At 47.3% G+C, this 72,089-nt stretch overlaps 2 protein-coding genes, 1 long non-coding RNA gene and 1 pseudogene across 3 annotated transcripts; 2 read left to right on the forward strand and 2 right to left on the reverse strand.

Annotated features, from left to right (window-relative positions):
- Positions 1–28,351: 28,351 nt before the first annotated feature.
- Positions 28,352–31,058, reverse strand: LOC123080513 (uncharacterized). The gene is made up of 2 exons (XR_006438456.1): positions 30,738–31,058; positions 28,352–30,117 (listed from the first exon to the last, which is right to left on the reverse strand). It is a non-coding gene; the product is annotated as an uncharacterized lncRNA (long non-coding RNA).
- Positions 31,059–31,347: 289 nt separating this feature from the next.
- Positions 31,348–33,832, forward strand: LOC123075465 (uncharacterized). The gene has a single exon (XM_044498063.1). It carries the CDS (start codon positions 31,568–31,570, stop codon positions 33,143–33,145), a length of 1,578 nt encoding a protein of 525 aa, XP_044353998.1. The 5' UTR covers positions 31,348–31,567; the 3' UTR covers positions 33,146–33,832.
- Positions 33,833–57,533: 23,701 nt separating this feature from the next.
- Positions 57,534–59,718, forward strand: LOC123075467 (uncharacterized; annotated as a pseudogene).
- Positions 59,719–67,623: 7,905 nt separating this feature from the next.
- Positions 67,624–68,134, reverse strand: LOC123075468 (putative glutaredoxin-C2). The gene has a single exon (XM_044498064.1). The coding sequence runs from the start codon at positions 68,114–68,116 to the stop codon at positions 67,802–67,804; it is 315 nt and encodes a 104-aa protein (XP_044353999.1). The 5' UTR covers positions 68,117–68,134; the 3' UTR covers positions 67,624–67,801.
- Between the last annotated feature and the right edge of the window lie 3,955 nt (positions 68,135–72,089).

Genomic DNA, 72,089 nt, shown 5'->3' on the forward strand with positions numbered 1-72,089 from the left:
CCGTGCAGTAGCTGCAGGGCGACGTGGCGGCGACAAGCGCGTGCCGACGGGTTTCAGGATAAGCTCGAGTTGTTCACAGGGGCAGCTAGCGCGCGCGGGTGGCTTGGGCGGCGCCGTCCATGGCAGGAGCTCACTGCCGACGCCGGCGTGCCGCCAAAAGCTCTGACGGCGGCGCTGTAGGGCGCCAGGGGTGGCATGGAGAGTGGGCGAGGGTAGTGCGTGGCTCTGCAGGCGAGTAAGGGCCAGGGGCGGGACGCGGCGAGGGCGGCAGTGCGACGCGGCGACTCGGTGCGCGCGCGTGCAAAACGTGCGCTCTGGGCGCGCCCAGAGCTCGCACGGGACGTGCTCGACGAAATGCCAGGGCAGCCTAGAGTGCGAGAGGGAGGTTGGCAATTAACAGGACTAGGTTAGGAGTAGCTAGGATCTTAGTGGACAAGGTTGCTGGGTCAGAGGATCAAGTACACAGTGCAAACTAAAACTCATGTCAAAATCTGACTGTGCACACCAAGTGTTCGACAGAATGCCAAGTGCATCTAGGCAACTCTTGGAGTGGCCACAAACTCCAGATCAGGGTCTCCCTGGATGTAGGTGATGATGGCAAGGTCATTAGGGCAAAACTAGAAACTTGCTAGTGCAAGTTTTGCAAAACCACAGTTTTGGACAAAAAGAAAAAGGTCTCATTGCATGCACTTAAAATTCTCCAATGGGTCCACTCTCCTGGACATAAGGGTTTTGTAGGGAGGGCTACCAGCAGGAAAAAGCTCAGGGTCACTAGAGTAAAATAAAATAGGGTTGCAGTACAAATCACCAAACTGGACCAGAATGAAAAAGAGGTTGATTCACTCAAATTTTTCAAAGAACATCACTGGGTTTTAGTATAAAGTTCAATTATATGCATCTACTGACATCTCCAAACACTTGGAAGAATTTTTAAAGGAATATTTAAATAGGTTGCAGTGCAAAAATGCCTACTGGACCAGATTTGAAAAGTTCATGTAGAGCTCAAAATCTCCAATAACAGATATTTTTTGCATAAAAGTGATGGGGAAACATCACATGACATCCCCAAATTTTGGTGGAAATATTAAATGCATTTGTCAAATGGTTGCAGTGCAAAACAGGCTCCAAATTCATGAAAGATCATTTTAAAAGAGTAAAGCTCAAGAAAAAGCAAACCTTGCAATTAAATCCACTGATAAAGAATTGTTTCATAGAGAGAGCATACAAGTCCAATAATACTTTTGGAAAGTTTCCACTTGAGGTAAAACCCACAATATCAAAAGGGTAAATCTAGACAAATGGAAAAGTTTAATTTCCTGGCAAAATTTTAATTAATAAAACAAGGTCCAAATTTTGGGGTGTCACGACACTACCCCCCTTAAGAAAAATCTCGTCCTCGAGATTTGTTAAAAGATGTTTTGAACAAGCATTGCTCTTACCAAAAGAAATCATTCAACTGTGCAAAAAAAATGCGGCTACAGTGAGAGGGCAATTAGTGGTGTAGAACCACAGTGTGGTACACTGGCGTAGCATGGAAAAATCCATGGTCGGGGAAAACGAGATATTTCTACGTGGATACAGTAATTCAGAATAAATTCTAAATTACTAAAACACGCTGGTCGTACCCGGGAGCACAGTGCTCTCTCTGGCTGACAGGTGGACCCGGGGCCCACTGTCGGCCTCTCTTCTGCCTCTGGTTCTCTCTTCTCTCTCGCGTGCTCTCCCGCGCTTCCTCCACCGGCGACGCCTAGCGCGTAGGGCATCTAGGCCGTACTGCGGTAGTGCGCGGCGTGGTGCAGCGTGCACTCACCTCGCGGGCCAGTGCACTGTCGGCACTGCTCGCGGACTCACCTCCGAACACCGGCGATCGAGCGACGAGTGGCGCTGGTGGACCTCGCCCACCGTACACCGATCTCAAGCTATAAAATGATCGCGGTGCTCCTCTCTTCTTCCTCACACCTGGCCTCGCTTCTACTTCTCCTTCCTTCTCCTCCATTGCTGTTTGCAGGAGCTCGAGGCGAGGCTCTAATGGCGGAGGCGATGCCGGACTAGTACGTGGTCCTGGTGTGTGGAGGTTTGGCGACGTTGCTGGGGTTCTCCGTGCTCTTGTGCGCGATGATCCTGGTTGATCGCCGTGATGCTGCCGCTCGAGTGTTAGCTCTTCGCGGTGGCGGCGATCACGGGGATTAGGTGCGGCATCAAGTGCTAACTGCTGTTGGTGTGCTGGGGCAACTCGCGCCCGAATGATTACTCACAAATCTCTCTTACTGAGACTGCGGTGTCCTCGGGTGTGATCAGTTAGGCGCAAAATGTGCACGAGGATTTGTAATTAGCGCATGAGGTCGAGTGGTTGTGGTTGTGAGACTGCTGCTACGGTGTTGCGCGAATAAAAATCTATGTCGCGAAGATATATACGCTGCAGGAACTCGGGGAAAGAAATCTCATTACAAAATTTATCGCGAGTGAAAATTAGTTAAAACAAAATTAACAGCAGTAAAACTGCTCACATAAATGAAACCAAAAATCGGATCCATCGCACAAATTTTGGATACCACGAACAAGTTACAACACATAAATAAATACTGGGATAAAAAAATGTAGCGGTGATGTCTACAAAGAAAACGGCAAAAGGACAGGGTCTTGAGAAAACGTCTCTGGTACTGGGGCACACTCCTCTTCTATTGGGGGAAGCAGGTTGACCAGTCGATGAATGCGCCTCTCCTGGTCAGGCCTCAGTGGTCTGCCAATAGCGATCCGAGGATTTAAATCAGCGAGGCTCTGGAGATAACCCATTACCCGCTGAGTCAAACGTTCCTGAGCGATAACGTACTGGGCAAGGTTGGCCAGTACTGGATCTCTCTCAATTCGTCCACCGGGAAAAGATGCAACTTCTCCGGGTGCTGCACGACTCGGAAAATAATAATATCCTCGTTCGCTGGCATAGGGTACCGCGAATCGAAGACGAGCGAGTGCTTCGTACGCAGCAGCTTCCATGGCCATATGCGGAGTCGGCATGGATTTCCCCACGAAGGAAACTTCCGTTGGGTCTTGGTTTGGGTTTGAGGGAGGGATGTGCACCACTGCCCAATATTTCGAGGTGGATGGGGTGATCCTCAATTTGAGCAACTCGTACTGGGGTGGATGGATGGCACTCATGGTACTGCAGGTAAAGTCCCACAATAATTTAACAAAACTACCCGGGGTTGCGTCTGGGGTTCTCAGATAAATACTGGGGGTCGGCATGGCAAAGAAATGGCTGTGAGTGTTACGCACAAGGTGAGGGGTACTTGGCAAGGTCACGAGGTGGCCTCTTATATAGCATTGGGGCTGGGTTATCTACCGTGGTGAAGGGTAACTGGTTGTCGATCCTGTTCTTGGGTCAAAGCCACAGATACTCATATCTCATAAATGTGACGCATTGCTGTGGGAGTCATCGGGGTTGGTCTTGGTAGCTGCGCCCGATATTTAAAAACGCAACTGTATGCCAACGTACATATGCATAGCTACTACTCCAAAAATAGGGGCGCTCAAGCAGACAGCATTTAATAAAGCGATACAAGATCACACCATTACAAAGCGTAGGAAAACTAAGGCTCGATACAACTCGAGCGTCTTAGTCTACTTCGTTAATGTCTAAGTGGGCTGGCCTGGTGGACGCCGGGGTTTCTCCACGGGTTTCACCGTCGGGATTTGCTGGTTGAGGTTGAGGGGCTGCAGGGTCAGGGTAGTGGTGATGACCATCGCGGGGGTTGCTGGCCACAATCTCGTTGGAACGGGTTCCCAAAAGGCGATGAAGCGCTTCTGGGGATACCAAAGCACTCTGGTTGATGGCTGGGGCAGACCTCAAGGGCTCGATCGGGTGTCCGAACAGCACGACTGGGTTGCCGGCGTCGGGCTCTATTTCTCCTCTCGCCGGGGCTCGGCGAACCAGTTCTCCACGAGCTGCGATCAGATCGAGAGTGATTTGATCGAACAGTTGCTCTAGTGCGCTTACATAGCGCACCAGATGCAATAGTGCAGGATCTGTCTCGTGATCTCCGTTGGCAACCTGGGGCGGCCTACCATACCCGTCACGACTGGGGTAGTAGTAGAACGAGCGACAGTTAACTCTGGGCGACAAGTGCCGGAGTTGAACTATAGCTTCTCGGGCTGCCAGTTGGATGGCTTGTGGCTCAAAGGAAGTTGTCCTTCCAGTGAACCTGTAGGGGCGTTCTGGCGATAGACCCCTACCATAGATGTGTACAGTGGCCCAGAATTGACGGCTCTCACCGTACATGGGTCCTTGGTACACAACATATTCAGGAGGCTCTTCTAATGCATAGGCACGGAGGGTGAGGTTTGCGAGCACGGTCACAAAACCTCCAAGGTTGGTTGCTGTGGTCTCATTGTGAACAATGGGGCCAGGCATCGTGGCTTGGTTTGGGAAAGAGGCTGTGCTGTGCTGGTTTGAGGCTAGCGTGCCCTTTTTATAGGAAAAGGGGACGGAGTCTTCCTTCGCACGCTTGCGAATGAGACGTGTTAGGTGTCGGTCACTGGCGCGTGATCGACGGGCTAGGCTGATAGGTTGGGCACCGTCTGCCGAAAGGCGTCGGGTCACTGTGGGGCTATCTTACGCGAGAAGCTTGGCCGGGGTTAGGTTAAGGTCTGGTGGTTTGGTTAACCTAGGTTTATTGACCTGGCTAAGATAGGATTAGCCAATGGTCAGCCTGGCTCTGATACCAAGTCTGTCAGGACCGGATTTTCGGGATATTAATTTCCCAGAAAACGGCCTTTGTGCTCACCAGCCCCAGGATTACTGTTAGCTGATGAGGCACCAACTTGATACAAGAATTCCAAGCAAAGTACAAAATATGTAGTACAAGACCATTGTGGCCTAGGAGTACAACACTTGGTTTCTAGTGGTTGATGGCGGAAGCGGTTTGTGGTACATCTGCGTCTATGGGACTCCATTTCCCACAAGAACAGCTGACCAGGATAACTCCTATCTTCGCGAGGCTGCTATCACCTTTACATGGGTTCCGGGGCTATCATCACAATGATATCTCCATGCGCGAAATCTGGCCAAGACAATAGCCAGGGACAAGCCAGTGAGTACGTTTGAATGTACTCGCAAACATCAAGAACACGGGTATAATATAACTAGGGGGTAATCATGCTCCGAAATATATTTTTGATGATAACGCCTGTCACGAAATAAACGAAATCCGTGATGCACGCATGCAGGTAAAATATGAGCATGCAATACGGGAGTAGAAATAGAATGCGTTGATCGAGTGTCTGAAATGACTCCTCAAAAGGGTGCAAATAAATTAACAATGCCGCAGTCGGGCGTCTGAGCGACACCACATAAAGGGCTTATAAAGAATAATTAAATAACAAGCATGCCGCAGTCGGGCGTCTGAGCGACACCACATAAAGGGCTTATAAAGATTAATTAAATAACAAGCATGCCGCAGTCGGGCGTCTGAGCGACACCACATAAAGGGCTTATAAAGGATAAATAAATAACAAACATGCCGCAGTCGGGCGTCTGAGCGACACCACATAAAGGGCTTATAAAGGATAAATAAATAACAAACATGCCGCAGTCGGTCGTCTGAGCGACACCACATGAAGGGCTTATAAAGAATAATTAAATAACAAGCATGCCGCAATCGGGCGTCTGAGCGACACCACATAAAGGGCTTATAAAGAATAATTAAATAACAAGCATGCCGCAATCGGGCGTCTGAGCGACACCACATAAAGGGCTTATAAAGAATAATCACAGTGAATATCCAGGAGGTAGAACCGTCCCAGGGATACTCAATAATTCAAGTAATGTAAATGGTTGGTCCATAATAATCATAAACATAATCCTCAAATGTCACAGGTCATAATCAAAGATCTAGTTTAGCCGTTTCTCCATCTGAAGACCGTCACTAGATTCTAGTTTAGCCATTTCTCCATCTGAAAACCATCACTATGATCCAGTTCAGCCGTTTCTCCAGCCGAATACCGTCACTATGATCCAGTTTAGCCGTTTCTCCATCCGAAAACCGTCACTAGACCCATCTCAGACTGAAGTCCTTACCCATGAACATGGCTATCCGAATAGATATACCTCTGCAGAGGGTGTACTCTTTACCCACGAGTAACGGATTTATTTAGTCCATCGGGACTAATTCCGCCTACGGCCTTTTAATTGAAAACACGCCTGACCTGCACACACCAGCTTAACTTACCGGTGTCTGGAATCACCCACGACACCTGTCAAGCAAAACTCTAAGTGGGGAGGCTACAACCTCGACGTAGCATGGGATCAAATTTATATCGCGCGCTCTAAGGGGTGCCCCCCTCTCGGTCCCAACCGGAAACACCCATGCCCCCGGACCAGGTGGCATGCCTACCGGATGCATCCGGTATCTTCCACCATGGCCTCTCTGTACGGTGTGTGCTTTGGTAAGGGGTTGACAACTTACTGAACCATACCCTACCTGCGGCAGGGACAAGTGGTAGTACAAAACAAGTAGGGGAAGTTACTGAACAAGACTCGACCTACGACCGACTCAGGTGGTCCAAGCATTCTCCGAATGATTAGCATAACCAATATGCTTCCATTAACAGACAGAATCGCTACTCATCAAGCTTCATCATGCCATACCGGACACACTCGTCTCTGTGAGGAACTAGGCACAAGCTCGTGTCTACCCAAGACCATGACTCTCCCGGCTTCCTGCCGGTATGCATGAAAAGTTCGCGAGGATGATCACTATCACCAGCATACCCATTCTAACAGTAAAGCATCTCCAATAGGCACTCATGCGTGTGACTTTATCGCTACATAAAAATAACGTATGCTCCAAGTCAAAATGGTGTTGTAACCATATCAACACACCACACAAAAATATTATGTCAGAGTTCAGAATGCTTGCCTTCAAGAGTATGCAAGGGGGTGCACTTTTTGAAAGTTTTCTTCTCTCTCCATTTCGTATTTTGAAAAATATTCAAATAACAAATATTTCAAAAACAGTACAAAAAGTTGTCCCAGAAATTTTTGAAATAAATCTTAAAATAGACTAAATGAAATTTGAGAGAGGTAGGAAAAAGATATAGCTAGTCAAAGTTCTGTTTTAAAAAAAAACAGAAAAAGAAAACGTTTCGATACAGAATACACTTTCGGGGTAGTGGACACGTACTCGAGGATATACGCTTCCACTTAAACACGCAGTGGCGGGGCTGGGTCACTGACAGTGGGTCCAGGGGGCCCACTGGTCAGGTTTGACTATTCCCTCCCTCTCCCTCCTCTTCTCTGCCTGAACGGGAGCGGGACTCCGGCGATCGCCGTCGACGAACGGCGGCTCCCCACGGGCATCCGAGGGCGGGGATGGACCTGCCAGACCGGGGCGGTCCTTCCGGTGGTCGTTGGGTCGACGGTGGTGGGAGGAGTCGCCGGCGGCGAGCTCCGCGGCAGAGGGGGCTACGGGAGTGAAGGGGGTTTTGGGCTCCGGTGGGTTCCGATCGAGGCTGAGGTGCTGGGCAGCTCCGCAAGAACAAGGGGAAGCGAGTGGTGGCGCTGGATGGGCGGGGGAGTGTCTGGTTGCGACGAATGGCACCGGCAGGCAGCGGCGGCCGAACCAGCCGGAGATGGGGGAGATGGCCTTGTCCGGTCAATCCACGGCTAGGGGAGCACTAGGGGGAAGGCCTGAGGTCGCCTGAGCGCTCGGAGGGGCTCGGGGCCTCCTTTTATAGGCGTTCGAGGCTGGTCCCGCGGCGGCCGTGGATAAGAACGCCGGCGACCGCCGTGCTGTAGCTGCAGGGCGACGTGGCAGCGACGAGCGCGTGCCGACGGGCTTCAGGATAAGCTCGAGCTGTTCACAGGGGCAGCTGGCGCGCGCGGGTGGCTTGGGCGGCGCCGTCCATGGCAGGAGCTCACTGCCGACGCCGGCGTGCCGCCAAAAGCTCTGACGGCGGCGCTGTAGGGCGCCAGGGGTGGCGTGGAGAGTGGGCGAGGGTAGTGCGCGGCTCTGCAGGCGAGCAAGGGCCAGGGGCGGGACGTGGCGAGGGCGGCAGTGCGACGCGGCGACTCGGTGCGCGCGCGTGCAAAACGTGCGCTCTGGGCGCGCCCAGAGCACGCACGGGACGTGCTCGACGAAATGCCAGGGCAGCCTAGAGTGCGAGAGGGAGGTTGGCAATTAACAGGACTAGGTTAGGAGTAGCTAGGATCTTAGTGGACAAGGTTGCTGGGTCAGAGGATCAAGTACACAGTGCAAACTAAAACTCATGTCAAAACTGACTGTGCATTTAGGCAACTCTTGGAGTGGCCAAAACTCCAGATCAGGGTCTCCCTGGATGTAGGTGATGATGGCAAGATCATTTGGGCAAAACCAGAAACTTGCTAGTGCAAGTTTTGCAAAACTACAGTTTTGGACAGAAAGAAAAAGGTCTCATTGCATGCACTTAAAATCCTCCAATGGGTCCACTCTCCTGGACTTAAGGGTTTTGTAGGGAGGGCTACAAGCAGGAAAAAGCTCAGGGTCACTAGAGTAAAATAAAATAGGGTTGCAGTACAAATCACCAAACTGGACCAGAATGAAAAAGAGGTTGATTCACTCAAATTTTTCAAAGAACATCACTGGGTTTTAGCATAAAGTTGAATTATATGCATCTACTGACATCTCCAAACACTTGGAAGAATTTTTAAAGGAATATTTAAAGAGGTTGTAGTGCAAAAATGCCTACTGGACCAGATTTGAAAAGTTGATGTAGAACTCAAAATCTCCAATAACCAAAAGATATTTTTGCATAAAAGTGATGTGGAAACATCACATGACATCCCCAAATTTTGGTGGAAATTTTAAATGCATTTGTCAAATGGTTGCAGTGCAAAACAGGCTCCAAATTCATGAAAAATCATTTTAAAAGAGTAAAGCTCAGGAAAAGCAAATCTTGCAATTAAATCCACTGATAAAGAATTGTTTCATAGAGAGAGCATACAAGTCCAATAATACTTTTGGAAAGTTTCCACTTGAGGTAAAAACCCACAATATCAAAAGGGTAAATCTAGACAAATGGAAAAGTTTAATTTCCTGGCAAAATTTTAATTAATAAAACAAGGTCAAAATTTTGGGGTGTCACAACACTACCCCCCTTAAGAAAAATCTCGTCCTCGAGATTTGTTAAAAGATGTTTTGAACAAGCATTGCTCTTACCAAAAGAAATCATTCAACTGTGCAAAAAAAATGCGGCTACGGTGAGAGGGCAATTAGTGGTGTAGAACCACAGTGTGGTACACTGGCGTAGCATGGAAAAATCCATGGTCGGGGAAAACGAGATATTTCTACGTGGATACAGTAATTCAGAATAAATTCTAAATTACTAAAACACGCTGGTCGTACCCGGGAGCACAGTGCTCTCTCTGGCTGACAGGTGGACCCGGGGCCCACTGTCGGCCTCTCTTCTGCCTCTGGTTCTCTCTTCTCTCTCGCGTGCTCTCCCGCGCTTCCTCCACCGGCGACGCCTAGCGCGTAGGGCATCTAGGCCGTACTGCGGTAGTGCGCGGCGTGGTGCAGCGTGCACTCACCTCGCGGGCCAGTGCACTGTCGGCACTGCTCGCGGACTCACCTCCGAACACCGGCGATCGAGCGACGAGTGGCGCTGGTGGACCTCGCCCACCGTACACCGATCTCGAGCTATAAAATGATCGCGGTGCTCCTCTCTTCTTCCTCACACCTGGCCTCGCTTCTACTTCTCCTTCCTTCTCCTCCATTGCTGTTAGCAGGAGCTCGAGACGAGGCTCTAATGGCGGAGGCGATGCCGGACTGGTATGTGGTCCTGGTGTGTGGAGGTTTGGCGACGTTGCTGGGGTTCTCCGTGCTCTTGTGCGCGATGATCCTGGATGATCGCCGTGATGCTGCCGCTCGAGTGTTAGCTCTTCGTGGTGGCGGCGATCACGAGGATTAGGTGCGGCATCGAGTGCTAACTGCTGTCGGTGTGCTGGGGCAACTCGCGCCCGAATGATTACTCACAAATCTCTCTTACTGAGACTGTGGTGTCCTCGGGTGTGATCAGTTAGGCGCAAAAATGTGTACGAGGATTTGTAATTAGCGCATGAGGTCGAGTGGTTGTGGTTGTGAGACTGCTGCTACGGTGTTGCGCGAATAAAAATCTATGTCGCGAAGATATATATACGCTGCAGCAACTCGGGGAAAGAAAACTCATTACAAAATTTTATCGCGAGTGAAAATTAGTTAAAACAAAATTAACAGCAGTAAAACTGCTCACATAAATGAAACCAAAAATCGGATCCATCGCACAAATTTTGGATACCACGAACAAGTTACAACACATAAATAAATACTGGGATAAAAAATGTAGCGGTGATGTCTACAAGAAAACGGCAAAAGGACAGGGTCTTGAGAAAACGTCTCTGGTACTGGGGCACACTCCTCTTCTATTGGGGGAAGCAGGTTGACCAGTCGATGAATGCGCCTCTCCTGGTCAGGCCTCAGTGGTCTGCCAATAGCGATCCGAGGATTTAAATCAGCGAGGCTCTGGAGATAACCCATTACCCGCTGAGTCAAACGTTCCTGAGCGATAACGTACTGGGCAAGGTTGGCCAGTACTGGATCTCTCTCAATTCGTCCACCGGGAAAAGATGCAACTTCTCCGGGTGCTGCACGACTCGGAAAATAATAATATCCTCGTTCGCTGGCATAGGGTACCGCGAATCGAAGACGAGCGAGTGCTTCGTACGCAGCAGCTTCCATGGCCATATGCGGAGTCGGCATGGATTTCCCCACGAAGGAAACTTCCGTTGGGTCTTGGTTTGGGTTTGAGGGAGGGATGTGCACCACTGCCCAATATTTCGAGGTGGATGGGGTGATCCTCGATTTGAGCAACTCGTACTGGGGTGGATGGATGGCACTCATGGTACTGCAGGTAAAGTCCCACAATAATTTAACAAAACTACCCGGGGTTGCGTCTGGGGTTCTCAGATAAATACTGGGGGTCGGCATGGCAAAGAAATGGCTGTGAGTGTTACGCACAAGGTGAGGGGTACTTGGCAAGGTCACGAGGTGGCCTCTTATATAGCATTGGGGCTGGGTTATCTACCGTGGTGAAGGGTAACTGGTTGTCGATCCTGTTCTTGGGTCAAAGCCACAGATACTCATATCTCATAAATGTGACGCATTGCTGTGGGAGTCATCGGGGTTGGTCTTGGTAGCTGCGCCCGATATTTAAAAACGCAACTGTATGCCAACGTACATATGCATAGCTACTACTCCAAAAATAGGGGCGCTCAAGCAGACAGCATTTAATAAAGCGATACAAGATCACACCATTACAAAGCGTAGGAAAACTAAGGCTCGATACAACTCGAGCGTCTTAGTCTACTTCGTTAATGTCTAAGTGGGCTGGCCTGGTGGACGCCGGGGTTTCTCCACGGGTTTCACCGTCGGGATTTGCTGGTTGAGGTTGAGGGGCTGCAGGGTCAGGGTAGTGGTGATGACCATCGCGGGGGTTGCTGGCCACAATCTCGTTGGAACGGGTTCCCAAAAGGCGATGAAGCGCTTCTGGGGATACCAAAGCACTCTGGTTGATGGCTGGGGCAGACCTCAAGGGCTCGATCGGGTGTCCGAACAGCACGACTGGGTTGCCGGCGTCGGGCTCTATTTCTCCTCTCGCCGGGGCTCGGCGAACCAGTTCTCCACGAGCTGCGATCAGATCGAGAGTGATTTGATCGAACAGTTGCTCTAGTGCGCTTACATAGCGCACCAGATGCAATAGTGCAGGATTTGTCTCGTGATCTCCGTTGGCAACCTGGGGCGGCCTACCATACCCGTCACGACTGGGGTAGTAGTAGAACGAGCGACAGTTAACTCTGGGCGACAAGTGCAGGAGTTGAACTATAGCTTCTCGGGCTGCCAGTTGGATGGCTTGTGGCTCAAAGGAAGTTGTCCTTCCAGTGAACCTGTAGGGGCGTTCTGGCGATAGACCCCTACCATAGATGTGTACAGTGGCCCAGAATTGATGGCCCTCACCGTACATGGGTCCTTGGTACACAACATATTCAGGAGGCTCTTCTAATTCATAGGCACGGAGGGTGAGGTTTGCAAGCACGGTCACAAAACCTCCAAGGTTGGTTGCTGTGGTCTCATTGTGAACGATGGGGCCAGGCATCGTGGCTTGGTTTGGGAAAGAGGCTGTGCTGTGCTGGTTTGAGGCTAGCGTGCCCTTTTTATAGGAAAAGGGGACGGAGTCTTCCTTCGCACGCTTGCGAATGAGATGTGTTAGGTGTCGGTCACTGGCGCGTGATCGACGGGCTAGGCTGATAGGTTGGGCACCGTCTGCCGAAAGGCGTCGGGTCACTGTGGGGCTATCTTACGCGAGAAGCTTGGCCGGGGTTAGGTTAAGGTCTGGTGGTTTGGTTGACCTAGGTTTATTCACCTGGCTAAGATAGGATTAGCCAATGGTCAGCCTGGCTCTGATACCAAGTCTGTCAGGACCGGATTTTCGGGATATTAATTTCCCAGAAAACGGCCTTTGTGCTCGCCAGCCCCAGGATTACTGTTAGCTGATGAGGCACCAACTTGATACAAGAATTCCAAGCAAAGTACAAAATATGTAGTACAAGACCCTTGTGGCCTAGGAGTACAACACTTGGTTTCTAGTGGTTGATGGCGGAAGCGGTTTGTGGTACATCTGCGTCTATGGGACTCCATTTCCCACAAGAACAGCTGACCAGGATAACTCCTATCTTCGCGACGCTGCTATCACCTTTACATGGGTTCCGGGGCTATCATCACAATGATATCTCCATGCGCGAAATCTGGCCAAGACAATAGCCAGGGACAAGCCAGTGAGTACGTTTGAATGTACTCGCAAACATCAAGAACACGGGTATAATATAACTAGGGGGTAATCATGCTCCGAAATATATTTTTTGATGATAACGCCTGTCACGAAATAAACGAAATCCGTGATGCACGCATGCAGGTAAAATATGAGCATGCAATACGGGAGTAGAAATAGAATGCGTTGATCGAGTGTCTGAAATGACTCCTCAAAAGGGTGCAAATAAATTAACAATGCCGCAGTCGGGCGTCTGAGCGACACCACATAAAGGGCTTATAAAGAATAATTAAATAACAAGCATGCCGCAGTCGGGCGTCTGAGCGACACCACATAAAGGGCTTATAAAGATTAATTAAATAACAAGCATGCCGCAGTCGGGCGTCTGAGCGACACCACATAAAGGGCTTATAAAGGATAAATAAATAACAAACATGCCGCAGTCGGGCGTCTGAGCGACACCACATAAAGGGCTTATAAAGGATAAATAAATAACAAACATGCCGCAGTCGGTCGTCTGAGCGACACCACATGAAGGGCTTATAAAGAATAATTAAATAACAAGCATGCCGCAATCGGGCGTCTGAGCGACACCACATAAAGGGCTTATAAAGAATAATTAAATAACAAGCATGCCGCAATCGGGCGTCTGAGCGACACCACATAAAGGGCTTATAAAGAATAATCACAGTGAATATCCAGGAGGTAGAACCGTCCCAGGGATACTCAATAATTCAAGTAATGTAAATGGTTGGTCCATAATAATCATAAACATAATCCTCAAATGTCACAGGTCATAATCAAAGATCTAGTTTAGCCGTTTCTCCATCTGAAGACCGTCACTAGATTCTAGTTTAGCCATTTCTCCATCTGAAAACCATCACTATGATCCAGTTCAGCCGTTTCTCCAGCCGAATACCGTCACTATGATCCAGTTTAGCCGTTTCTCCATCCGAAAACCGTCACTAGACCCATCTCAGACTGAAATCCTTACCCATGAACATGGCCATCCGAATAGATATATCCTCTGCAGAGGGTGTACTCTTTACCCACGAGTAACGGATTTATTTAGTCCATCGGGACTAATTCCGCCTACGGCCTTTTAATTGAAAACACGCCTGACCTGCACACACCAGCTTAACTTACCGGTGTCTGGAATCACCCACGACACCTGTCAAGCAAAACTCTAAGTGGGGAGGCTACAACCTCGACGTAGCATGGGATCAAATTTATATCGCGCGCTCTAAGGGGTGACCCCCTCTCGGTCCCAACCGGAAACACCCATGTCCCCGGACCAGGTGGCATGCCTACCGGATGCATCCGGTATCTTCCACCACGGCCTCTCTGTACGGTGTGTGCTTTGGTAAGGGGTTGACAACTTACTGAACCATACCCTACCTGCGGCAGGGACCAGTGGTAGTACAAAATAAGTAGGGGAAGTGACTGAACAAGACTCGACCTACGACCGACTCAGGTGGTCCAAGCATTCTCCGAATGATTAGCATAACCAATATGCTTCCATTAACAGACAGAATCGCTACTCATCAAGCTTCATCATGCCATACCGGACACACTCGTCTCGGCGAGGAACTAGGCACAAGCTCGTGTCTACCCAAGACCATGACTCTCCCGGCTTCCTGCCGGTATGCATGAAAAGTTCGCGAGGATGATCACTATCACCAGCATACCCATTCTAACAGTAAAGCATCTCCAATAGGCACTCATGCGTGTGACTTTATCGCTACATAAAAATAACGTATGCTCCAAGTCAAAATGGTGTTGTAACCATATCAACACACCACACAAAAATATTATGTCAGAGTTCAGAATGCTTGCCTTCAAGAGTATGCAAGGGGGTGCACTTTTTGAAAGTTTTCTTCTCTCTCCATTTCGTATTTTGAAAAATATTCAAATAACAAATATTTCAAAACAGTACAAAAAGTTGTCCCAGAATTTTTGAAATAAATCTTAAAATAGACTAAATGAAATTTGAGAGAGGTAGGAAAAAGATATAGCTAGTCAAAGTTCTGTTTTAAAAAAAACAGACAAAGAAAACGTTTCGATACAGAATACACTTTCGGGGTAGTGGACACGTACTCGAGGATATACGCTTCCACTTAAACACGCAGTGGCGGGGCTGGGTCACTGACAGTGGGTCCAGGGGCCCACTGGTCAGGTTTGACTATTCCCTCCTCTCCCTCCTCTTCTCTGCCTGAACGGAGCGGGACTCCGGCGATCGCCGTCGACGAACGGCGGCTCCCCACGGGCATCCGAGGGCGGGGATGGACCTGCCAGACCGGGGCGGTCCTTCCGGTGGTCGTTGGGTCGACGGTGGTGGGAGGAGTCGCCGGCGGCGAGCTCCGCGGCAGAGGGGGCTACGGGAGTGAAGGGGGTTTTGGGCTCCGGTGGGTTCCGATCGAGGCTGAGGTGCTGGGCAGCTCCGCAAGAACAAGGGGAAGCGAGTGGTGGCGCTGGATGGGCGGGGGAGTGTCTGGTTGCGACGAATGGCACCGGCAGGCAGCGGCGGCCGAACCAGCCGGAGATGGGGGAGATGGCCTTGTCCGGTCAATCCACGGCTAGGGGAGCACTAGGGGGAAGGCTGAGGTCGTCTGAGCGCTCAGAGGGGCTTGGGGCCTCCTTTTATAGGCGTTCGAGGCTGGTCCCGCGGCGGCCGTGGATAAGAACGCCGGCGACCGCCGTGCTGTAGCTGCAGGGCGACGTGGCAGCGACGAGCGCGTGCCGACGGGTTTCAGGATAAGCTCGAGCTGTTCACAGGGGCAGCTGGCGCGCGCGGGTGGCTTGGGCGGCGCCGTCCATGGCAGGAGCTCACTACCGACGCCGGCGTGCCGCCAAAAGCTCTGACGGCGGCTCTGTAGGGCGCTAGGGGTGGCGTGGAGAGTGGGCGAGGGTAGTGCGCGGCTCTGCAGGCGAGCAAGGGCCAGGGGCGGGACGTGGCGAGGGCGGCAGTGCGACGCGGCGACTCGGTGCGCGCGCGTGCAAAACGTGCGCTCTGGGCGCGCCCAGAGCACGCATGGGACGTGCTCGACGAAATGCCAGGGCAGCCTAGAGTGCGAGAGGGAGGTTGGCAATTAACAGGACTAGGTTAGGAGTAGCTAGGATCTTAGTGGACAAGGTTGCTGGGTCAGAGGATCAAGTACACAGTGCAAACTAAAACTCATGTCAAAATCTGACTGTGCACACCAAGTGTTCGACAGAATGCCAAGTGCATCTAGGCAACTCTTGGAGTGGCCACAAACTCCAGATCAGGGTCTCCCTGGATGTAGGTGATGATGGCAAGGTCATTAGGGCAAAACCAGAAACTTGCTAGTGCAAGTTTTGCAAAACCACAGTTTTGGACAGAAAGAAAAACGTCTCATTGCATGCACTTAAAATCCTCCAATGGGTCCACTCTCCTGGACATAAGGGTTTTGTAGGGAGGGCTACCAGCAGGAAAAAGCTCAGGGTCACTAGAGTAAAATAAAATAGGGTTGCAGTACAAATCACCAAACTGGACCAGAATGAAAAAGAGGTTGATTCACTCAAATTTTTCAAAGAACATCACTGGGTTTTAGCATAAAGTTTAATTATATGCATCTACTGACATCTCCAAACACTTGGAAGAATTTTTAAAGGAATATTTAAAAAGGTTGTAGTGCAAAAATGCCTACTGGACCAGATTTGAAAAGTTGATGTAGAGCTCAAAATCTCCAATAACCAAAAGATATTTTTTGCATAAAAGTGATGTGGAAACATCACATGACATCCCCAAATTTTGGTGGAAATATTAAATGCATTTGTCAAATGGTTGCAGTGCAAAACAGGCTCCAAATTCATGAAAGATCATTTTAAAAGAGTAAAGCTCAAGAAAAAGCAAACCTTGCAATTAAATCCACTGATAAAGAATTGTTTCATAGAGAGAGCATACAAGTCCAATAATACTTTTGGAAAGTTTCCACTTGAGGTAAAACCCACAATATCAAAAGGGTAAATCTAGACAAATGGAAAAGTTTAATTTCCTGGCAAAATTTTATTTAATAAAACAAGGTCCAAATTTTGGGGTGTCACATCATCTTGCGCCGGTTCATCCTCCTCATCTCTACCCAGTTGCTGGAAATCAATGGTTGCCTAATTGATCCTAGTTAGGGCTTGGAATACAGCTTCGTCGCTTATAAGGGTGGACGGTTCAATGTCAGGGGCATAGGTGTGCTTACGGATTGGCGGGATGAGATTTTGAGCCTCAGGAGTTGGTGCAGCAACCCGTTTGTTGTTGACGTCATAACTCGCCTGATAGTATGTAAGGTCAGCTTCTTCAGCCAATTGGCAAGCCAGTGGACGCATCTCCCTGGTTATGACTCGGAGGGCATCATTGTCAAACTCTGATCCGTCCTCCCTTAAGCTCGGATAGCCTTTACCCACATCCACCGGATCAAGATCAGGCACCCATGCTTTAGCCCAGGTTAGCGTGGTCAGAGCACCTGCCCTTGCAGCCGATCTTTTCAATTCTTCAATCTGGGCACGCAGCAATGACAACCTCTCTAAAGTTTCTTTGATTAAGGTTGGGGGTGACTTGTTATGTGAAGCAGTGCATATGACCCGCTGCACGCTGGTATATAACTGCTCTATAAGAGTATAGGCGGCCTTCAGCTTCTTCTTTATGTCAGAGCCCAGATGACTAATTGGAGTTCCTGCGTCATTGCGAACATCAGTAAACCGGCAATGTATGGGATGATATGTTGAAAACTTAAAGCAAGGATATTTACCAAACACGGCAGCAATCATGGCATGTATTTGCCGCTTCTCACCAGTCAACTCGTCTACCACCGGTTTAAGAGTTGCTTCTGCATCCTCGGCTCTTTTTTGCAATGTGTATTTTTCTATGTCCCAATCCGCCCGCTCCTTATTGAAGCCCTCCTTTAGTTTTTCCATAGCGGATAAGGCACTGGTCAGCTCATCTTTGGCTTTGGAGGTTTCTGCTTGCTGGGACTTGATGTTTTCTTGCAGATCAGCGGTTTGAGTTTCCTTTTTGCTCAACTCAGCCTGTAAGAGACAGACATGTCATGAGTTGACAGTACATATTTGAAGTACCAAGCACATAACAAGTTATGCACCTGATACTTGGGGGCTAATGCCTATTTGCTCGTTATCAGAAATTTCTACAAGTCCCAAGCGCAATACAGGTATTACTCTTGGCACTTGGGGGCTAGTGTATGTTTGCTCAAAGTAACATTATGGGTATTCTTCTAAAGTCCCGGTTCATCTTCATAAGTTAAACCGGCCCTTGGGGACTACACCGGCGAAAGTTACAATATTACAAATCTAAAGTACTGGTTCATCTTACAAAGATAAACCGGCCCTTGGAGGCTAAGCATGCAAAGTTGAGGTATTATAAAGTCCCGGTTTAGATTGACATCATAAACCGGCCCTTGGGGGCTACTGGGGTTGATATTTGAAATTGGACATAAGAGAGAAACGGTTATGTGGTTACCTCATATCGCTCCTTCATCAGATTCACTAAGCCGGCTTCATAGTCGCGGCTTGTGTATAGATGACTCAAGAAGCCAGAATGAATATCCTGGGCGTTCAGTTGACGATTTATCAGCAGCCTTAGCTGGGCTGGACGGTTTATCATCAGTTCGGATCGGGCTTGTCGGTTCATCAACATGGCCCGTTGTATCAACTTCTACTTGTTCAGTAAAGAAGTCATGATCTTGTGGTGGCGGATCATCAAGCATGGCATCAGCATTTGTTCCTTCTGGGTCTGGAGTTTTTTCCGGTTCAATAACTACATTATCGTCCCCGGTTTATTTAACCGGGCCTTCTTGCTGGGTCTAGGTTTGGCGCTGCAAACAAACATAAAGGTCAATGCACCGGGTGAACATAAGGTATTAAGGGTAAATTTAAAGAATAACTCACCCAGGAACAGTCTTGAGGGTTGGAAGTTGTGTGGTCGTTGACTCGCCAGAAGATGAGTGAGGTGTGCCCTGATAATTTGAATCAGACGGATTAAGAGGCTGTCGGAAACAACCCGCCTTGGGGCATGAAGTATCAGGAATATAAGAGACCTCTGATTGGCGTTTCCGGATTGGAGTATTCGGTAAACCGGCGGAGGTAACTACCTGGTCGCTGTGCCGGGTTGTGCGGCGAGCTTCGTGTTGCTGCGTCTTCAACAGAAAGTTTGGGTCCAAGTGAGCTAGGGGGTGAGGAAATTTTACTTTCCGGTTTGCTCGACGGATTTTCTGTGTTGGCAGAGGATCTGAACCGGAGGAAAGAATAATTACCTCTACATCATCAGCTTGGCTGCCTTCAGCGTCGTCCTGATAATAGTCATTGTCAATGAGGTGTATGAAAAATGAACCAAGAGAGTCAAGTTCTACCTCTGAGTCCGGATTAGCCAAGTCAGCATCAGCATTTGGTTCGGAAGACTGAGTGGTCTTCTTCTTGGTAGGTTTTTTAATAACCTTGATCTTGGGGCGAGGTGTCTTGGCCGGTTTATCCTGTGGTTTCTTCTTCCAGAACGGATCATCGCCCTGTCAAAGATGGACAAAATTTTGAGAGAGTATTTAAAAAGGATCAAGCTGAAACAAAAAAGTTGTGATTCGTACAGTTTGCGGTTTATTGGAAACACAGAAAGGACTTAACCCCGTCTGGCTACAGACAGCTTCCGGTTCATTCAATATTTTGTTGACAGCTTCAGTAACTTCAGCTTCTGTTAGCTGAATGTCGATATGTCGTTGAGGGTCTTTTAAGTCCCCTGTGTACTCACACATTAAACCAGGACGCCGGCTTAAATGCAGAACGCTCCAAGATATCCAGCAGCGAACAAAATCAACACATGTTAAACCGTTTGCCATAAAGGCTCTGAGCTTTGACAGTTGTGGTGCATAGTTGGACCGTTCCTTGGCAGTCATCCTCTGAGGAAATGGATGAGTGTTGCTAAGCCGGTGACGATGGTAACCCGACAGAGGATTCTCATCAGTTGGAGACGTGTCTCGGCAATAAAACCAAGTTTGATTCTAGTCCTTGGGGTGACTATGAAGCTTGGCATGAGGGATGCTGACATCTTTCCTCTTCTGAATTGCCATTCCACCAAGTTCAGTATTGGGCCCATCTGTAAACTCAGTACGATGGTTCAAGTAGAAAAAGTCTCTGAACAGCTCAACTGTGGGCTCCTCTTGAAGATAGGCCTCGCAAAATACTTGGAAATTGAAAATATTGGACACAGAGTTTGGTCCAATATCTTGAAAGGTGAAGTTCGAAGCTGGCAAGCACGTCTCGGAAATTTTTTGAACCGGGAGGGCTAAAACCTCAACCCAGATGGTCAGCGAACACGACTACTTCTCCGTCCTTGGGTTCAGGAGGATTTTCTGGGCCAGGGGCCCTCAAGCGGATGACTTATTTCTTTGCTAAAGCACCGGTTGCGACGCATCTGTTTAGTTGTTCTTCAGTAACCCGGGAAGGAACCCAGTTGCACTCGTAAACTTGTTTGGCCATTTCAATGGAAAGCTGAAACATGGTTATTGCCGGTTTAAGATTTATAATGGACAAGTATAAATCGCCGCAAGATCAGAAGCAGAAACAGAGGCATATACACATTGTTAAACCGGAGTCTGATATTGGAGGAGTTACAAAGATAAATGCATTGACGGTTTAAGAGGGGACTAATGGTACCTACTGGATTATCATTTTCTAAAAAGCTAAACCGCCTATATTGGTATGAAAGGTACAAATCTCAAATAGCTAAGTAAGGGGAAAATAGGTTTCACAGACTAGTATGATAAATTCAGATCTGCGGCCTGTCAGAAAACCACAATATATTCAGACCTAAAATACAGGCGCTTCAACAGTTCATCAGATTCAGATGAGTTTTTTCTATACGAAGGGGATGCTATAATGAGGTAAAAGGGGACTATGGCTACGAACGCACAAGAAATATCAGATCCAAACTAGCCATTTATGTTACTAAGAAGAACAGGGAAGAACAGCACCGGAGCTTCAATGGACTCCGATGAACACCGAAACCCTAATGGTGGATCTAGAGCAAGGAAAGGAGAAACTTACTGATGTTGACAGAACAACGGAGGAGCGCCGCGTTTCTCTGGTACGATCAGGTTGATGCAGCGGCTGGAGTTGAAGTCGAGGGCAGAGCTTGACGACGACGGCTGCGTGTGACGGTCAGGTCGGCGCAAGGAAGAAGAAAGACGAAGAGGCAAGGGGGGGAAATGAAAAAGACCCCCAGCCTTATTTATAAAGGCGAAAGGATAAGTGACAGGCGCGAGAATCGAGGAGCCCAAAGGTTGGATATGTGACAGAGCTGTCGCCTCGATTTTCGGAGGCTCATTAATGAAGGTGAGATATATGCAATCTTTAATAACAGGTGACTTCATGGCGGTTTATCATAATCCTGGAAGATGACATCATGGTAGTTTACAAGATTTACGTGAAGGTGCTGAAGGAGAAATTTTCCTAAGTGTTGAAGATTGACATGAACCAGTTCAAATCAATCTGGGACCTAATGTTGGGGATATTACTGCTGGGTATAAACCGGCCAGGAGAGGCCGGGTTATCCCCATAATGAGTTATTATATTTGAAGCCCATGAAGGCAAGGATTGTGGCGCTTTACGAAGGCCCAGGGCCCAAAGGCGAATTAAGGCCCGTAGACATAAACCGACATTGATATGTAAACTTGTGTTGTAAGATAGGAAGAGTAGAAACCGGGCCGGAAACGTTTATGAGCCGGCCTCGGGATTCTGTAAACCGACGGGCGTCAACCCATGTATATAAGGGGACGACCCGGCGGCGGTATAGGGACAAGAAACAACAACTCGAGAGCCGGGCATAGCGGATTCGCTCCCTGGTCATCGAAACCCTAGCAATTCCACAACAACTGGATTAGGCCTTTACCTTCACCGCAAGGGGCCGAACCAGTATAAACTCCCTGCGTCCTTTGTCCGCTTTAACCCCTTTAAGCTAACCCGTCGCGATGGCTCCACGACTAAGTCCTGTCACTAGGACATCTGTCGTGACAAAACCACGACAGCCGCCTCACAATGTCCGCCACTATCTCGCACAAGACACCGTCGACCCTCTCCTCCGGCGGGGCCTTTGCAGCCACGTACAGCTCCCAGCTCAGTGCTAGCTGTCGAAACTGACCCTCAACGGGCAACGTGACCCACCCCGGGAAGTGGTGCCGGCAAAGCACGCCAAGGACTTGGTTGGGCATGCGGACACCATCGGCGTGTATCCAACCCCTGCAGTATGACAAGGCCAACACATTAGATACTAATTTGAAGAAACATGAAGGACACGGGTTAATAAGAGTAAATGCACTTACTTCTCCCCGTTAGGCTGAATCAACCACCTCTGATCGCGGGACGCCGGCACGGCTGGGAGCTTCGTACCACCACGCTGGTAGACCTTCTTGCCTTGCTCAACTAGCTCGCCCTCGCTAAAACTATTGTCAGACCAGGTCTCCTCGCCATCATCATGGCCACTAGTCTCCGGAGTCACGTGGGATGAAGACTCAGGGACCCGAGTCTCCTGGGACGAAGACTCTGGGACCCGATTCTCCTGGGACAAAGGCTCTGGGACGCGAGTCTCCTAGGACGAAGGCTCGTTGACCCGAGGCTCGTCGGCTCGAGGCTCGTGGACCGGAGTCCGACACGGGTCCACCTGAGACGGAGCACTACGGTGGTCTGGAGAATCAGCTGGAGGTGGCGGCGAGGAAGGCGCAGCAGCCTTCCTACCTCTCCCGCCGCCACGTCCACCTCTAGCAGCCCTCTTCGGCTTCCCCCGAGCTCCCTCGGCCGAAGAAAGCGCCTGCCGGTGTCTGCATACTGTCATCCAGCGCTCTCCGAAGGTGCTAGGTGGAATAATAACACCCCTCCCAACACGCGCCGAGGAAGGAGGCCCGGAGTGCTCTCGACCCGCGCCCACCATCTGTCAACCCCTGCAATGACAAAGAGTAAACGAAATTAGTACAACATAAACATAATAAAATATTTGGTGGGTGAAAACAACACCTAAAAAATTAACTAACTAAGTAAGTAATTAACCTAAAAAATAACTACCTAACTAATTAAAGGCTTTTTCTTAAGGCCAGAAATGGTCTTTAATAGGTTAAAATTATTTTAGTGTTTCAAAAATATTTGAGAAAATTTAGGGAAGCTCATTGGACATATATTGTCCATATATAAGAGTTTCAACACACGGTCATGTTCAAAATATTGGTCAAATCCATCAAAAACCCTTTTCTGATATTTCAAGCTTTTGGAATATTTACAAAGGAAATATTCTCTATAAATTCCAAGAAAATTCTAGCATGTCAAAAATGCCAAATTTGGTTATCTTGCCAAGTATCATCTCTTGGAGAACAAGATGACATCACCAGAACCCATCAAAACCATTTATGTCTATTGCCAAACATGTCCAAATGCTCTCAAATATCTTGGAAGATTAGGCCTCCCATAGGGAAGAACTACACTTTTCTGATCATACCAACTCTTCAGTTAGGACAGTCTGAACTACTAGTATTTGCATAGACAAGCTATAAAAGAGTTTTAAAAGTTCTAACTGATTAGACCAAGATATTAGCCATGTTCTCTAATTAATTACATGACATTTCTTTCTTATGATGATATACTCATTTTGGGTGTACTTCGGATACCATCGAATGTTGTTCCGAGGAAACAAATTAAAGTAAAGGGATTCTTTCTGTGTGTGAAGTGAAATTGAAATAAGAATGTTTTTTTCTTCAGAAAGATAAATATCGCAGCATTGGTCGGTCCCAACAAGCAGGAGCTAGGTGCTTAAGATCACCCTGTCAACTAATTGACAAACGATGACTAAACCTGCCTTTTCTTTTTCTTTTCTGATTTTCAAGAAACAAAAGAAAAGGGATGCATATGCATCCTAATCCTAATCATTTACATGGTTGTTTTCTAGGAGTAGTAATTAGTAAAACTAAAACTAGATATGGTAATTATATACTTCTATTCTACTAGTTAACAGAACTAACATAACTAACCTACAAACTAATTAACCTAACTAACCTAGAAACTAACCTAGTCTAAATATAACTAACCTAACTAACCTAGAAAATCAAACTAACCTAACTAACAGTACCAACTAACCTAATTAGTAGCAGTAGAAAAAAAGAAACTAACAGTACTAACTAACCTAATTACTAGCAGTAGAAAAAAAATAAAAAACAGGGGGGAGCTCACCGGAGTGGGTCGGCGGGGCGGCGGGGTGTCGGGGTGGCTAGGGCGTCGGGACGGCGGGGCGCCTGGTTGTCGAGGTGGCGGGGCGCCGGGCCGGCGGGGGCGGCGGGGCGGCGTGGGCGTTGGGGCGGCGAGGGCGTCGGGGCGGCGGGGGCGGCGGGGCGGGGGGGTCGGGGCGGCGAGGGCGTCGGGGCGGCGGGTGAGGTGAGGGAGAGAGGGGAGAGAGAGGGGTGGGGAGCGGGGGGGCTGTCTTTTAGTTAGGTTTAATTTCTTTGCCGTCTGCTAGCAGACGGCAAAGAGCGTAGCTAGTGGGTGGGGCCGGGGGGAAACGGCCGTTAGGTTGGCTATTCTCTTTGCCGTCTGCTGGCTGACAGCAAAGAGGCTCTGCCGTCAGCTAGCGAACGGCAAAGAAAGTGGTCGTTAGGTGGTTCTCAGTGGTGGGCCACCCTCCTGCTTTGTCGTCTGCTAGCGGACGACAAAGATTCTATGCCTTCAGCTAGCTGACAGCAAAGAACTGGCTGGCAAAAACATGATCTTTGCCGTCAGCTCTTTCTTTGTCGTCATTTTTTTTAGCTGATGGCAAAGACCTTCTTTGCCGTCAGCTAGCAGACGGCAAAGAGCTGGCAGATGACAAAGATCCTGATTCCAGTAGTGCCTCTCCCTCTCCTTCCTTTTCCCCTCCGGTAAGAAAGGAAAGGGGGGGCGAATCCTACTAGGAGCGAAGTCCTAGTAGGACTCCCCCCCATGGCGCGCCCCTGCTGGCCAGCCGCCTCCTCTTCCCCTCCTTTATATACAGGGGCAGGGGGCACCCCAAAGGCACATCAATTGTTCTCTTAGCCGTGTGCGGTGCCCCCCTCCACAGTTTACTCCTCCGGTCATAGCGTCGTAGTGCTTAGGCGAAGCCCTACGCGGATCACATCACTATGACCGTCACCATGCCGTCGTGCTGACGAAACTCTCCCTCAACCCTCTGCTGGATCAAGAGTTCGAGGGACGTCATCGAGCTGAACGTGTGTTGAACTCGGAGGTGCCGTACGTTCGGTAGTAGATCGGTTGGATCGTGAAGACGTTCGACTACATCAACCGCGTTAAACTAAAGCTTCGCTTTCGGTCTACGAGGGTACGTGGACACACTCTCCCCCTCTCGTTTCTATGCATCTCCTAGATAGATCTTGCGTGATCGTACGAATTTTTTTGAAATTGCATGCTACATTCCCCAACAGCCCGAACCTGTATAAATCTTTAAGCATACTCCCAACCGCACCGTTCGCTAGATACGATTGCCTCTATGTCCATATCCCCCTACTATTGTCAAGATTATATCCACGACAGCGGGCCTGCAACTACTGCTCACGTACGAGCATTGAACACATCCTTGAAAAAAACGTACTAGCGTTGAACGCTCGGGTTCAGTAATGTGAAGGCTCGCTCGCACACGTGCGCGTACGAGATCACACAAACTACCCCTGCATCATTCGGTACTAACCACCCACCGTATACCATGCGAGGCGGACAAATCGAGAAAAGTTCTCGTCTTCACTTCTACCACGATTTTTTACGTCATGCAGGTGCGGTGCCAGCCCGCCCATGATGAAAAGTTTATTTTCTATCATAATTTTTGTCGTAGAAGTAGGTGCCCACCACATCCATAATCGTACGTGTTTTCGTAAGTATTATCATCATGAAGTTTGACTGAAAATATTTTGTTCGGGTCAAAATGTCACGAATGTATCTTTTTCTTGTAGTGTTAGTAGGCATGCTATATGGAGAGAGGCGTTTTGGAGGCCGAGCTCCATGGAGCCCTTTATTTTTGAAAAATTCAAATTCAAATTTTTATGATTCAAAAAATTCTAAAAAAAAATATGCGTGTATGTAAGGATGTAACCCACATGTGTGTAAAAATTCATGATGAAATACCTTGAGTTGCGACCTGTACAAAAAAGACAAATTCATGGCCTGGGAGGATGAATAGTATCATGTGTTAAACAGCCCCAGATTTGTCTTTTTTACACAGCCCTCATTTCAAGGTATTTTGAACTGAAAATTTACACACATGTGTGTTATGCCTTCATGTATATCTGTATTTTTTTCAGAATTTTTCGAAATGTAAAAGTATGAATTTCAATAAAATTTCAAATTTGAATTTGGAGGCCTCACTGGAGGCCGAGCTCCAAAAAGGATTTTCGTGCTATATGTACCAGTCATACTATGTTAGTATTTTTTAGGAACTATGTTAGTATTTTATTGAATATGTTATATGTTATTACTGTTATGTTGAAGTCTTAAACTTAAAGGTATTTACAAATTTGAATGTTATATGATATTACTGTTACTGTTAAACTAAAATATGTTGCCGTGACAGCAGAAATGAGCCGAAGTCCCATTTTGCCGCCATGGCAACCTGTTTTGGCCAACTTTTGCTGTTGTGGTAGCATTTTGAGCCAAATGGTGGCACGACAACAATAAATTGACACTTGGCTTGAAGAACTGACCAAGAAGAATTAACGAAGAAGACCATTACTCGACGCATGAGACGCCCTAGCCAGCTGCCACCTACCCAAAAAGCTAGGGTTCCTCTGCCTCCCGCCGCCAGTCCGCCCCGTCTTCTGTGGCCTTAGGGCCATGGGGCGGAGTGGATCCCGGCCCTTGCCGGTGGGAGGGCTCCGTTTTTAGATCCTTTCTCGAGGTTTGTTAATTAGGGTTTCTGTCCTACTCAGGAAGGCGAGACGGCGGCGACTCCCTGAAGATGGAATAAAGGTCTCCTCGCCTAGCCCCCGTTCCGGTGATGCATCTAGCGTCGTCGGTTGGCGTGTGGAGGTGTGTTTCCGGTGGATATATCTTTGGTGGATTTGCTCGGATCTGTTCGTCGTTCGTCTTTGTTCGTGTGTCTTCAGGTTGGATCCTTCTTATCTACACTCTTCATCGGCGGCGGTTGCTGTTCTGGTGCGTTGGTTCTATGGGGCCTTAGCACGACGACTTCCCGACTGTCTACTGCAACAAGGTTTGCTCGGCTCCGTCGAGGGAGGGGCGATGACAGCGGCGCGCCTTCGTCTCGCTTCAGTGCTTCTAGTCGTCGCTAGGTGGTCTACGGATCTGGATGTAATTTTTATTATTTTTTGTGTCCGTTGTACTAGCATGATTGAAGATGAATAGATTAGAAGTTTATCCCGCAAAAAAAATAACACTTGGCTAAAAAAGGTTATCGTGGTAGCTATTTTTTATGCATCAAAATTACATTAGTGGCAGACATGCCATCAATGATGTCTTTGGCATATCACTACTAAGGAAAAGGCAAATTGGTTCCGAACAGGTTTGGTTCCAAAATTTGGCGGTGACTATAAAACTTTGGTATGGTTTATGTATTGCTGCAGGCTGGAACAAACCAAACAAATGATCGTTCGCTCCAATTGTAATTGAATTTTTGAAGATGGAAAACTTGTTTGTTGAGGAAGAAGGTAACATTGTTAATAGGTTGAGTAATAAGCAGCAATCTAGGAAAGATGGCTCTCTTTGATGTCCCATCTATTCTTGGTTTGTATCATTGTGAATTTGCTATAAGTAATTTTTATAGTATATTCATCTACCATAACCCCGGCAAAAAAGCCCCGTCTACCATAACGGGTTTTGAAAAACAAATCATGAATTTGTAAAAAAAGTTCATCAAATTTGAAAAAAACATCAAATGAAAACATAAATGTTGAGAAAACAGTTCATCGATTTGAAGAAACATTTTACGAATTTGAATAAAGTTGATCAAAAAAAGAAAGATGAAAACATAAAAAGAAAAGGAAAAAGAAGAAAGAAGAAAAAAATGCAACTAAAGATATTGGGTTAGGTTTTTTTATGAGAAAATCGCATCGGGTTAGTTGGCTGTGTGGTTACTGCAGCGCGTGTTGAGAGTGGGGGTCGGCGCCTGAAGGGTATGTTTGGATTGTGCCCCATCTAGCCCTACCAAATTATTGGCATGGCCAACTTGAAGGCAAGACCAAAAAATTGGCAGGTTATGGCTGTTTGGTTTGTAGCCCATAGCACTTGCCAACTTTTTGGCAAAACCATTGGCCAGCGTTTGGTTTGAAGCCAAATATTTGGCAACCTTGATTGGACTGTGTTTGGTTTGGTTCCAAAATGCATGCCAGCCAAAAAGTGATCAACATCAGACACTACCTCACATATATCACATGACATTAATACAAATTTTCAATTTAGAAACACACAGTGAGACAAACTGTAAGCATGCATTTCATAAATTGACAATGACATGGTTCAACTAATACATTAGATAACTCATATTGTTCGATACATCAGATTAATCATCAAGGAGGCTAAATAAAATTCACATAGTAACCAAGTCTTTACCAGACCAAGTAAGTCATACTAGTCAGACTAGCACCAAGTCTGCTCCATATAAACAAAATATGATGCACCCAGCCTTCTCTATATAGACAAAATATGCATGATGTATGTTACCCATGCTCCTAGCGGTAAACAAAAGGAAGCCGCAATCTCTATCTAGTCATGTGGCCATTCAGTGAGCAGTTGCAGATCCACCATTGCCACCATCTTCTTGAAACCGAGGCTCGAAGAAGCTAAGGACCCACTGTCCAAGAATTGTTTCATCAGCATAGTTGAGGTAACTACGAAAGATATCTTGATCTGGCTTGGATAGATATGCTACAATCTCAAGTTTATCCTTAGCTGGTATGGTAAGGGCATTTATCCGCTTCCAAAGGTTTGCATATGGATCTGTAGGTGGCATTGGTTGCACAGAAACAATAGGAGATGCAAGAGAGTCAGCTAGCTTCTTGATACTGGCTGCCATATCATCATTAGATATCTTGCCCTTCTTGTTTGCTTTCCCCTTAGTTGGCTTCTTGGAAGGTGAAGATGACACGTGCTTGCACTTCTTGTTTAAAGAATTGCCTTCCAAGTCAACTTTAGGACTATGACGATTAATAGTGTCAGAGTCAGCTTCATCACTGTCAACTGGAATTAGATTGGCCTCAAGTTCCCTCACTTCCTCGCTGTCATCACTATCATCATCCACATTGACAGTGGTTTGGTCAGTTGCAAGCGAGCCATCAACAAATGCACTAGAAGCATAGTCCCGACCAGCATACAAACACCCATCTTCAGCAACACTTGAAGCTTACATACTAAAATAAGTCAGACAATCTTACAATGATAAAATAAGTTGCATAAATTCATCAAAATCAAAACACTACATCCTTCAATTGTTCCCTCACGTTGGACGTGAGAGGGCATCTTTTAGCACAAGAGAATCATGGGCAGAGCCCTCCCAACCAGCTAGAACATATGTGAACCGAAGGTCGAAGTCAACAACTGCTAGCACATTTTGGGAGGGATATGACTTGCGGCCCCTAAATTTGTCCATCATGTGAGCAGGAACACAAGCCTTAACATGAGTGCCATCTAGTGCCCCTATGCATCCCTACGAATATGAAAAAGGGAAGTTCATGTCAAGCTTGGGCTAGGCCGATCTTGTATAATCAGTAAAAAAATCTATGGTCTAAGGATTACCTCAAAGTACGGGTAGAATCTGTTCGGGCTGCTAGTGATTTTTGTGTGTGTGTCCGTCGATCTAATATAAATTAGATCACGTGCTAACTCCCCCATCGCACGTAGGACAATATTGAAATATCTGCTCACTGTTTCACTAGATCGCCAGAACCAAAATCCAACAGATGAATTTGTGTGATGCTGACCGACCATGTATAGGAACATTGCAACTTGTTCCTCTACCGAAACATGAAATGTGTCACTTAACAACTCCTTCTGCCTAAGCCTGTTACATAGCTTGTAAAATACAGCTCAAGTCATCCTTAATTGCTTGATGCATGTTGCATCCGATGTGTCAAAGAGCCTAATTAGTACATTAGTTCTGTAGATGTCTCTCTGAACTAATGGACCATACTTCCTGCCTTTACCTCTAAATTTTCTACCATCTCTGCTTCTATACCAGAGGGCCAAGAGTAGAACAATAACACAGAGAGTTCTCCGCTTCAACATGTTGTAATAATAATATCTTTGTTGATCCATGTCCATCTGGGTCAATATGAAATGTACAAAAATATGAATGAGCTAACTTGGTACATTATTACAAATGATTACTTGCTAAAAGATACATGTTAGAAAGCAAACCTGCTTCTAACCAGTACCAAGGATGCACAATTTGTAAAAAAAAAACACCTTGATGGACAAAAAATCGAAGCATGTCTCAGTAGTTAACTATGTATATCCAACTTCAAAAAATCCACCTTAATGTTCTAAAAATAGAGACCATACATATGGCACAAAAAGGGAAGAACAGACCATACTACTTTCAGAACCATACCAGGTTAATTAACTAATTAACATCATTATTCTCATGTGATTTGACTTGCGTCAAATAAAGAACATGGATCACCCACAAAAAAAACAAAGAATATGGATGAGAGTCTCATATGTTTTTACTTGCAGCAAACCAACAACATGCACGGGAGTCCCATTCCAATTTTACTTCCAGCAAACAGGGAAGAGGATTCAGCAAGCAATTCTCAGATCTAGCAAGTAGTACCTCCGTACAATACATACATCCATAAGGGGATGATGGGGATTTGAGCTCACAAATCAGACCATAGAAAAGGGGATCGGAGTAGTGTTGGATGGGGATTTCAGTGGCTGACCTTGGAGCGTAGCTTGACTGGGAGAGGAGGGCGAGAGGTGGAGCAGCGTCGCCGGTCGCCGGCCGCCGGAGAAGCTGGCACCAACGCAGAACGCGGCCGCCCGGTGATTGGATCGAGAGCGCTTCTGTGCGTGGAGATAAGAAGAGAGATGGGGAAAGTGGCGAACAGGTGGGGAAAAATCAATCGTGCCTTTTATATCACGGTGGCTGGCTCGCGCCAGATTTGGCAGCCAATATTTTGGCGGCTGATTTCCGCGCCGCTGTTTCGCCCGCGAGTTGGCGAAAACGGTACGCGGGCGCGCCCAAGTCGACGATGGCGAGCCAAAAATGATACCAGACCAAACGCTAGCCAAATATCGTGGGCGTGACCAATTTTTTGGTAAGGCTAGTGTTGGTCACCATCCAAACAGCCCCGAAGCGCCAAATAGGAAATGCCCTTTTTCTCCTCTCGAAAATTCTCGAAGGAGTGAGGCCGAGGAAGGAAGACTCTGGAAGGAGGCTGGAGCCCACTCGGGCCCATTCATCGTGCGACCTCCTCCTCAGCCAGGCTGGGCCTAGGAGGCTGTTTCCGTAATTCTAGTGCGTTCCCTCACTGTCCGTCCACTCCCCATCTCTCCCCTCAGTCGCCGGCGGCGCTGCGTGCGTTTCCCCCAAATCCCACCCAAACCCCTTCTCGCAGGCAATCCGATTCCGGCACAGACAAGCCGCAAACTTGTCAGTCCCTATCCGAGCAGGCCTCGATGTCGATGCCCAAGGCTCTTTTTAAGCGCGACCCGGCAACTGCTCGCTAGTCGCTACTCGATTCGTCGCGCAGCTGGAGGCAGCTCTCTCATGGCCAGGGCCACGGCCAGGAGCAGCCGCGCGAGCGGGGCGGCTCGATTCCTGCGCCGGCAACTTGCCGACCGGATGAGCGACCTCTCCGACGATCTACTCCTCCTCGTCCTCCGCCGCCTCGACACCCGCACGGCGCTCGGCGCCGGCTCGATCTCCAGGCGCTGGGCGCACCTCCCCCGCGAGCTGTCCGCCTTGGACTTGAAGGTAAGCGACATACTCCCGCCGCGCTACCACCGATGGGTCCTCCTACACCGGGACATCTACGGCAAAGCAGCAGCGCATCTGCAGTACAGACGCCACGCCGTCAGACTGGAGCTCCTGCCTAACATCAAGAGGTACGAGCGCCGCGCCATGCGCGCCTTGAACAGATCCGTAGAGAGCCTCTTGCAGCAAGGACCTCGCTCTCGCCGGGGGGTCCTCAAGAGGCTGAGTCTCGAGTTCTACACCACCGGCAACGGCTCCTCCATGAACCGGCTCATCGCGGAGGCCATTGATGCTTGGGGCGTCGAGGACCTCGACGTCATTGCCAAGCCACTCTACTATGAAGCAGACGTCGTCCACGCCTTTCCCAGCCATGGCATGTGCAAGGAGCCCGGCGCCGCATCCCTGCGAAGCCTCAAGCTTGGGGGCTGCCTACTCCCGCCGCTGCATGAGTACGGTGCGCTCACCATGCTCGTCCTGCGAGACATTCCGGAATCGACGCCCCCGGCCGCCTACGAGGGTGTCTTGGCCTCGTGCCCAAAGCTGCAGACCCTGCACCTCATCTCGTGTATCTGCAGGAGCGGCTCGGGCGCACTCTTGCCGGTGGAGGTGGACGCCCCCAGTTCAGAGATCAGAGAGCTTGTCTTTGACAATTGCAAATTCCGATGGATACGGCTGGGGGCTCTCCCCTGTCTCGAGAGCCTAGCCTGCATGGGAGGTACACTGGTCTTCTTCGAGTATAACTTGATTCCCTCCCTGAGGCAATACAACTTCGCCCTGCATCTTGGTGTTGCTCTGGAAGGCGCACGGCAATACTTTGCGCAGCGGCTGAAGCTAGAGCTTGACATGTTTCTTCGGTGCACCCCCAACATAACCAGCCTCATTGTCCGGTTCACTGGTCCTGACAGATGGATCGTGCCGTCTAGCTCCCCGTTGTCGTATTTGCCTAGCCTGAGGCGGCTGCTGGTCACGGATGTGCCGTCTTCCTTGGATGCTTCGTGGCCTCGTCTCTTTCTTGAGATGACGCCTTCTCTCGAGATCCTACACATCAACATTGCCTCCTGCAAGGACAAGCCTGGTAAAGAAATTTCATGGCAGCCCAGCGAGCTTCGGCAGCACCACTTGAAGGAGTTTGTGGTTGCTGGTTTCGAGGGAACCAAAAGGCAGATTTACCTTGTCAATTTCGCCGTCGGAGCATGCACGGCGTTGCGCCGTGTCGCCTTGTTCAGGAACGGGCATGCGCAGAGAAAGGGGCTCTGGGACTGGGAGATGGTGACGGAGCCACACTCGTGGACGGACGAGAAGAAGGACTACACGCTGAAGCAGATCATGGATGGGGTTCCTTCCTCACCTGTTCAACTAGTTTTTGGCTGAATTTTATCATGTCTTACAGGCTTCTGGCGTTCCTTATCCATATATGATCTCTGGCGGACTTGATGCTTTGTGTGGGTATTTTTCAATAAACTCGAATAATTTGATTAGTTAAGTTCTCCATGTCCACAGCCTAAGTTTTCCATGTCCAGCGGCAGCTCTAGGAACAAATAAGATGTGGCTAGCTAGGTCTCATCTAAATGAGAATTAGCATCATCTAACTTTCGGACCATTTGATTTTAAGCGGAGAACCGTGAAGATTTTTTTGTTTTTCTTGTTTGATTAATTGAAGGATGTAAGTGTTAGATGAGACTTTGTTCTCATCTACACTCTGTTCCGAAATATAAGATGTTTTGACAATTCAAATTGAACTGTCGATTATATTTAGGAACATTTGAACTGTAGAAACATCTTATATTTGACACTTTAGCTATATATAATAAGCTGCCTGATATTAATTTTAGGCCAGACAACTTTTTAGTCCGTTGATTTTGCTTTAGGATTTGTGCTCTGTTTTTTATCTGGTCTATTTGGTGACTGTGGGCTGTTTGTTTTTTGACTGGCCACATATTTTGGTCAGTCGATTTGCTAGCGGGCTGGAGCCCATTACATGTGCCACCCCAGCCCTCCCCCTCTCTCCCTTTGTTTTTTTTTTGTTTTCATGTGTTTCTCCTTTTGGATTTCTTTATTAGTTGTTTTTATCTTATTTTCCTTTTGTAGGTATATTTGAGATGTTGGTTGAGTGTAAATGTATACACACAAGTACTATGAAATATGTGAGAAAATTACGCAAAAATATGTTGTTTACATATTATAAAAGGTGTAATTTTAGTGGAAAGTTGTGTGCATTTTTTTTAACCTTTTTTCCACATCTTTCTTCTTAAAGAGTAATAGCAATGCTACTAAATCATTTTTTCTCTTGATTTTTCCTTCCCCCCTCCAAGTATGAAAAGATCATGAACTTAGGGTTTCACCCTACATCAGTTCACCTCAAGCAGCCGATTGGTTCCATTGCAGTGTCCCTGGGAATCCAATTATGTGACCATATGTGCGTGGAACTTCCATCTCCTATCCTTCGAATGAGGCCTTGAGCTAGCACGTCCCTCCGCTCAATCAACGACCGCCTCACCTGCGAAGGGTGAGAACCCACCGTGACATCCAAGATGTTGCCCTCCAGAAAATAAATTGCCTTGAGTAATTTTGCACATAGAGAGGCAGGCTTCATCAACAGCTGCTGAGTCTACCGTGCTAATAATTCTAGGTTGAAGAGCTCAAGATCTCTAAAACCAAGTCCTCCATACTTGTTTGGTTGTGTCATTGTTTTCGAGGAGACCCAATGATGCTTACGCTTCCCTTCTTTGCTTTCCCAAAAGAATTGTCGGATGAGCTTGTTTAAGTGTTCACATAGTCCCCTGGTATAAAACAAGACACAGAAAAAACCGAGCCTGTTTGTGCCACTAACTTGATCAAAATTGCTTTACATGCGGCAGAGATTGCTTTCTCAATCCATCTTTTTACCTTGCTCCAGAGCCTACGGTTTAGATACTTGAAAGCCCCAGTTTTACTTGCCCCATTATCATATGCATGCCCATCATAAAGTGTTTCAATTTGCACACTGAGTATACCATTGACCTTTTACCTGGTAGACTCTGGACATCCTTTGCTGAAGAAATATGCCCTAGAGGCAATAATAAAGTTGTTATTTATATTTCCTTATATCATGATAAATGTTTATTACTCATGCTAGAACTGTATTAACCGGAAACTTAGTACATGTGTGAATACATAGACAAACTAAGTGTCACTAGTATGCATCTACTTGACTAGCTCGTTGAATCAAAGATGGTTAAGTTTCCTAGCCATAGACATGAGTTGTCATTTGATTAACGGGATCACATCATTAGATAATGATGTGATTGACTTGACCCATTCCGTTAGCTTAGCACTTGATCGTTTAGTTTACTGCTATTGCTTTCTTCATGACTTATACATGTTCCTATGACTATGAGATTATGCAACTCCCGAATACCGGAGGAACACTTTGTGTGCTACCAAACGTCACAACGTACCTGGGTGATTATAAAGTTGCTCTACAAGTGTCTCCGGTGGTGTTCGTGGAGTTGGCATGGATCAAGAATAGGATTTGTCAATCCGATTGTCGGAGAGGTATCTCTGGGCCCTCTCGGTAATGCACATCACTATAAGCCTTGCAAGCAATACCACTAATGAGTTAGTTGCGGGATGATGCATTACAGAACGAGTAAAAAGACTTGCCGGTAACGAGATTGAGCTAGGTATTGAGATACCGACGATCAAATCTCGGGCAATTAACATACCGATGACAAAGGGAACAACGTATGTTGTTATGCGGTTTGACCGATAAAGATCTTCGTAGAATATGTGGGAGCCAATATGAGCATCCAGGTTCCGCTATTGGTTATTGAACGGAGACGTGTCTCGGTCATGTCTACATAGTTCTCGAACCCGTAGGGTCCGTACGCTTAACGACCGGTGACGACTTGTATTATGAGTTTATGTGTTTTGATGTACCGAAGGTAGTTCGGAGTCCCGCATGAGATCGAGGACATGACGAGGAGTCTCGAAATGGTCGAGACGTAATGATCGATATATTGGACGACTATATTTGGACATCGGAAAGGTTCCGAGTGATTCGGGTATTTTCGGAGTACCGGAGAGTTACGGGAATTCGTATTGGGCCTTAACGGGCCATACGGGAAAGGAGAGAAAGGCCTCAAAGGGTGGCCGCACCCCTCCCCATGGACTGGTCCGAATTGGACTATGGAGGGGGGGCGCCCCCTTCCTTCCTTCTCCTTCTCCCTTCCCTTTTTCCTATTCCATGTGGGAGGTGGAATCCTACTAGGACTAGGGAGTCCTAGTAGGACTCCACACTTGGGCGCGCCCTGTGAGGGCCGGCCTCCTCCTCCCTCCATCCTTTATATACGTGGCTAGGGGGCACCCCATAGACACAAAAGTTGATCATTGATCTCTTAGCCGTGTGCGGTGCCCCCCTCCACCATAATCCACCTCGGTCATATCATCGTAGTGCTTAGGCGAAGCCCTGCACCGGTAGCTTCATCATCACCGTCATCACGCCGTCGTGCTGACGAAGCTCTTCCCCGTCACTCTGCTGGATCATGAGTTAGTGGGACGTCACCGAGCTGAACGTGTGCAGATCGCGGAGGTGTCGTACGTTCGGTACTAGGATCGGTCGATCATGAAGACGTACGACTACATCAACCGCGTTGTCATAACGCTTCCACTTACGGTCTACGAGGGTATGTGGGCAACACTCTCCCCTCTCGTTGCTATGCATCACCATGATCTTGCGTGTGCGTAGGATTTTTTTTTAAATTACTACGTTCCCCAACAGTGGCATCCGAGCTAGGTTTATGCGTAGATGTTATATGCACGAGTAGAACACAAATGAGTTGTGGGTGATACAAGTCATACTGCTTACCAGCATGTCATACTTTGGTTCGGCGGTATTGTTGGATGAAGCGGCCCGGACCGACATTACGCGTACGCTTACGCGAGACTGGTTCTACCGACGTGCTTTGCACACAGGTGGCTGGCGGGTCTCAGTTTCTCCAACTTTAGTTGAACCGAGTGTGGCTACGCCCGATCCTTGTGAAGGTTAAAACAACACTAACTTGACGAAATTTCGTTGTGGTTTTGATGCGTAGGTAAGAACGGTTCTTGCTCAGCCCGTAGCAGCCACGTCAAACTTGCAACAACAAAGTAGAGGACGTCTAACTTGTTTTTGCAGGGCATGTTATGATGTGATATGGTCAAGCCATGATGCTATATTTATTGTATGAGATGATCATGTTTTGTAATGGAGTTATCGGCAACTGGCAGGAGCCATATGGTTGTCGCTTTATTGTATGCAATACAATCGCCCTGTAATTGCGTTACTTTATATCTAAGCAGTAGCGATAGTCATAGAAGCAATAGTTGGCAAGACGACAACGATGCTACGATGGAGATCAAGGTGTCGCGCCGGTGACAATGGTGATCATGACGGTGCTTTGGAGATGGAGATCAAAGGCACAAGATGATGATGGGCATATCATATCACTTATATTGATTGCATGTGATGTTTATCCTTTATGCATCTTATTCTGCTTTGTTTGACGGTAGTATTATAAGATGATCTCTCACTAAATTTCAAGGTAAAAGTGTTCTCCCTGAGTATGCACCGTTGCCAAAGTTCGTCGTGCCGAGACACCACGTTATGATCGGGTGTGATAAGCTCAACGTTCATCTACAACGGGTGTAAGACAGTTTTGCACACGCAGAATACTCGGGTTAAACTTGACGAGCCTAGCATATGCAGATATGGCCTCGGAACACTGAGACCGAAAGGTCGAGCGTGAATCATATAGTAGATATGATCAACATACTGATGTTCACCATTGAAAACTACTCCATCTCACGTGATGATCGGTTATGGTTTAGTTGATATGGATCACGTGATCACTTAGATGATTAGAGGGTTGTCTATCTAAGTGGGGGTTCTTAAGTAATTTGATTAATTGAACTTCAATTTATCATGAACTTAGTCCTGGTAGTATTAGCATATCTATGTTGTAGATTAATAGCTCGCGATGTTGCTCCCCGTTTATTTTGATATGTTCCTAGAGAAAAACTATGTTGAAAGATGTTAGTAGCAATGATGCGGACTTGGTCCGTGATCTAAGGATTATCCTCATTACTGCACAGAAGAATTATGTCCTTGATGCACCGCTAGGTGACGGACCTATTGCAGGAGCCTATGCAGACATTATGAACGTTTGGCAAAGCTCGGTATGATGACTACTTGATAGTTTAGTGCACCATGCTTTACGGCTAAGAATCGGGGCTCAAAGACGTTTTGAACGCCACGGAGCATATGAGATGTTCCAAGAGTTGAAATTAGTATTTCAGACTCATGCCCATGTCGAAAGGTATGAGACCTTTGACAAGTACTTTGCCTACAAGATGGAGGGGAATAGCTCAGCTAGTGAGCATGTGCTCAGAATATCTGAGTACTACAATCACTTGAATCAAGTGGGAGTTAATCTTCCGGATAAGATAGTGATTGACAGAGTTCTCTAGTCACTATCACCAAGTTACTAGAACTTCGTGATGAACTATAATATGCAAGGGATAACGGAAACGATTCCCAAGCTCTTCGTGATGCTGAAATCGATGAAGATCGAAATCAAGAAAAACATCAAGTGTTGATGGTTGACAAGACCATTGGTTTCAAGAAAATGGCAAAAGGGAAGAAGGGGAACTTCAAAAGGAACGGCAAGCAAGTTGCCGCTCCCGTGAAAAGCCCGAAGCTAGACCCAAGCCTGAAACTGAGTGCTTCTACTGCAAAAGAAATGGTCACTGGAAGTGGAACTGCCCTAGATACTTGGCGGATAAGAAGGATGGCAAAGGAAACAAAGGTATATTGGATATACATGTTATTGATGTGTACTTTACTAGTGTTTATAGCAAACTCCTCAGCATTTGATACGGATTCAGTTGCTAAGAGTAGTAACTCAAAACCGGAGTTGCAGAATGAACATAAACTAGTTAAGGGCGAGTTGACGATGTGTGTTGGAAGTAGTTCCAAAATTGATATGATCATCGTCACACACTCCCTATACTTTCAGGATTAGTGTTGAACCTAAATAAGTGTTATTTGGTGTTTGCGTTGAGCATAAATATGATTTGATCATGTTTATTGCAATATGGTTATCCATTTAAGTTAGAGAATAATTGTTGTTCTGTTTACATGAATAAAACCTTCTATGGTCATACACCCAATAAAAATGGTTTGTTGGATCTCGATCGTAGTGATACACATATTCATAATATTGAAGCCAAAAGATGCAAAGTTAATAAAGATAGTGCAACTTATTTGTGGCACTGCCGTTTAGGTCATATTGGTGTAAAGCGCATGAAGAAACTCCATGCTGATGGGATTTTGGAATCACTTGATTATGAATCACTTGATGCTTGCGAACCATGCCTTATGGGCAAGATGACTAGGACTCCGTTCTCCGGAACAATGGAGCGAGCAACTGACTTATTGGAAATAGTACATACTGATGTATATGCAACCCAATGAGTGTTGAGGCTCGCGGCGGGTATCGTTATTTTCTGACCTTCCTAGATGATTTGAGCAGATATGGGTATATCTACTTGATGAAACATAAGTCTGAAACATTTGAAAAGTTCATATAATTTCATAGTGAAGTGGAAAATCATCGTAACAAGTAAATAAAGTTTCTGCGATCTGATCATGGAGAAGAATAGTTGAGTTACAAGTTTGGTCTTCATTTAAAACAATGCGGAATAGTTTCGCAACTCACGCCACCTGGAACACCACAGCGTAATGGTGTGTTCGAACATCGTAACCGTACTTTATTAGATATGGTGCAATCTATGATGTCTCTTACCGATTTACCACTATCGTTTTGGGGTTATGCATTAGAGACAGCTGCATTCACGTTAAATAGGGCACCATCTGAATCCGTTGAGACGACGCCTTATGAACTATGGTTTGGCAAGAAACCAAAGTTGTCGTTTCTTAAAGTTTGGGGCTGCGATGCTTATGTGAAAAAGCTTCAACCTGATAAGCTCGAACCCAAATCGGAGAAATGTGTCTTCATAGGATACCCAAAAGAGACAGTTGGGTACACCTTCTATCACCGATCTGAAGGCAAGACATTCGTTGCTAAGAATGGATCCTTTCTAGAGAAGGAGTTTCTCTCAAAAGAAGTGAGTGGGAGGAAAGTAGAACTTGATAAGGCAATTGTACCTTCTCCTGAATTGGAAAGTAGTTCATCACTGAAATCAGCTCCAGTGATGCTTACACCAATTAGTGAGAAAGTTAATGATGATGATCATGAAGCTTCGGATCAAGTTACTACCGAACCTCGTAGGTCAACCAGAGTACGTTCCACACCAGAGTGGTACGGTAATCCTATTCTGGAGTTCATGTTACTTGACCATGACGAACCTACGAACTATGAGGAAGCGATGATGAGCCCAGATTCCGCGAAATGGCTTGAGGCCATGAAATCTGAGATGGGATCCATGTATGAGAACAAAGTGTGGACTTTGATTGACTTGCCCGATGATCGGCAAGCCACAGAAAATAAATGGATCTTCAAGAGGAAGACGGACGCTGATAGTAGTGTTACTATCTACAAAGCTAGACTTGTCAAAAAAAGGTTTTGACAAAGTTCAAGGTGTTGACTACGATGAGATTTTTCTCACTCATAGCGATGCTTAAGTCTGTCCGAATCATGTTAACAAAATGCCACATTTTATGAATCTGTCAAATGGATGTCAAAACTACATTCCTTAATGGATTTATTAAAGAAGAGTTGTATATGATGCAACCAGAAGGTTTTGTCGATCCTAAAGGTCTTAACAAAATGTGCAAGCTCCAGCGATCCATCTATGGACTGGTGCAAGCATCTCGGAGTTGGAATATACGCTTTAATGAGTTGATCAAAGCATATAGTTGTATACATACTTGCGGTGAAGCCTGTATTTACAAGAAAGTGAGTGGGAGCACTACAACATTTCTAATAAATATATGTGAATGACATATTGTTGATGGGAAATAATGTAGAATTTTCTGGAAAGCATAAAGGAGTATTTGAAAGGAGTTTTTCAAAGAAAGACCTCGGTGAAGCCGCTTACATATTGAGCATCAAGATCTATAGAGATTGATGAAGATGCTTGCACTACTAGGAAAAGGGCTATAGATAATATGGACATTAATGGCGCACCACACATGTGGTGCGCCACTACTATATACTAATGGCGCACCATGTGTTGGTGCGCCATTAGTGTCCAAATACTAATGGCGCACCACATCCACGGTGCGCCACTAGTAAAAAAAAAATTTTAATTTTTTTTCAAAACTAGTAATGGCGCACCAGTGGATAGTGCGCCATTACTAGTTTAAATAGTAATGGCGCACCACATCCACGGTGCGCCACTAGTAATTTTTCAATTTTTTTTTCAATTTTTTTATTTTTTTAAAACTAGTAATGGCGATAATATGGACATTAATGGCGCACCACACATGTGGTGCGCCACTACTATATACTAATGGCGCACCATGTGTTGGTGCGCCATTAGTGTCCAAATACTAATGGCGCACCACATCCACGGTGCGCCACTAGTAACAATTTTTTTTAAATTTTTTTTGTCAAAACTAGTAATGGCGCACCAGTGGATAGTGCGCCATTACTAGTTCCACTCCCATGGTGCGCCATTACTAACTTGGCCCAAAAATTCCACCAGATGCACCCCCCCGGACCGCCTTTTCAGTTTTAAAAAAAATAAAACAAAATGATGCAAATGTCAAAAAAATAAAAGAAAATAAGTTTCCCATGTGATATGTGGTCTACTTGTTGGGAAAATTTACAAATATGAATTTCGACTTTATTTGAAAAATCTCTCTGGAATTTGTAAAATGGGCATAACTTTTGCATACGAACTCGGATTAAAAAGTTTTTTATATGAAAAATCATCTACTCGAAAAGTTACATCCGAATTTAATTGGGGCAACCCCGTTAAACATTTTCAAAATCCTCAAAAACCTAACAGAAAAAAAGTTACGGGGCTTTTAAGATCTAGAGGGGAATAAAATGGAAAAAATTTCAAACTTACTAGTGGCGCACCATTTGCTAGGTGCGCCACTAGTAACAGAAAAAAAATTGGTTTCGAACTTTTTTTTTGGAATTTTTTTTCAAAAAATGATACGTAATATGATCGGGAAGTTTGAAATATTTTTCAAAATTTCATCATACTCATGAACATGAACAAAGTCCTAGACATCAACAAGGTTTAATAGGATTGATATGATAGATATATCAACAAGTGCCTGTTAAGCGAGGTGGTGCTGGGGTTGGATAGAACTGCGAAGTTAAGCGTGCTTGGGCTGGAGTAGTGTGAGGATGGGTGACCTTCCGGGAAGTTTGACCACTTAGTGTGATTTGACTTGAGATTAAGCATATTGACTCGAGATTAAGCCATAGTGACACGAGATTAAGAAAAATTTGAAAAAAAAATCTGAAAAAAATTTGAAAAAAAATTGTTAGTAATGGCGCACTTCTATGTGGTGCGCCATTACTAAGTCAGATAGTAATGGCGCACCGTGTGATATACTAATGGCGCACTCCCTGGTGCGCCATTAGTATCTGGTATACTAATGGCGCACTACAGGTGCGCCACTAGCATCACGCCATTAGCAGGCCTTTTCCTAGTAGTGTTGATAAGTTTTTTCAATAAGTACATACCTTGACAAGATTTTAAAGTAGTTCAAAATGGAACAGTCAAAGAAAGAGTTCTTGCCTGTGTTACAAGGTGTGAAATTGAGTAAGACTCAAAGCCCGACCACGGCAGAAGATATAAAGAGAATGAAAGTCATTCCCTATGCCTCAGCCATAGGTTCTATAAAGTATGCCATGCTGTGTACCAGATCTATTGTATACCCTACACTGTGTTTGGCAATGGAGTACAATAGTGATCTAGGAGTAGATCACTGAACAACGGTCAAATTATCCTTAGTGGAATAAGGACATATTTCTCGATTATGGAGGTGACAAAAGGTTCGTCGTAAAGGGTTACGTCGATGCAAGTTTTGACACTCATCCAGATGACTCTAAGTCTCAATCTGGATACATATTGAAAGTGGGAGCAATTAGCTAAAGTAGCTCCGTGCAGAGCATTATAGACATAGAAATTTGCAAAATACATACGGCTCTGAATTTGGCAGACCCATTGACTAAATTTCTCACACAAGCAAAACATGATCACTCTTTGGGTGTTAATCACATAGCGATGTGAACTAGATTATTGACTCTAGTAAACCCTTTGGGTGTTAGTCACATGGAGATGTGAACTAATCACATAAAGATGTGAACTATTGGTGTTAAATCACATGACGATGTGAACTAGACTATTGACTCTAGTGCAAGTGGGACACGGAAGGAAATATGCCCTAGAGGCAATAATAAAGTTGTTATTTATATTTCCTTATATCATGATAAATGTTTATTACTCATGCTAGAATTGTATTAACCGGAAACTTAGTACATGTGTGAATACATAGACAAACTAAGTGTCACTAGTATGCCTCTACTTGACTAGCTCGTTGAATCAAAGATGGTTAAGTTTCCTAGCCATAGACATGAGTTACCATTTGATTAACGGGATCACATCATTAGAGAATGATGTGATTGACTTGACCCATTCCGTTAGCTTAGCACTTGATCATTTAGTTTACTGCTATTGCTTTCTTCATGACTTATACATGTTCCTATGACTATGAGATTATGCAACTCCCGAATACCAGAGGAACACTTTGTGTGTTACCAAACATCACAACGTAACTGGGTGATTATAAAGGTGCTCTACAGGTGTCTCTGATGGTGTTCGTGGGGTTGGCATAGATCAAGAATAGGATTTGTCACTCCGATTGTCGGAGAGGTATCTCCGGGCCCTCTCGGTAATGCACATCACTATAAGCCTTGCAAGCAATGCAACTAATGAGTTAGTTGCAGGATGATGCATTACAGAACGAGTAAAGAGACTTGCCGGTAACAAGATTGAGCTAGGAATTGAGATACCGACGATCGAATCTCGGGCAAGTAACATACCGATGACAAAGGGAACAACGTATGTTGTTATGCGGTTTGACCGATAAAGATCTTCGGAGAATATGTGGGAGCCAATATGAGCATCCAGGCTGCGCTATTGGTTATTGACCGGAGACGTGTCTCGGTCATGTGTACATAGTTCTCGAACCCGTAGGATCCGCACGCTTAACGTTCGGTGACGATTTGTATTATGAGTTTATGTGTTTTGATGTACTGAAGGTAGTTCGGAGTCCCAGATAAGATCGGGGACATGACGAGGAGTCTCGAAATGGTCGAGACGTAAAGATCGATATATTGGACGACTATATTCGGACATCGGAAAGGTTCCGAGTGATTCGGGTATTTTTCGGAGTACCGGAGAGTTACGGGAATTCGTATTGGGCCTTAACGGGCCATACGGGAAAGGAGAGAAAGGCCTCAAAGGGTGGCCGCACCCCTCCCCATGGACTGGTCCGAATTGGACTAGGGAGGGGGACGCCCCCTTTGTCGGTGTCAAAACCGGCGGATCTCGGGTAGGGGGTCCCGAACTGTGCGTCTAGGATTGATGGCTACAGGAGACGGGGGACACGATGTTTACCCAGGTTCGGGCCCTCTCTATGGAGGTAATACCCTACTTACTGCTTGATTGATCTTGATGAATATGAGTGTTACAAGAGTTGATCTACCACGAGATCGTAATGGGTAAACCCTAGAAGTCTAGCCTGTATGACTATGGTAATAAGTATCCACTATCCGGACTACGCCCTCCGGTTTATATAGACACCGGAGGGATCTAGGTTTACATAGAGTCGGTTACATAAGAAGGAATCTTCATAGCTGGTCGCCAAGCTTTCCTTCCACGCCAAGGAGAGTCCAATCCGGACACGGGTATAGTCTTCGGCCTTCATGTCTTCATAGCCCATCAGTCCGGCCCATGGATAACAGGCCGGTCGCCCCGAGGACCCCTTAGTCGAGGACTACCACAGTAGCCCATGAACCTGGCTTCAATGACGAGGAGTCCGGCGCGCCGATTGTCTTCGGCATTGCAAGGCGGGTTCCCTTCTTTCCGAACTCCAAGATAGTCTTCAGATGTAATGATTGTATCCGGAATTGTATACACAACTACAGAGGATATAATATTTTACAAGTTCAATCCGCTGACAACTTTTTGGTAATATGAAACCACGCCTGCTCGGCCATTATTTTCGAACCGTTTTAGCTGGCCCGTTGTCCCACTTCTCAAGACGTGGTTTTATTGGCATGTCTTATCCAAGCAGAGATCGTGTCTCCCCTTTTTTAAGGGATTCCTGTCAACCCGGACGTGGGTAACCCAACCGTCGCTTGGGTACAACTCCTTGGAAATAGGCAAGTTTTTGAGGCCTAGGAGGAGACGTTTGATATTCGCAGCCTTTTGATACGTCTCCAACGTATCTATAATTTTTTATTGTTCCGTGCTATATTATATTCTGTTTTGGACATTATTGGGCTTTATTATACACTTTTATATTATTTTTGGGACTAACCTATTAACCGGAGGCCCAGCCCAGAATTGCTGTTTTTTGCCTATTTCAGAGTTTCGCAGAAAAAGAATATCAAACGGAGTCCAAACGGAATGAAACCTTTGGGAACGTGATTTTCGGAACGAACGTGATCCAGAGGACTTGGACCCTACGTCAAGAAAGCAACCAGGAAGGCACAAGGTACGGGGGCGCGCCTACACCCCAGGGCGCGCCCTCCACCCTCGTGGGGCCCACGTTGCTCCACCGACGTACTCCTTCCTCCTATATATACCTACGTACCCCCAAACTACCAGATACGGAGCAAAAAACCTAATTCCACCACCGCAACCTCTTGTACCCGTGAGATCCCATCTTGGGGCCTTTTCCGGAGCTCCGCCGGAGGGGGCATCGATCACGGAGGGCTTCTACATCAACACCATAGAATCTCCGATGATGTGTGAGTAGTTTATCTTAGACCTTCGGGTCCATAGAAATTAGCTAGATGGCTTCTTCTCTCTTTTTGGATCTCAATACAATGTTCTCCCCCTCTCTTGTGGAGATCTATTCGATGTAATCTTCTTTTGCGGTGTGTTTGTTGAGACTGATGAATTGTGGGTTTATCATCAAGTTTATCTATGAACAATATTTGCATCTTCTCTGAATTCTTTTATGTATGATTGGTTATCTTTGCAAGTCTCTTCGAATTATCAGTTTGGTTTAGCCTACTAGATTGATCTTTCTTGCAATGGGAGAAGTGCTTAGCTTTGGGTTCAATCTTGCGGTGTCCTTTCCCAGTGACAGTATGGGCAGCAAGGCACGTATTGTATTGTTGCCATCGAGGATAACAAGATGGGGTTTATATCATATTGCATGAGTTTATCCCTCTACATCATGTCATCTTGCTTAAAGCGTTACTCTGTTCTTATGAACTTAATACTCTAGATGCATGCCGGATAGCGGTCGATGTGTGGAGTAATAGTAGTAGATGCAGGCAGGAGTCGGTCTACTTGTCTCGGACGTGATGCCTATATACATGATCATACCTAGATATTCTCATAACTATGCTCAATTCTGTCAATTGCTCAATAGTAATTTGTTCACCCACCGTAATACTTATGCTCATGAGAGAAGCCACTAGTGAAACCTATGGCCCCCAGGTCTATTTTCCATCATATTAATCTTCCAACACTTGTTATTTTTATTACTTTCTATTTTACTTTGCATCTTTATCATAAAAATACCAAAAATATTATCTTATCATATCTATCAGATCTCACTCTCGTAAGTGACCGTGTAGGGATTGACAACCCCTTATCGCATTGGTTGCGAGGATGTATTTGTTTGTGTAGGTGCGAGGGACTCGTGCGTGGCCTCCTACTGGATTGATACCTTGGTTCTCAAAAACTGAGGGAAATACTTATGCTACTTTGCTGCATCGCCCTTTCCTCTTCAAGGGAAAACCAACGCAGTGCTCAAGAGGTAGCACCTTTATATAGGGGTACAGACCCGTCTTTTTCTTTCACGCTTGCTTCTTCCTCAACCCCTGCTACCGCGAGTTCTGACACCCGGGTTTCGGTTGCCACAAGCCCCAATCATGTCCGGATCCAGCCGTCGAGGCCGGTGGGTAGCTTCTTCTGTCACAGAGGGAGATATTGCAAAGCTTCGGGCGGCGAGGTACCTGACCGCAGAAATCCATCATCGGCTTCCTGCCGAGGGGCAGGTTATTCCCACCCCCAGATCCGGCGAGAGAGTCGTGTTCGTGTCCCACTTCCTCCGCGGGTTAGGGTTTGCACTTAACCCCTTTGTCCGAGGGCTCATGTTCTATTACGGGCTAGATTTTCATGATCTGGCCCCGGACTCTATTTTTCTTATCTCGGCGTTTATCGTCACGTGCGAAGCCTTCCTCCGAACTCCTCCTCACTTCGGCTTGTGGCTCAAGACCTTCGATGTGAAGCCACAAGTGATAGAGGGGGAGCAAGCTGAGTGCGGTGGTGCTACAGTGAGCAAGCTTGCTAGCGCTGTTTGGCTGAAAGGATCCTTCGCCAAATCTTCTGATTTATGGCAACAGGGGTGGTTCTATATCACCGAGCCCCGTGGCTCCAAGTGGGCAGCTGTGCCTGCATTTCGATCCAGCCCCCCAATTCAGCTTTCATCATGGATTAATAAGGGGTTGGACTGGGGATCAACGAACGAGGTGCGAACTCTACAAAGTCGCATCCGAAGCCTCATTGAGAGGGACATCAATATCGTCAATGTCGTTCAAGTAATGCTAGTTCGTCGGACCCTGCCGTGCCAGCGACGGCCTCTCCGCCTGTAGGAGTTCAACCAGAAGGGCCGCGGACTCTTCAGCACTTCTTCGGCACTACGCACGAAGGAATGTGGAGATTATTCTTCGGGAAACGAAGGCAATGGCCGGACACCACCGAAGATGTCGGCCTAGACTGTAACCATCCGGATACCCCGGTAAGTACCCGTTTGCCGGATACCTCATAATCAGATACCCAGTGGCAAGATACTGACAGAATCATCCTTTCTTAGGGCTGGATAAAGAAGGTGGAACGGATTAGGTGTCCGGCTCCCCTTCCCGAAGACTCAGCTACTCCTGTACTAGCAAGGATGCTGGCCTCGGCACCATACCAGGCGCCGGTAAGGGAGAGTAAATAGGAGAGTGAGAAGACCCAAGATGGCCTTGGTTCTGGAGGTAAGTCGGACACTGAGTCCGGAGAAATCGACCTTTCCTCGCCTGAAGACAGAGGCGGAAGAGGACCCAGTATCCCTTCTCCAAGCAGGAGGAAAAGGGCCGCCTCCGAAGATTGGGGGGGCGGTCTTCCAAGAAGGGCAAGATGCCACTGTCCAGCGGCTTAGGTTTGGAAAGCGACGCCGTTGAACAGCTCCAACAAGGGGACAAGCCCTCGGCCAAACCGTAAGTGAATCCGGAGTACTTTGATAGCGTCCCGCTCCGTTGCTGTTACCGAAGATATACGTAACGCGTTCATGCATTTTTACAGGTCGGCACAGAGTTTTTCTTGGCGACCCTCTTCTTCGGGAAGTCTCCTCCCAGAGATGATGGAGAGCGAGACGCCTCCTCCAACCTCCTCGCCCAATTAGGCGGATGACTGTGAAGTGTCATCGCGGAGGGACCCTCTTAATCAACAAGTTACGCAGGAGACAAAAGAGGCAGTACCCGAAGGTGGATCTCCGACCATCCGGGATTCTGGGGCTGATGATAACAAAGACCTCAGACTGTCTGGCTCGCAGCCCACACTGATTCTGGAGACGGGTGAACAGATTCCTTCAAATGATGGTTGTGCTCCTAGAGCGGTTTCCGGAGACCCGGAGACTCCGGATATATTGCGGGACATGTTGCGGAAAGCATCTGTCTCGGGGGAACAACGTACCTTGATGGGTACAGTGATTGAGAAGATTTTGTCCGCGAAGAGCGGATTAAATGAAGCCTTCATGAGCCTACTAAAGGGCTTCGAGGTTTGTGACATAATGTTTTCAGCTATGTTTCATTTGCAAAGATGCGCCTGTGTATAGGTAGTAGCCCCTGAGACTCGGGTTGTCTTCCACTAGGAAGGAAACGGGGGATCGAAAAGGATCGTATGAGGACTAACCTGATGAACTTGAACATAGGCTGCTTCCCCCTTGGTCACTTCCCGGACTATGGAAATTGCCGAGCTGCAGCGGAAGCTTGATGTGGCAGGGGATGATCTTGCATTAATCAATATGCGTCTTGACGAGTCGCAAGGTATGTATTCGGAGCAATCCCCATACATTTTTGTGGTATAAGCATGATGCTAAAATCTGTATGCTGGAATATGCGTGGCTGTTGATGGTGCTGCCGCCGTTGATGTTCTTCGAGCGGAGCAGGCCCAGCGTAGCAATGCTGCTGCCGAAAAGGCATCGGCTGAGCTAAAAGCCAAACAAGCTGCACGGCGCCAAGACGAGGAGAAGATATCCACGGTGGCGCTCGAACTAGAAAATGCCACTAGCCGCTGTGAATTTCTGGAGAAGGAGAATAAAGCCTTAATGGCTGAACTGGACAAGGACTTACAAGAGGCGAGGGAAGCGCGATCGGAATCCAGAGCAGCCCGTGAGGAGGTCCGGTAGGCTAGGGAGATTGCGGTTGGAAAACCCTTTCTGCTGCAAACTAAGTTCGGTGACCCGAACTATGCTCAGCTTAACCAAGTGTGGAGTTCTCCGGACGAGTTCTTGGACTTGCCGAAGAGTTCTTCCGAAGTGGCGCAGTATTACCAAGCGCGAGATGGGTATGCAACGGAGAAGCTTTTTTGGTCGCAGTTTGGCGCATCAAAGCGTCCTCTGTTGCTCAATGAACAGATGTCCCAATGGGCCAAACTTCATAGGATATCTGGCGCTGCCATGAAGGATGTCATAATTCGGTTGTGGCCAACCGAGCCTCTTCTGAATAGCTATTTCGGTTTGGTGCAGAGGCTTGTTGACGCGGTGCCGCGTATCGACGCTGTGAAGCGGTCAACGTGCATTGAGGGTGCACGGATGGCTTTTGCCCGAGTCAAGACGTTGTGGGGGAAGATGAAGGCCATCGATGTTGCGACGAAGATTCCACCCAAAGGCAAGGACCGTCCGGAACCAGAGCATTATTTTGAAGACGTCCTAGAGGCTGCCCACTTGATAGAGCGTCAGTGCTCAAAAGACATAATGTTCGAGTGAGGTGTATGAGAATTGTAAAAGACAATTTTATAGTTAATCTATTTTTATGTTTTGCTCGAAAGCTTGAATTCCTCCTATGCGGACGTTTTAATATAATCTGAAAGTTTTCCAGTTGTCGGCTTCAGCCCCCTCGTAGGAAGTACGGGGTTGTTCGGAAAAGCATTTACTCACTCTTTATCCAACGTCTTGGTCCATGAGGGAGGTGATAATGCGGCGAACCAGGCAATCGGACTATAGGGCGTTAACACTTTCACTTAGCCATAGGAGTTTTATGGTGGGACTACGACATAGCCCCTGGTATGTATGCGACGTATGGTGCCTTACATATTTGATCTGAAAAAGATCCTTCGTGTGACACGGAGAATCGCTAAAGATTCCAAGAAGTCGCCAAGTGGTTGAGCAGCTCTCGCCGCATCATGACAGTCAGTTTTCGGCTTTCTCTACCGAGGTGCTTGACCAGATGAACCGGAAGCACAATCGTAGTAGTTCTCCCTTTACTACCCTGGCCGATAGAGCGGAACGTAGGGCAGCAAGCACAGGAGTCGGGCAACCCAACTATTGACCCAAGACAACAATTTGGACCTGATGCATATAAGGCCAAACTTGCGACGCCGAAGTACGCTGTAGAGCTGTTCGGGCTTTTGCTGGCAACTCATTTATTCCCATACCGAGCCCCTGGCAGGTTATGCCAAGGTATGTCTGTGAAACAACCATGGGAGCCGTATTTAGTGGTGAAACAACATGGATGATTAATTCGGATACTGGGAGCTGAACGATATGCCAATGATTATTTATTATATATATATATAATCCATCCTCCCGGCTATTTGACATGCTCGGGGTCGGAGGCGGAGGAACAGGCATAGTACAGGCTCAAAATATAGAGTGCGGTCTACAAAAAGTTATTTTGGACCTCCTGTCGCACGTCTGCACCGCCAGTCCTCGGCGGGGGGAATCCTTGATGGAGTTAGCCCCTTAGGTGACTGTATGGATCCGAACTCCGATAGAGCCAGTTTCAGATGTTTGTCCTGTTCGTCACCTGTTTCTAAGAGATAGTGAAGGAAGAAGTAAAAAGAAAATGGATAAAAAATGCTACGGGGATGCTTGCAGGATTGTCCGTAGTGTGCTTCCGCCAATGCCCATGGTATTTTGAGTGCATAGTGATGTATGCGCGGCACAAATTTTGCAGGTGTACGAGGTGGGCGGCGGAAGCCGGACTGCTATTTTCTCTTCGGGAGTAGTTGATCCTCGAGTGGAAATTGCTTCTGATCCCTGGTTTCGGTGGTGAACCTCTCCGTCATCCCTATCGCCTGGCGGCCTCCTCCCCTTGTGTTCGGCGTTGAGCTTGCCGGCCTGTTTAAAGACCCAGCAGTTTCTGTTAGTATGATTAGCTGGTTTATTGGGGTGGCCGTGAATCTGGCAGGGTCAGTCCAATATCCTGTCTAGGTTGGATGGTTCGTCTCGTTTCGCCTTGAATGGCTTCTTCCGTTGGCCGAGCTTGAGATTGCTGAATCCGGCGTTGACTGCTGTGTCGCGTGATCTTTCATTATCATTGTGACTGTTGTATTTGCTTCGTCGTGGCTTGCCGTTGCCGTCTCGGATTTCGGAAGTGCCCGGGTCGCTGGCGCTGTTGCTTCTACGAGCGAGCTAGCTATCTTCTCCCGTGCAAAAGCGGGTCATCAGAGCAGTGAGGGCTGTCATGGATTTAGGTCCTTCTTGGCCGAGGTGGCGTGCAAGCCATTCGTCCCGGACACTGTGTCTGAAACCCGCAAGGGCTTCTGCGTCCGGACAGTCGATGATTTGGTTCTTTTTGACTAAGAACCGAGTCTAGAGCTTCCTGGCTGACTCTCCGGGCTGCTGGACAATGTGACTTAGGTCAGCGGCATCCGGTGGCCAGGCATATGTTCCTCGGAAGTTATTGTGGAAGGCCTCTTCCAAGTCCTCCCAGCTGCCTATGGAATTTTCAGGCAGGCTGTTTAACCAGTGCCGAGCTGGCCATTTTAGCTTTAGTGGGAGGTATTTAATGGCGTGGAGGTCGTCCCCACGGGCCATATGGATGTGGAGGATAAAATCTTCTATCCATACCGCGGGATCGGTTTTTCCGTCGTATGATTCAATATTGACGGGTTTGAATCCTTCGGGGAATTCATGACCCATTACTTCATCGGTGAAGCAAAGCGGGTGTGCGGCGCCTCTATGTTGGGCCACACTGCGACGTAACTCCGCTGGAGTCCATTTGCGGTTTTCGCCTTGGGCGTGGCTAGGTTTGTCACGTCCGAATAGGTAGCCATCATCGCGTGTCGAGGCATGCCTTCGCGATCCGTAGATCGGTCTTGCGTGTCCTGCACTACTATCCAAGTCCCGCTGCAGGTCGTCTGGACAATCGCGAGCTGCGTTATTCTTGCCTTTACGGCGGGGTGGGGCGGTCTGGTGTTCGGCTTGAGTTGCCTCTTTATCCAGACAGAGTTGTCGGAGACCAGCCGCGTTGTGTGATGATTGTACGGGCTCCAACGCCTCGTCGTCGAATTGATGTAGCAATCTATGCTTCGGGTAGCTTTTGGCGAAGCCGCTAAGGCCCTATTCTTCGGCGACCAGGACTTCGGTCCATCTATCGTTGAGTAGGTTTTGGTCAGCTTGAAGCTGCTGCTGCTTCTTTTTCAGGCTCCTTGCAGTAGCTATTAGCCTGCGCTTGAAGCGCACCTGCTCGAGGGGCTCTTCGGGTATGATGAAGTCTTCGTCGCCGAGGCTTACCTCATCTTCAGAGAGCGGAAGGTAGTTGTCGTCCTCCGAATTGTCGCTGGGCAGGGCCTGTTCATCGGGGCTGGCTTGCCCGTTTTCCTGTTCCTCCTGTCCGGATCTTGCTCCAACAGGGTCTTCATTGTTCTCGGCGTCGTGCGGAGTACTATTTTCTCCGGTGCCAGCGTTGCTGCGATGTGACTTGGAGCGGTGTTTAGGGCGCCGGTACTTAGACTGTGTCTCAGGAGGTTTATTCTCAACTGGATCTCCGTTGTCATCGTCGCGAGCTTTTTTAAGTGTATCGACCATGTACACGTCGTACGAATGGGTGGCCGTCCCGCGTCTGGTGACTGGCGGGTCTTGGCCTTGCTCCTTGTCGGCATCGTCATCTATGCCGTCAATTTCTTCGGAGCCATAATCAGGCGTGTCGGTTAAGTCCTCGACGGTGGCTATGAAGTGGGTGGCGGGTGGGAAGTGAAATTCTCCATTATCAGCCTCTAGCTCGAACCGGACATAATTCGGCTGTGAGTCGCCCGCCAGGGACAGGCTTTTTCATGAGTTTAGCACACCGCCAAGGGGCGAGTGTTGGAAGACGTCTGCGGCGCTGAACTTGAAGATCGATGACCGATCCAGCTCGGTGTCTGCAGGCGTATGTGGTTCGGAATTTATAGCCGGAAACGAGTCCGGAATTCCGTCGACGCGGATATTCCCTGGTGCGGAGTCTGTGTGCGGCTCCAACGCCGCGGACTCTGTGGCTTCAGATGGTGCAATCTGCTCCGGACCTAAGGCCGTAGCAATTACAGGAACCATCTCCCGAATCTGGTCCGATGACAGATTTAAGTCATGTTCATCGGAGCGAGGGGGAGCGATCGCCGTGGTCTCAAATCCATTGAAGATCAAGTCTCCACGGATATCCGCGACGTAGTTCAAGCTTCCAAATCTGACCTAATGGCCAGGGGCGTAGCTATCGATCTGCTCCAGATGGCCAAGCGAGATGGCCCGCAGTACGAAGCCGCCGAATACGAAAATCTGTCCAGGGAGGAAGGTTTCTCCTTGGACAGCGTCACTATGGACTATTGAAGGGGCCATCGAACCTTTCGTCTATGGCACAACGGAACTCTCAATGAAAGCACCAATGTCAGTGTCAAAACCGGCGGATCTCGGGTAGGGGGTCCCGAACTGTGCGTCTAGGATCGATGGCTACAGGAGACGGGGGACATGATGTTTACCCAGGTTCGGGCCCTCTCTTTGGAGGTAGTACCCTACTTCCTACTTGATTGATCTTGATGAATATGAGTGTTACAAGAGTTGATCTACCACGAGATCATAATGGCTAAACCCTAGAAGTCTAGCCTGTATGACTATGGTAATGAGTATCCACTATCCGGACTACGCCCTCCGGTTTATATAGACACCGGAGGGATCTAGGTTTACATAGAGTCGGTTACATAAGAAGGAATCTTCATAGCTGTTCGCCAAGCTTGCCTTCCACGCAAAGGAGAGTCCAATCCGGACACGGGTACAGTCTTCGGCCTTCATGTCTTCACAGCCCATCAGTCCGGCCCATGGATAACAGGCTGGACGCCCGAGGACCCCTTAGTCCAGGACTTCCTCACCCTTCCTTCCTTCTCTTTCTCCCTTCCCTTTTTCCTATTCCATGTGGGAGGTGGAATCCTACTAGGACTAGGGAGTCCTAGTAGGACTCCACACTTGGCCAGGGGGCACCCCTTAGACACACAAGTTGATCATTGATCTCTTAGCCGTGTGCGGTGCCCCCCTCCACCATAATCCACCTCGGTCATATCGTCGTAGTGCTTAGGCGAAGCCCTGCGCCGGTAGCTGACGAAGCTCTTCCCCGACACTCTGCTGGATCCTGAGTTCGTGGGACGTCACCGAGCTGAACGTGTGCAGATCGCGGAGGTGTCGTACGTTCGGTACTAGGATCGGTCGATCGTGAAGACGTACGACTACATCAACCGCATTGTCATAACGCTTCCGCTTACGGTCTACGAGGGTACATGGACAACACTCTCCCCTCTCATTGCTATGCATCACCATGATCATGCGTGTGCGTAGGAATTTTTTGGAATTACTACGTTCCCCAACACGAAGGTGGTTTTTTGGTTGGCATAGATCGAGATTAGGATTGTCACTCCGAGTATCGGAGAGGTATCTCTGGGCCCTCTCGGTAATGCACATCATGATAAGCCTTGCAAGCAATGTGACTAATGAGTTAGTTGCAGGATGATGCATTACGGAACAAGTAAAGACTTGTCAGTAACGAGATTGAAATAGGTATGAAGATACCGACGATCAAATCTCGGGCAAGTAACATACCGATAAAAAAGAGAATAACGTATGTTGTCATTGCGGTTTGACCGATAAAGATCTTCATAGAATATGTAGGAACCAATATGAGAATCCAGGTTCTGTTGTTGGTTATTGATCGGAGATGTGTCTCGGTCATGTCTACATAGTTCTCGAACCCATAGTGTCCGCACGCTTAACGTTCGATGGCGATTTGTATTATATGAGTTATGTGATTTGGTGACCAAATGTTGTTCGGAGTTCCGAATGAGATCATGGACATGACGAGGAGTCTCGAAATGGTCGAGAGGTAAAGATTCATATATATGACGATAGTATTCGGACATCGGCTGGGGGTACCGGGTACGTATCGGGTCACCGGAAGGGGTTCCGGGCAACCCCCGACAAGTTATATGGGCTTTATGGGCCAAGAGGGGAAACACACCAGCCACTAAGGGGCTGGTGTGCCCCCCATATGGGCTTGCCAAATTGGTGAAGGAAAGGGGAAGAAGGAAAGGAAAAAGGGAATGGGATTCCCCCTTCCCCCTCTTCCCTTCCTACTCCGAATAGGAATAGGAAGGGGGGGGCGAATAGGGAGGCGCCCAAGTAGGATTCCTCCTACTTGGGGCGTCCCCTTGGCTGTCTCTCCTCCACTCCAACCTATATATATGAGGGGGGGGCACCGCTAGAACACACACCAACAATTGTTAGCCGTGTGCGGCGCCCCCTCCACAGTTTACGCCTCCCGTCATATTCAGGTAGTGCTTAGGCGAAGCCCTGCGCGGATCACTTCACCATCACCGTCACGACGCTGTCGTGCTGCCGGAACTCCCCCTCGACATTTTGCTGGATCAAGAGTTCGAGGGACGTCATCGAGCTGAACGTGTGAAGAACTCGGAGGTGCCGTACGTCGGTGCTTGATCGGTCGGAACAAGAAGAAGTTCGACTACATCAACCGCGTTGTTAAACGCTTCCGCTTTCGGTCTACGAGGGTACGTGGACACACTCTCCCCTCTCGTTGCTATGCATCTCCTAGATAGATCTTGCGTGATCGTAGGATTTTTTTTAAATGCATGCTACGTTCCCCAACACTTATAGATATTGTAAGATCTAAGTTCAAATATACAAAAAATTCTTCTAACCGGAAAGGTTTTCATCTATTTTAAACATCGACATCCCGTTGAATTATTCGAAAAGTATCCACCATAAGAAATTTGTAATGAGAAAATCAAGATGAACCCAAATGAAAGCACATGGCAAACCCAACACCCGGCCACACACCCACACACAGATGCATGCAATGGGCATGGCACGCAGCCAGCATGTTCGGATGGTGACCCGAGATGGAGCCAGATGACATGGATGACGGTGGAGGCGAAGATCAGCAGCAAGAGGACGATGGGTGTCGAGGAACTCGGAGGGCACCGACAGGCAGCCGGAGACACGACGATGGAGGAAGCGAGAGAACTTTGGTCCCTTCCGGCAGCCGGATCCGTTGTCGTCATTCTATACGCCATTGCCGTCAGTCCCTACGTGCACGGGAATGTTGGTGTCTTTGTTGTCGTCAGCCATGGATTGGTCTGCCTCTTGTACTCATCGCAACTAGTTGTCCAACAGTCGAAAGAAGAAGTGATTGTCGAGGAAGAAAAGGAAGGAAGAGGTGAAAAAAGGGAGCGACCACGCGCAGAAGCGGCTGGTGCCTGGTAGTGAGGTCTGCCTCTAGATATTTCTATGGTGGTGGGCTTGCAGTGGATACTTTTTGAACATTTTTTGGAATCTTGGATTTTTTTGAAATCTAAACAGTTTTGAAAAAAGTGAACAAATTTGAATCCCAAACTTTTTAAAAGCGTGAACAAATATTTTCAATTATGATTTTTTTGAAAATCTCATTTTTTTTAAAAGAGTGTACACATTTTGAAACCCTAAACTTTTAAAAAGTGTGAACAAAATTTTGAACAAATTTTAAAGATTTGAATAGTTTTGGAACAAAGTCAACTGCTTTCAAAATTCTAAGCATTTGTAAAATTCGTAACAAAAATTCAAATTCCCAAATATTTTTCGAAAATTAGGAAAGACATTTTGGAATTTGAATATTTTTTGTAGTTTTTTAATTTATAAAAATAAAAATAAAGTAAAAAGAAGACAAAACGAAAAAAACTTATAGAAAAATGAAAAATGAAAAATTGAATAAAACCTTCAAAGAAACAGCAGAAAAAAGAAAAGCGAGAAAAGCTGATCTGAACCGGCCCCAAAACCGGGGCCTGTTCGTTTGCCCCACAGCTTACGTAATAAGCTTCATGTAGGGTTTTTCATGTGGGATGTCCGTTTCCCCGTAGATTACTTCTCGCCGGCGGTTTCGGATGACAATTCATACTCCGATATATCCTCGCCATTGGTCACTTCTCCGAGCAGGTTTCGACATCGATGCCGAAGGCTCTCGTTAAGCCCAACGGTGGTCGCGACCCAGGCACATCTGCTCGCTACTCGATTCGTCACGCAGGTGGAGGAGACAGATCTCTCTCATGGCCAGGGCCAGGAGAACTAGGGCAAGTAGCCGCGAGCTGCCCGCCTTGGACTTCAGGACCAGCGACTATTGAATTCATGTTCCAGCTAACTCATTCAAAAGTCCGAAACTGATGGAGAGAGGTGGGCAATATATTTTAACACTCTCCCTCACGTCTAAGCTGATTTAGGCATTAGACGTAGGATCGATGTAGGCCGCAGAATCGTTTTATTTAATACTGTATTGGCAAGGTCTTGAACTCAAGACCTCTTAGCTCGGATACCATATTGAATTCATGCTTCGGACAACTCATTCGAAAGTCCGAACTGATGAAGAAAGATGGGCAATATATTTCAACAGCGACCTACTCCCGCCGTGCCACCTCAGATGGCTCCTCCTCCACCTCGACATATCCAGCAAACCAGCTTTTGCGCCTGACGCGACACCATCAACCTGGATATCATGCCTAACATCGAGAGGTGCAAGCGCCGCGCCATGCGCACCTTCAACATCTGCATCGAGAGATTCTTGGAAGGACCTCGTCAAGAGGCTGAGCCTGGAGTTCTTCGTCACCGGCAACGGCTGCTCACTGAACCGGCTCATCGCGGAGGCCATTGATGCCTGGGGCGTCGAGGAGCTCGAGGCCATCGCCAAGCCGCTGTACTTCAACCACAAGCAGCAAGACGCCGTCCACGCCTTTCCCAGCCATGGCCTGTGCAAGGAGCCCCGCTCGTCACGCCTGCGAACCCTCAAGCTCGGACGATGCGCGCTCCCGCCACTGCTGCACGAGTACGGTGCGCTTACCATGCTCGTCCTGCGAGACATTCAATCGACGCCCCCGGCGGCCTACGAGGCCGTCTTCACCTCGTGCCCAAAGCTGCAGACCCTGCACCTCATCTTGTGCAGCTGCCGGAGCAGCGACTCGGGCACGCTCTTGCCGCTGGTGGTGGACGCCCCCAGTTCAGATATCAGAGAGCTTGTCGTGGACAACTGCTCATTCCGATGGATACGGCTGAGGCGCCTCCCCTGTCTCGAGAGCCTAGCCTCGCTGGGAACGGGAGCAGGAAGCAGAGTGTTCTTCGACCAAAACTCGTTTCCCTCCCTGAGGCGATCCAACTTCGCCATGCGCCTCGGTTTCGAGTTGGAGCTCGAATACGTGCGCGAATACTTTGCGCTGCCGCCGAAGCTGGACCTAGACATGTTCCTTCGATGCACCCAGGGCCCAGGCCCGGGGCGTGGAAATTCGAACAGGCTATATATATGTGTGTTTTTCTGCAGGCCCAGGGCGTGGAAAAGAAGAAAGCCCAAAGACTGATGGGCTCTCTCGTCTGGAAGGCTGAAACGGACGCACAAGGGAACCCATCCACTCCACGAGGCCACGATCTATCTCGGACGTAGCGTACACCTTATCGCAAAAAAAATAAAAAAAATGAAACGTTTAGCGCTCGTGGCCGCCGCGACCTAACTCCCATCACGCACCAGCACGATCGCATCAGACCGCGACTCCAGCGCTCGCGCCGCCGTCCACCGGCCGCCTCCGCCACTCCCACTTTCCTCCTGCTCCCGGGCTCGCGGCCACCGTCCTCCTGTGCGTCGTTCGCCGGCGTCGAGCGCCATCTGCTAGTTTGCTTGCTGCTTGATTGCCGCATCTTGGTATTGTTTGTGTGATGATTTTCTGGTTTCCCCTGATGCTTTCCACATGTAGTAACTTCTGTCCCACGTTCTACAATGTTAATATGAACTGAAATTTAATTGACATAGTGTATGTGTGTGTATCAATGTAAATATACAGTAATACAGACATACAGTCATATATGTTAATATGTATTTGGAAGTATTGAGGATGATGATATTGTATATCGCTTTCAATCATATAGGTCTCGCAAAGAGCTTTTACCTCGTCGGACTGGTAAGTTTTTAGATTTTTATCAATGATAATTGTTTCACTTGACGTTTATGCCATATCTTATGATTTTGCTTTTGTTGTCTTGAAGGTGTTGGCTCTTCTTCTACCATTGACGAGGTTATGCGAGGAACTGATGAAGCAAATCATTGATTTGGTACTCTTTTTTGTCACGTGCTGTTCTTTGTAGTTTTGTCATGTTTTTATATATTTTGTTGTATCGTTAAGCATTGAGTTTAAATTCTAAACTTTTCGTGTGATTAAACCATATTCTTTTATGGGGTATCTTTTGTGGTAGCTAAAAACCTTATGAAGGTTAAGTTTTTTCACTCTTGATAAAAAAAAATTGGCCCGGGGCTTGCTCCAATCCTGGCTCCGCCACTGGATGCACCCCCAACATAACGAGCCTCGTCGTCCGGTTCACCGGTCTTGACAGATGGATCGTGCCGTCTAGCTCCCCGTTGTCATGTTTGCCCAGCCTGAGGCGGCTGCTGGTCGCCGACGTGCCGTCTTCCTGGGATGCATCGTGGCCGCGTCTCTTCCTGGAGATGGCGCCCTCCCTGGAGATCCTACACGTCAACATTGCCTCCTGCTGGATGAAGCCCGGTGAAGAAATTCCATGGCAGCCAAGCAAGCTTCGGCAGCATCACTTGAAGGAGCTTGTGGTTGCTGGCTTCAAGAGGACTGAAAGACAGATTTGCCTTGTCAATTTCGTCGTGGGAGCATGCACGGCGTTGCGCCGTGTCGCCTTGTACAGGAAAGGTCATGCGCGGGGCAAGGGGCTCTGGGACTGGGAGATGGTTGATAGATTGCTTTGGATCGGATAGATTAGATTCTTCGGTGAACCTACCTTCTCCTTGTGCTGACGAGCTCGATCCAGCGCCGGCCATGGTGAAGTAGGGGCCGGTGATGGCGGCAGTGGTGTGCTTTCCGTGAGCACCGCGCTAACCCTAGATTGGCAGGGAGTGTTCGGTGGGGTTTGTGGCGGCGATGAACTTCGTCACCCGTGCCCCGGCCCTCACCTCTGTTTATATAGCGCGGGCCACAGGGGCCCACCAACCATGGTTTGGTTGGGCGCCCCCGATCAGGGCGCGATGCAAGGGCCCGTTCGACCCGTTGGGCTCGAACGGGAGAGAGATCAACCTAACATTCTCCCCCTTGATCTCAACTTTACTTTTAACCTTATACTTTCTAGTTTATTTATTTCATCACATATGGGTACATATAGCATGTTTCATCGTCACAGCTTAATTGCCGATAGAATCATACAGCTACAACATACGTTTTGTTCAGAAACAAATTCTGTTCCTTTTGGGCCTATCCAGGAATCATAAGGCTTTCCCTTAAACCCATGCCGGCTAAGTGTTCCTTGAACACATTGGGTGGTAAACCTTTCGTTAGCGGATCCGCAAGCATATCTTTTGTCCTTATATGCTCGAGACTTATAGTTTGATCCTGGATTTTATCTTTCACAACATAATACCTTATCTCTATTGTTTTGGCAGCATTACTCGACTTGTTGTTGTGAGCATAGAATACTACGGGCTGGTTATCACAGTACATCTTTAGTGGTTTGTGAATACAATCTACCACTTTCAAGTCGGGTACAAATTTCTTTAGCCATATCGCCTGCCCCGTGGCTTTGAAGCATGCTATGAATTCTACATACATCGTGGATGATGCAACTATTGACTGTTTGGAGCTTTTCCACGAAATAGCTCCACCAGTGAGAGTGAATACGTATCCTAACGTGGATTTTCTATCATCTCTGTCCCCCGCAAAATCTGCGTCGGAATACCCTTTTATCTCTAGGGAATCACTTCTCCTGTATATTAGCATGTAGTCCTTCGTGCCTTGTGCATAACGCAACGATTTCTTTACCATCTTCCAGTGCTCTATGCCTGGATTCTCTTGATATCTACCGAGTACCCCGGTGATAAAAGCTAAGTCAGGGCGAGTGCACACTTGTGCATATTGTAAGCTGCCAACTGCCGAAGCATATGGTACTGTTTTCATTTGATTGATCTCGTACTGGTTCTTGGGACATTGGAATTTCCCAAAACTATCGCCCTTAACTATAGGAGCAGGCATGGCTTTACTCGCATGCATATTATACTTTTTAAGAACCTTTTCTGAATATGCTTTCTGCGATAGTCCTAAGACTCCATTGTTTCTATCTCGGTGAATTTCTATGCCCAAAATATATGATGCTTCACCAAGATCTGTTATGTCAAAATTCAAGGATAAGAACTTGTAGTAGACTAACATCACTGCTAGCAAGCAGAATATCATCCACATACAAGATTAGGAAAATATATTTCCCATTTTTAAACTTTGCATAAATGCAATTATCCTCAATATTTTCTTTAAATCCAAAACTTTTAATTGTTTCATTAAACTTTAGATACCACTGTCTAGAGGCTTGTCTTAATCCATAAATGGATTTCTTCAGGCGGCATCCCATATTTTCCTTGCCTTCCATGATAAAACCCTTGGGTTGTTTCATGTACACCTTTTCTTTTAAATCACCAATCTGAAATGCCGTCTTAACATCCATTTGATGTAACTCTAAATCAAAATGAGCAACTAATGCCATTATGATTCTGAAGGAATCCTTACATGAGACTGGAGAAAATGTCTCATTGTAATCTATCCTTCTCTTTGTGTAAATCCTTTTGCCACGAGTCATGCTTTATACTTTTCTACATTCCCTTTAGAGTCATACTTAATTTTGTAGACCCATTTACAGCCTACTGTTTTGGCTCATTTAGGAATTTCCTCTAATTCCTAAACATCTTTGGAACTCATCGATTTCATCTCGTCTTCCATTGCCTTCATCCACTTTTATGAATGAGGGCGTCTCATGGCTTCTTCATATGAGGTGGGATCTTTTTCCATATGAACCATTTCTGTGTTATAAACTTTAAAGTCAGTAGAAATAGCTGACTTTCTTGGTCTTGTAGACCTTCTAAGGGCCTCAGTTTCTGGCACATTCTGTGCCTCAACTTCTGGCACTTCTTCTAAAATTTGCTGCTGCACCTCCCTTTCATGCTCAACAACGGGTTCAGTCGGCTCCTAACGGACAGGTTCCGGGTCTACTCCCATAGTTGTCATGGGTGGAGTTGCAACTGATAGTGAGAAAAATGGCTCCTGAATCATCGGATTAGGTGCATGCACCCTCTTCTCCTCAAGATCAATTTTCCGAGCTACCAAGCCCCCCCTCATCATTTCGTCCTCTAAGAAGACTGCATGGCTCGTTTCTACAAACTTTGTATATCTGTCTGGGCAGTAGAAACGAAAACCCTTTGATCTGTCTGGATAGCCAATGAAGTGGCAACTCACTGTTTTGGGATCTAACTTTGCAATGTTTGGATTAAACATTTTGGCCTCAGCAGGGCACCCCCACATCCTGAAGTGAGGGAGGGCACCCTTCCTGTCCATAGCTCGTACGGTGTTTTGGGCACCGACTTGCTTGGTACTCTATTGAGAATGTGAATGGCGGTTTCAAGCGCCTCCATCCATAATCCCAATGGCAAGTTGGAATAACTCATCATGCTACGCACCATATCCATAAGTGTACGGTTGTGCCTTTCAGCTACTCCATTCTTTTCTCCCAGAGTGGGATATATTTAAAACACATGAGTTATCATATCTTTCTCTTGCCATAATTTCTCCCGCCATACGGGAAGTTTGACATAATATTATGTCAACTTTACCCCGTTATGCAGGTATTTTCTCAGACTTTTCCCACCATGCAGGTTTTATCATAATCATCTTTTCCCGCCATGCGGGTAATTCCCTGTAAGGGAACATACATGCCAGAATTGGCTCTTTTGACCGCATATTCAATCATCAAATTTAGGAATAAATCCGAATGCTCTTTGACACACATGCTTGATCCGACGTTGGTCAAATTAAACACCCATGTTGCTTGTTTTATCTCAAATCATGTTGACTGAAAATTCTTCTTCATAGAGAGTACATGAAAGAGATTCATCAACCAAGACTCTCAATGATCTATCTCTTTTCTTTTGATGCCATTCTTTAGAGAGAACATACTCCCTCACGTTATGACCTTTCTTGGTCATCTTTCGAGTCACAAATACCCAGCCATTCGCTTTCACGAATGAAAGCATGAAAAACTTTTAGTCTTAGAAAACTTAGCCAATAATCAACAATAATGGGCATAAAAATAACCCTACGTTGGTCTGGTTAAAAAAATGCACATTTAACTTTTGAAACTTTCTTTTATATTCTAAATCACCGTTGTGGCAGAATTAGAATAAACAACATCCTTCTACATTAATTCCATATCACCGTTGGGCGGAAATGGAAATAATGCATATAACTCATAAACAATGTGATGACAGTATTTCTATTAAACAACTTTGCTATTAATCATCACATGAACTTTATTGCGGCGGGAACAAGAAATATACATTTCTCTAGTTCAAGAGCATTTCTTGATCTTTATCCGTTCTCTGGAAATTGATCACTTTGATACAAAATTTATCAGAGATTTAAACTTTGAACATAAGACTCATAGAATTATAGCACTGTTATCATCAACGTTGGTCAGAAAATAACAATACCATATTTTAACTTTAAAACTAATATCTTTCTTTTGTCCTTAGCGGAAACTATCTGCATCTTATTTCACCCACAGGGGAAAAACATTGCTAAGAATATTTCTTCCAATTAAATTTTCCTGTTGGTTCCAATTTAATTGGAGGATAAAACTTTTACTTTGCAGCGGAAACTTTATAATATTCTATTCAAAAACAATTATGTACTCTTTTACTCTCTAAGCAATTACCGGTTGGTTAAAAAATGCATTAGAGAAGAAACAATTTAATATTTTACTTTAGTTCTATGCACTTTAAAAGAGCACTCTTATTTTTTTATTTGCAGCGGAAAAACATGAATAAAAAAATTCATGAACTTCTTATTCTTTACAGAAACTTTTCTTTGACCGAATAAAAAATTATGAACATTTTAATTTTCTTTATAAAATTCATGAACTTTTCTTTTTTTGAAAATTTTCTATTTCCATTTTCAGAACTTTTTCTGTTTACTTTTTTATTTTCTATTTTCTAAACAGAATTTTCGTTGGAAAAATTTGCATAGAAAAGCTATTGTAAATCTGCCCAAAAAACTGGACAGAAAACTATATAAAAAAATTGCAGCTGGCCTGTGGCCTGCTTGCGCGCGCTCTGGGCGTCAGCGCGTCGCGCCTGGCCTAAAATGGCCCGGCCCAGCGGCTGTAGCTGGCCTTGTCCACTTTCGGCCCATCGGCCCAGTTCGGGATTAGGGTTTGCATCGTGGCCGTTCATTGCGATCGGACGGCCATCCACGCGTTTCTCCCGAACAAAACGGTGAGCGAGGGAGAGCCGAGCGCAGCCTCGGTCAAACCCTCTTTCCCCCGGCGACGGCGACGCACCACCGTGGCGCGCCAGTCCCTCCCCTTTTTTTTCCTTGCTCTCGCCCGCACGCGGCGGTCTCGTGCAGGTCGCCTGACCACCACGCCGCGTCCTTCCGCCGGCGATGGCGTCGACCGCCACCTCGCCGCGCCAGGGGGCCGGCGACGGCGTCGACGGCAACCGCGCCGCACGCTCTTTTCCTTCTCCCTCCTGTTCTCCCCGTCCATCGCAAGCCAGTGGCAGAGAGAGACGCGAGGTCTAGCCCTCCTCTGCTCCCCTGAATAGGACAACGGTGGACCACCCTACAGCGGCGCCGTGGTCAGCCCCTTCGCCGGTAGCGCGTTTTCCCTTGCGGTAAGCGCGTTGGCGTCGAACGGGTTGCCACAGGGGCCCACCAACCATGGTTTGGTTGGGCGCCCCCGATCAGGGCGTGATGCAAGGGCCTGTTCGACCCGTTGGGCTCGAACTCGAACGGGAGAGAGATCAACCTAACATTGGTCACGCAGCAACACTCGTGGACGGATGAGCAGAAGGACTACACGGCGAAGCAGATCGTGCATGGCGATTCTTCTTCAACTGCCCAACTAGTTTTTGTCTGAATTTTCTCACAAGTCACTCTTTTAGTGTTCCTTATCCCTATTACTCGATGTAAGTTACCATGATCTCTACCCGCAAAAAAAAAGCCTCAAGAAGTTACCATGATCTCTGCCACAATTAGTGTGTCGCTTGATGCTTTCTTAATTTTTCTGTGCTAGGCAGTGTGGGTATTTTTCAGCAAATTCGATTTCTTTTGCTTGCTTAAGTTACCATGTCCACTGTTTTAGTGTTCCTTATCCCTATTTACTCGATGTAAGTTACCATGTCCGCTGGCAGCTGTGCAATATATCTAAAAAGAGGGATTTGAATGCGGCTTCTTCCTGTCCACGAATATTGGGGCGTCACAATTCTTGAAAACCAAAATAGATTATCCCTTTTGTTTCAAGAGCTATGGATTGAATATAAATGAAAATTTGCATCAAAGTAGATTCATGAACTATTGATATGCTTAAATGTTTTCGAAAGTCCTATTCTGCTCCCAAGCTCAAATGCTCCCTTATGAACAGTAAAGTCGAAAAAATAGTGAACAAAATTTAAAAACTCTGGTTTTTTGTGGTAAACTTTTTTTATCCTTGTCGTTTCTCGACCTGTGGAGTGAATATAAAATGAATATTTCCGTCATGATAGATTCATTAACTATTGGTGTCCTCAAATGTTTTCAATTATTTTCACTAGTGTCTTGTGGTGATTATTTTGTTTTGGAGCACTTGGAGGAGCACCTTAGACTTTCCCATTTATTAGATGGAAATGCACAGTTCATTTAACTTCCTTTTCTTTTTTATTAACACAATACAATCGCACATGCTCACATATAGGCACTCATATAATGCACGCATGCACACATTAATCCTATGAGAACCTCTGATATTGACGACACCATAGACCTAGTAGTCGATGGAACGTTTGCTCCCACTGAAGGAACATGTCTGAGAAGTCTAAAATAAATCCAAAAAAAATGCAAACATTAGTGTCAAGTCTAGGACTTGAACCATGATAGGCTACTTCCACCACAAGGAACCTAACTATCTAGGCTACGTTCAGTTCATTTTCTTTAATTTTTGGTGTACATCTAGTCTCCTCCATGGCTGTGTATTAATTTCCTTGGTTTTGCTTATTAGTTGCCTCAAATTGCAATTTTCATCAGCAGATTTTTGGCGAAGCTATGACCGCCACATCGAGCACCAGCAAGGCCCTCGACATGAGCGATCTGAGACCGAGAATGGCATGGCCGCATCGTCGCCAGTGGGGAGGAGTCTCAGGTTCGACTGTTTCGGGTGCGTGGGGTTCACTGACAACACAATCGTGACGAGGTTTAAAGGGACTTTAGCAGAAGCACGACGAAGGGGGGGGGGGGGGGGTGATGAGACCTGCGCGGCAGCGGACGTGCGGTACTAGGGTGGAGAAAGTGCAGAGCGCATTGGGGAAGAAGAAAATTGTCCCTAGTTTTGGATAGGAGGAGGAAGAAGAGCGTGAAGCGTTGGATTTGCACGGAACGGTTGGGAAAGGCGGATAGCAAATCAACTTAAGTAAAAACAATTTACTAACCAAGGTGTTTTCCATTGGGGGTTCTCTCATTTCTTCAAGCAATTTTGCTTTCTCGGTCTTAGAAATGCATTGTTGGAGTCCTAATTTCCTAGATGATGGGCCGCGTTGCTGTAAGATCTGAGCTTTTGCAGGGGCAAATGGCAAATGCATGCAATGCAGTTAACAAACTGGTGTGTAACTGGAATCATGTTTATATGTTGTAATGTACAACGGTTTAGCTAAATGACAGTCGATTGGATCTTAAATTTGGGTCAATCAATTTTGAGTGGTTCGCTGGAGTGAGCCGGAGGGAAAGAAGGGGCTCGCCGGAGGGCAACCCCATTATCTATCTTAGGGTTTAGGGTGGGGACGGCAGTGGGGCTTCGCCGGAGAAAAAAACTAGACGCTGGCAGGGCTAGAGGGATGGTCCGGGGCAGCGGCAAGATCGGCAGTGGGGGCGGTTCAGGGGAGGGCAGGGCAGCGAGGCGGTTGCGGGCAGCGGGGGCCGGCGGTTAGGCCAGCGGTTAGGCCGGCGGCCCGTGCAGCGGTCTGTGAAGAAGAAGAGTTGAGGTAGTGGAAGAAGAAGGGCCAGACGCTGTATGATCTTCATCCAACGGTCCAGAACTGTCGACTGACCCAAAAAAACCAATGGACTGACATGTAGCTGCACCCAATGTACAATACATACGCCATTAACCGATCGAACAGCATTATGTATGCATAAGGTGGATTCTCGTATTGTGATCACAGGTAGTATAACTCTGTAACTGCAAGCTACTACTCCATGCATGCATCAGCCATGCATTCGTAAGAGGCTGCCTCAGAGCCAGAGGGCGCCGGCCTGGCGAAGGAGCGGCACGAGCTGGCCGCCGAGGTGCAGCGCCATGACCTTGTCGGTGGGGCCGACGAGCGCGCCACCGATGAAGACGGCCGGCACGGGCAGGCTCCGGCCGGCCATGCTGGCGAGCGCCCTCTCGACGTCCTTCCCGCGGGGGTCCTTGTCCAGCTCGTGCACCGTCCAACTGACGCCCATCTCCGTGAAGAGCGTCTTCACCACGTGGCACATGCAGCAGTTGCTCGTCCCGAAGATCACCACCGCGCGCTGCGACGCCAGCCTCCTCACCCTCTCCGCCATTGCTGGTCGGTAGCTCTCTCCTTCTCTAGATCTCGATTGATTAGGTAGCTAGCAATGCTTTTGTTTGTGATGGTGATGAGATGACCTGAAACTTAACGGTGCTAGCTATTTATAGATGACTGGGGCAAGTGGACCGTTAAGAGTGATGGGGTTTTCTGTGCAATATCACGTTGTGCGTGGCTAATCGGGCAAGAATATATAGGTATTCTCTATGAAAAGATTCTGCCACTTTTATGATCTTTGCTTTTTGGGAGGGGCAAAATCTCACGGTTACCTATATATTATTCGATTCAGTAAACTTTGTACCATGAGTATGACGAACGATATGGTTCTTTTTAACGGATGTTTAGAATAAGTGAAAATGGAGGTGAATTAATATTCGACTTCCTTGAATCGGGCTAAACCATATGTATTCTCGACGTGTCACCACAACGTCATCATGAATTTCCACGTTGATGTCGGAAGAATAAGTAGGCAACGAAATTCCAACGCCGACTAGGTGGTAGTAGGTACTCAAAGAATAAAGCGTCCCCTGATAGGCTGATACCATGTGAATGTCGGCAGAATAAGCATGCAACCAGAAGGCAGCCTGAACCTTGTAAAATGCATCATAAATTTCTACTCTGTAAACATTAAGTACAACAAATATGTAATAAGCCTTCCGTACAAATTAGAAGAAAAAAACTGTGCATGTATACTCGATGCATCTCTTATCATCCATCAAAATTTCACCAGAAGTATTATAGAAATTCATGAGAAGTACAAATACATCAAACATTAAAAAAAATACATCGAGGTCTCTAAACTACCGAACAACCACTGTGGCCATCAAACCGAAGCGCTGATGTTGCAACTTCATATCGGAGCCGACCTGACCTTGTCGATGACAGTCAGGATGTCCTCGTTTATGTGCCCCTAAGGACCAATGCCTCAGATCTGGAGTCGTCGTCATTGAACCCTTGAATCGATCTGAAGAACCTGACATCAAATCTCGTCGTCACGTACGCACGACAAGAAACCCTAATCTCGCCACCCTGAGGACCTAGCAGGAATCTACGCTGGAGCTCCATCTAATCCGTCCCAATGGATGATCTTGAGGAGAATATGAACTTAGATGTGTCTGGCTCGATGAAGAAGTGCCGCCATCCGTCCGAGCGCCGCCCCTGTGAGAACTAAAAGCCAAACCTATCTACTAGCCGGAGTTGAGACACTAGGATTCTCATTCCCGCCACCAGCATGTCGAAGCGGCAGACAGATGGGAGACGAATCCACGGGCTCACTGGCGAAGATAAAGGAGAGGAAGGCTTTGCCCTGCCCACCTGACGAGAAAGGAAAGAAAGATTTCACTAGATGATGCGGCTATAAGTTATATGAGAAAGAAATTTGTTATAGCAAGATGTACGTCCACTAAAACAGAACATGCATAGCTAATTCAAGAAGTCAGCTTTTTTCCCCTTAAAAAGTCAGCTTTTTCTAAGAAAAAAACAAACAAATGTCATATATTAAAGTCAGAACAACCAACCATGACCATCATTACAGAATTTAGTTACAGCTAAACCTTTGGGGAAATAAAAGTTACACATAGCAGACCAAAGAGCGGTACCATGAATGGAAGGAAAAAAATCATCAAAACAATTGATTTGATGGCGAACTCATTATCTTCCACACACACATAAAGAATGCAATGCTTTTATAAAAAAACTAAAAGAAAGGATGCAATGCTGGCAATAGGCTTTCCTAAAATTTGTTTGGTGCTTGCTTGAGCAATCAGAGATTCAGAGCCCTCCAGTGTCAATACTCCATCCTACATATTTTTCAGGCGTAGCTACATACTTCCTCTGTTTTTATTTAGTGCGCGTTTTAGCTTAGGTCAAAGTCAAACTTTGTAAACTTTGACAAAATGTATAAACAAAAATATTAACATATACAATAATAAATCAATACCATTAGATTCATTATTAAATATACTTTCACATTATTTTGATTTTTATGATAAATATTTATATATTTTTTTATAAATTTGGTCAAACTTTACGAAGTTTGACTTCAATCAGACCTAATATGCGGAGTAAGAGCAACTCCAACAGGGCGACCCATTTCGTCCGCAGGCGTCCGTTTGGGTCGGCGCGGACAGAAAAGTCGGCCCAACACGCCGACCCAAACGGACGCGTGTCCGTTTTTCGTCCACCTGCCGACCCATTCCCGACCCATTTTTGAGCCGGATATGCGTCGGCGCGGACACGAGACGGACGCGCGCGCGCTCTCCTTCTCCTCCCCCTGGCACGCTGGTCGGTGGCAGCCATCACCATTTCCCTCCATTTGCCCCAAAAACCCTCCCGCCTGCGCGCGCTCCCGCGGCCCGCCATGGACGACGACCTCGACGCCGCCGCCGACCTTGCCTCCCTCGCCTCGTTCGGCATGATGACCGTCCCCTCTGGCAAAGGCAAGCCCCGCGCCCCCGCAAGACCGCCGTCGCGCCCAAGCCGAAGAAGATGCTGATGCCCGAATAGCGGGCAAGGGAGTCAGCGAAGAGAAAGGGTCGGAGGCACGCGGCGGATGCGAGGGACGAAGCCATCGCGGCGGCCACCGTCGCCGCCGTCGTGCAGCGGGAGGTCACCAACGCCCGCGTCGCGGCGGCAACGAGGGAGGCACCATATATGCTAGGGTTAAACCCTAGCCAGCACGGCCTCGTCAACGCCGCCGTGGCCGCGGCCAGCACCGGCTCATCTGCGTTCCCTCGGATGGTGCTGCCCGACTCGCCCCGCGCGTCGGCAACGCAGCTGATACCCGGCTTCCACGTCTACCCGCAGGCCTCCCGCCTCTCCGGGGAGTGCTCGCCCGAGGTGAGCGTGGTGGCGCCTTCCACGCCCGCACCCGCGCCCATCGACCTCAACGCCACACCGGTGGCCGGTGGCTCGTCATCCGGAGGCGCGAGGAAACGCGCGTGGCACATGCCAGCCGACGTGCTGCCGGGCACACGCAACCTGTTTGACGGAATGCCGGCCTCCGGCGAAGACGACTAGCTACATGCAAAACATCATCTTCAAGGGTGGTGCGGTGGCCGCTGGCGGTGCCGCTGGGGGCCGGCTACGATCCCGAAGAGACACAAAGCCAGGACGGCCGAGGGGCGTTCACGCCGTCCACCTTTGATCAAGATCAGGTGGCCTTCATGCATGATCAGGTCAGCCTGGACCTGGACGGCTTCCCACTCGACCACGAGTTTCCGGAGGACTACGGGCAAGAGGAAGAGGATGAGTGCGACATCGAAGGGGATCCTTTGTTCGAGGACGAGCTCGCCAACCAAGCCGCTGGGGCGAAGCCGAAGCGCAAGAGCAAGCGGACGAAGGCATACACGGCGGCCGAGGACGAGCTTCTTTGTGAGTGTTGGAGGGACATTGGCAAGACCCCAAGGTCGGTGCCGAACAAAAGGCATCAACCTTTTAGATTCATGTCCACCGTGAGTTCCATGAGCGCAAGAAGTTTGCGCCGTACCAAATACTAAGCACGCGCGGGTGTGTGTCCATTTCAAAGCGATGGAGGGTGATCCAACAAGAGTGCAACAAGTTTTGTGCAACTCTTGAGAGCGTCAAGGCCTTCCCTGTGAGCGGCATCAGCATGCAAGACATGGTATGCAAGCGGCTGTCCTCTTTTGTGTCATTCCGTTTATGCTTGCATGTCCATTTCCATATACATTTTGCCCATATGCTTGCATGCAATTCATTTGTAGGCATTCCAAGCTTTGGAGGCATTCAAGGTCCAACACGATGGCAAGTGCTTCAACCTCTCCCATTGTTGGAGGGTCATCAAAGATGAGGAGAAGTTCAAGGCGCAATATGCTGCCCTCAAGTCGCGTGGGGGGAAGAGGGCCGTGGAGGAGGAAGACGTCGAGAAGCCACGCCTGCGGGGTAAGACCAACTCCAAGAAGGAGGACAAGCGGGATGCGGTGTCGAACGCCTTGATCGCAAGAGTGGAG

Source organism: Triticum aestivum, chromosome 3D (assembly GCF_018294505.1).
Source record: "Triticum aestivum cultivar Chinese Spring chromosome 3D, IWGSC CS RefSeq v2.1, whole genome shotgun sequence".
In the NCBI taxonomy this organism is placed as follows: domain Eukaryota; kingdom Viridiplantae; phylum Streptophyta; class Magnoliopsida; order Poales; family Poaceae; genus Triticum; species Triticum aestivum.

Coding starts and splice junctions, on each gene's coding strand:
- LOC123075465 (XM_044498063.1), top strand. CDS start 31,568: ATGGCCAGGGCCACGGCCAGGAGCAGCCGCGCGAGCGGGGCGGCTCGA.
- LOC123075468 (XM_044498064.1), bottom strand. CDS start 68,116: ATGGCGGAGAGGGTGAGGAGGCTGGCGTCGCAGCGCGCGGTGGTGATC.